Here is a 69,079-nt window from a genome sequence, read left to right as displayed (position 1 = left end):
GAACCACTGAGCCAAATTAGATCTTTTAGTTGATCAAAAATATGTAGCTGTTAATCGATCTGATCAATCTATAACTATTGGGTTAGTCATGAGCACACTTGATCTAATCTTAATCAACTTTTGATTCGATTTGATCAACTACTCAAAACTAGACCTAATTGAGCTATCCACACCCATAACCCCATATTTTATGCAATAAAATTTGATCTTAAATTCTTAATTTTAGATCTCTTAATTTTATATCTTAATTTTTAATTACGTGCATTATGAATATTGGTTTAGTTTAGATGTCAAAATAATTTCAGATCTAAATAATTTTTAATAATGTATCTCATACAAAATTAATCCATGCAAAACTACATAAAATTTTAGATCTTTAATTCTAAATTTTAGATCTTTAAAGTTTATATTTAGATCTTTAATTCATAATTACAGATCTAAAATTTTGCATATAAAATAAACTTTTTTTTTACTATTCTTCTTCATGAGATATCATAAGCGACACCCTTACATGTCATAAGAGAACTCATCGATTCGACAAGAGAGAGATTTTAATCCCTGCTTTCTCTTATGATCGGACGGCCATGGTGATATACCTATTCTGAGTATTAGGCTATTAAGATATTAAACTAAATGTACATATCACATATGTATCAGATCTAAATATTTTATACTTCACATAAAATCAGATTGTAATCATAATGTTCAGATCTATGCATCTCATGCAACATAACAATTATGTTTTATGCACTTAATTAGATTACTGATTTTTAATCTTCTAATCTTAAGTTTCAAATCTAATTTTAACCCTCAGATTAAACATAAAAATTAGTCCTAATAAGAGCATAAAATTTAGATCTAATTTAAAACATGCTGATTATATCGAAAAGCTAAAATCTAGATCTAATCTAATTTTAGATTCATGTATTAATCAGATCTAATTAATTTTAATTCAGACTAAACACAACTTAGATCTAATCTGATTTAGATCTAATCTTAATCTTAGATATATAATCTCTAAAATGAGCTGGTTATGGTGATAACCAGATCATAGCCTCCCATTAAGATGAGTGATAATGGGTTTATTATTTTTGATTGACATTACAGGTGTCATCCATCTGATGTTCTCTCTGAATGATGAAATTATCATTCATCATATGATGATTCTGATGAACTATCTGATGATGGTTGGGTTGACCGAGTCATTCTCGGATCTGATCACTCATTAGGTAAAATCACTGAGTAGGTTCATGTTAATGGTTTGACCTAACTAAAATTTTCAGTGGAGGCCCATCACCTACTGAAATAAAATCTGAGATTAAATTAAATACTAAAAATTATTTGGAAAAATAATTGATTGAGAACCTACCCATAGGTGTGTATGGGTTGATCGAGCCATCCTCGGACCTATATGTAGTCTGTATAGATTCTGGTACCCGCTAAAGAATGAAGGTAATTCCTCGAATTGGAGGTAGAGGCTACCAATTCATATAAAATAGTGGGAGGACCTTTAGACTAAAGTCCAAATCTTTAGGATTAATAAATTCATATACTAATTAGGTTTTATTCTTTCTTTGATGTGCAGATATGGCCTCAAACTTGTCACTCCAATCACTGTTGGATTGTGAGAAGCTTATCGGATCGAATTTTGATAATTGATATAAAAAATTAAAGATTATCCTGGAGCACGAGCGGATCCTTTATGTGAGAACGGATCCTGCACCTGAGGAGTCTGCTCCTAATACCCGAGGAGCGGTCCGAGATATTTATTTGAAGTGACTCAATGACCGCACCATGGTTCATTGCATCATGCAGGCCTCCATGAATGATGAGTTCAATCAAAAATTTGAAGAAGCTCGGCCAGAGAAAATGTTTCAAGTGTTGAGAGATTCCTTTGGTACTTCTGATGACGTTGAGTGGCATAAAACTAGTTGCACCATTTTTAATATTCAGATGAGGGAGGGTGCATCTGTTATCGATCATGTATTGTACATGATCGAGCAAATTGAAAAATTGAGCAAACTCGACTTCTCTTTGCATGAACAGCTGGGGAAAGATACGATCCTGAATTCTCTTCCCAAATTCTACCTGCCGTTCCTCAGTCATTTCAGAATGACAAAGTATATAGTCAACTACCACGATCTGTTGGAATTGCTACAGACTTTTAAGAAAGATCACCAGCTCCATGAAGAGACAATGAATCTAGTGGGAGGATCTTCTTCAGATAGTCGTCGTTCCTTTAAGAAAGAAAAAAAGAAGAAGAATAAGAAGGTGGCTGGTGCTGGGAGTCAGTCTCAGAAATTCAAATTCAAGATTGATCAAAATCAAGTAGAGTGCTTCTTTTGCAAGAAGCAGGATCACTAGAAGAGAAATTATCCTCAGTATATTACTTTCCTTGATCTGAACAGGCCAAAGAAGAAGAAGCAATCAGTTGTTAGACAAGATACTTATGTGATAACACCTTGTAACTTCTCTCTTATAGATACAATGAACTGGGTATTGGATACTGAAAGTCCTATTTATATTTGCAATTCGTTGCAGGGTCTTCAGGTCACTAGGAGATTTGGAGACGGTGAGAGATTCCTGAATGTTAGAGATGAAAGATCAGCTCTAGTTCTAGCTTTTAGAATCATCAAGCCTGTATTCGAGTCTCATTAAATTATTCTTAATGAGTGTCATTACTATCCTAGTTTTTTTTTAAAATATTATTTCTGTAGGCCTTGTAACTTCTCTCTTATAGATACAATGAACTGGGTATTGGATACTGAAAGTCCTATTCATATTTGTAATTCGTTGCAGGGTCTTTAGGTCACTAGGAGATTTGGAGAAGGCGAGAGATTCTTGAATGTTGGAGATGGAAGATCAGTTTTAGTTTTAGCTTTCGAAATCATCAAGCTTGTATTCGAGTCTCATTATATTATTCTTAATAAGAGTAATTACTATCTTAATTTTTTTTAAATATTATTTCTGTAGATCTTTTGGTCAATTCAAATTATGAAATATCAATAAAATTTTTTTTTTGTGATATCATTTTAAATGGTGTTACAATTTTACGTGGATAGTTGAACAATGGTATCTATATTGTATCTAGATCTAATATAATATACATTTCAAATAAACATCCTAGAATAGATGATATCATAGATGCCTACCTTTGGCATTGTAGGCTAGATCATATCAACAAGAACAGGATAAACAGGTTGGCTCAAGAAGAAATTCTTGATAAACACGATTATGAATCGTTACCTACCTGTGAGTCTTGTTTGCTTAGAAAGATGACTAAGTCACCTTTTACTGAAAAAAGTGAACGAGCCAGTGATGTGCTGGGTCTGATACATATCGATGTATATGGACCCATGAGCACATGTGCCAGAGGAGGGTATAGCTACTTCATCACATTCACAGATGACTTATCTAGATATGGGTACGTCTACTTGATGAAACACAAGTCCAAATCGTTTGAAATGTTCAAATAGTTTTGTAATGAAGTAAAGAAATAAACTGAAAAAAATATTAAAATTTTTTGATTTGATCGAGGAGGTGAACACTTTTCCAGTGAATTTCTGACATATCTAAAAGAGAATGGGATTCTCTCCCAATGGACCCCTCCAGGGACATCATAGCATAATGGCATCTCAGAAAGGAAGAATCGAACCTTGTTGGACATGGTTCGGTCTATGATGGGGTTTGCAACTTTATCGATCTCTTTTTGGAGATATGCACTTGAAACAGCCTATTTTATGTTCAATAATATTTCGAGCAAATCAGTTAGTAAGACACCATATGAGATATGGTTAGGACGTAGGACGAACCTCTCTTACTTTAGGATCTAGGGGTGTCCAGCTTATGTTAAACGATTACAAACTGACAAGCTCAGTCCTAAGTTCGATAAGTGTAATTTCATAGGGTACCCCAAAGAAACAAAGAGATATTATTTTTACCAGTCTGCTGAACAAAAGGTATTTGTCGGCAGTAAGGCATATTTTTGAAAAAAAAATTCTTTAGTGAAGGAATAAGTGCCTCTAAAATCAAGCTTGATGAAGTTCGATAGGTAGAAGAACTGACATCAATGATTGAATCTGAACTGAATTTGATAAGATCAAACCTGAAGCCCAATGAACAAACATCTTTAAGATAATCTGGTAGAGTACCGCGTCAGTCGGACAGATATCCGATCACCTACATAGATGCAATACAGAGATACGACTCTGAAAAATGGCTTGAAGCCATGAGATCTGAAATGGAGTCTATGAAGGTCATCGATATATGGACATTAGTTGACCCACCTGAAGGGGTAAAGCCTGTAGGGTGTAAGTGGGTCTTCAAAAAGAAGAGGGGTGCAGACGGAAAGGTGGAGACCTATAAAGTCCATTTGATTGTCAAAGATTATCGTCAGCATTATGGTATTGACTATGATGAGATATTTTCTCCTATAGCAGTGCTCAAATCCATTCAGATCATGCTTGCGATAGCAGCATATTTGGACTATGAAGTTTGACAAATGGATGTGAAGACAGCTTTCCTAAATGGAGAGCTGAACGAAGAGGTGTATATGATACAACTTGAAAGATTCGTATCTACAAATGAGTCCAAGGTGTGGAAGCTTCAGAGATCCATTTATAGATTGAAGCAAGCATCTCGGAGTTGGAACATATATTTTGATAAGGTGATCAGAATGTATGACTTCGTTAGGAATGGAGAGGAACCCTGCATATATAAGTGAAAAAATGGTTTGATAATTATATTTCTTGTGTTGTATATAGATGATATTTTCTTAATCGGAAATGATATCCCTGCATTACAGGGAATAAAAGTGTGGCTGTCGTTACAATTCTTCATGAAGGATCTAAGAGAAGCAGTCTACATCCTAGGGATGAAGATTTATAAGGATAGATCTAAGAGGCTGCTCAGGCTCTCCCAATTCACGTATATAGATACTATGCTGAAACGGTTCAGCATGGAGAATTTCAAGAAAGGCTGTCTTTCGATAGGTCAAGAAATTTATCTTTCGAAAAGAGATTGTCCGACAACTCCTCAAGAGAGAAAGCATATGAGTAGAGTTTCATATGCTTTGACAGTAGGTTCTATTATGTACGTCATGATATGTACGAGACTAAACGTGGTATAGTCATTAGGGATAGTGAGTAAATACCAGTCTGATCCAGAAAAAAATCACTGGAAAGTCGAAAAAATCATTCTTAAGTATTTAAGAAATACTAAGAACCAGTGGCTTGTGAAACTGATTTGAAACTTATGGGTTCATTGACTCCAGCTTTCAGTCAGACCATGATGATAGTAAGAGTGTGTCAGATTATATTTTTATCCTAAATGATGAAGCAATCTACTGAAAAAGTTTCAAGCAAAATACTGTGGCAGACTCTGTTTGTGAAGCAAAGCATATCGCGACATCCGATGCTGCGAAGGAAGCTGTATGGTTGCGAAAGTTCATCGACGAGCTTGGAATGACATCCTCCATTGATGGCCTTGTCTTGTTATACTGCGACAATACTGGAGCCATTGCTCAAGCCAAGGAGTTGAGATCCCATCAGCACACCAAACATATTCTGCATCGTTATCACCTTATCTGGGAGATCATGGATCGAAGTGATGTCGACCTTTAGAAGATCGATAGAAGGAAGAACCTGACCGATCCATTTACTAAAATTCTCAGAATTAAGGAGTTTGATGATTACAAATCAAAGTTGGATATACGATACTGTACCGATTGGTTTTAGTCCAAATAGGAGTTGTTGGAAAATATGTCCCAAAACCAATCATTAGACGATTGTGCTCATCTTATAAACTGTACATGATTTTTTATTAATAAAAATTATTTGATATTTTTATTATAAATTGACCATCTTTAAAGTCCTGTGTTATAATGAAGTCTTTAGGACTATATATATTAATCGACAAAGGAGGATTTGTTGTTAAGTCCTTAAAATTGTTCGCGACCAAATGATACGCTATTACTAGGATGATAGCGATATCAAGTGTAGGTCATTGTGTGCCACATGAGTTGGTTGTCCTCTTAACCAAAGAGTGTGGAGACACTGTTATGGCATACAGATAGAATGTAGGAGTACATTTGCATCAAACATGATCATGTGCCGAGCACTCTGCTGTCAAAAGTAGTTTGTGAAGGGTATGGGTATAAGTGTCCCTCCGATCTGAGACCACCATATTGACTTGTAAGCAACTCACTGTATTTTAGTATCGGACTATTTGAGTTTCTAACTTAGTGACGGAAGGATACTAGGTGCAGTCAAGTACATATCAAATCGGTGTATGAGTCAAGATGGAATTGATCCCTCTGAATTGGTAGAAGATATACATCAATGTATTTCAATTTAGCAAAATCTTAGCCAGGATAATCCATGAGATGGATTTGAAAGGTTGAAATACAATGTGGTCGACTTAATTAGGGTTAACAGTGAAAGCCTAAGTCACCTTGAGCATTTGGATCAAAGGGATGAATTATATGATAACCATACACCAATAGGTTCTAGAAGGTTGCTTTGCAACACTTCGACCCATCCGGTCGTCAGGTCATCATTACTAGATGGTTACATTGATTGGTATAAGAAGTTGATCCAATGCTACCGACTTAGGTTCGAACCTATGGAGTCACACGCATTAGAAGATTTGGTCAGATCTGATGGCTGAAGAGTCCAATTGAATTGTGACTTTGGTGAAGAGTCCTACTTGGATTAGGACTCTGTGGGAGAGTCCCACTGAGACTGAGACTCAACTATTTATAGAGAATTAATTAATAATTAAATTACTAATTGACTTAATTTGATTGTGTAAAGAGCTTTGGAACAAGTCTAATTGAATTAGATTCAGTTCGACTTAGATAGAGATTGATATAATCAAATCTGATTACAAGAAAAATTTGATCCTAATTCGATCAGGGTTTGGACTCGGCTAATTCCTAATTAGGTTAGAAATTTGATGAGATATTTGGATTTTTAATTGGATTAGATTCATTTCTATCAGTGGTTTCAATCCAAATTTGATTTGGATTAGAATTGAATTAGAAATGAAGAGTCCAAGTCAAATTAGGACTCTATCCTTATCTTTTGCGCCACATCTGGATCCATGCCAATTTCTCCATGCCTAATTGAATTTGGATTGTGATTTTTGGCATTATGAGAGAAGATCCAATAAGGGTGGTCAGCTATAGTTGATGAGTCATAATATTATTTCTTGCCTAATTTGAATGTAATCCGAATTAGAGATAAGATGCAGACTAAGAAAGAGATTTTTCGTATATGGTATATTGTTGGAGCCATATTAATTTTTTTATTTTTCTTGAGAAATCTTTTGGCATGTGAGACTCTAGATTTCTTCTCCATGTCCTAATAATTTTTTTAGAATTTTTGAGGACACTAAAAAGGAGTTTTGGCATTGATTCATGGCATCCTTTCTTGAAAAGTCCTAATTCCTAGTCTATAAAAAGGGGACCCCTCTCTTGGACGTCCTATGATCAATTCTCTTGTAGATTTTTTATTTTCAGAGCCTCTTCTCCTCCTCTTCTCTTCTTCCTCCAGATCTTCTATCACTTTGGAGTATCCAAGATGCTTGTAGAAGAAGGAAGAGGTCAGCTATCGAAGTTGTTTGCAGACTAGTATCTCCGAGCCCCTGATCTGCACCAGTCTTTGCATGAATTTTCCTATAGAGGCCAGACGACTTTGTGTGGCTGTGAGCGACCTGAGAAACACCCTCTCCAACTATTGGATCAGAGGAGATCAAGATCAAAATTTATTTGGTAACGATCTCTAACTTATTTTGATTCCTATAGTTGATCTAATAATTAGATCTAGAATTTCAGCATCGATGAGATCGATGTGATTTTTATTTTCAGATCTAAAACATATATTTTTCATATCAAAGATCTTGATGTGGTAATCTAAGATTAGATCTTATACATGTGATTAGGATTAAATTGTTTAATCTATTATTTTCACTGTATAAAATTTTTTAATTGCATGTACTGTACTACCGCAAATTTTCTTTATACCCTATTCTTACGGTGAGTCTACCGTAGCCAATTACACCTCAAGGCTCCGTATGGCTAAAAGATTTATTTATTATATAGTTAAACTACAGCAACCTCACTGTGAACAGTTGAAGCACTGTAAGTTAAAGAATTAGTCACATTACTGCAACATCGAGCTAATTATTGACGAATAGGTAGACATTCTAGTGATCACTCGTGATTGGTCACGCTTAGTACTCTTGTTCCTAACAAGTACTTACACTCTCGCTTCGATGTCTCCACATTATAGATTTAAGACTCATTTATCCTAAGAAAGTGATTGTGCACCAATCTCTCTGGATCAAACACCGCCCCCATAATGATCCTACGATCATGAGTAATTTATAAATTAATTATAATGATACGTGTCTCAAATTTTCAACTCTTCAGAATATGTGTCATTATACCCATTAACTCAATGGACTATTCAGAGATACTTAATAACATAGATCTGAATGGAAATAAATCCAACTTTATTAATTTATAAGTCAATATTATAAAATATGTCCTAAGAAAGTTTTACAAGTGTCGGCCAATCTGACTTCTAGGACATCCATCTAATACTATTGCCAGCCAGTTTCTGACTCTGAGTATAGAAGCAACCTCATTTTCTCCAACTTCAAATGCCTTGCAAAGTGGATATATATAGAGTATTTTGGTTCAAACCAATATAATGCCTTTAAAATACTTCTGCTGGATAAATAACTCAGACCATGTCACTGAGAGGGCTTATATAGTTATATTTGTAAAGGTGATCAAGGTTGAATGATACAAAGGTAAAAGAATTTTTCTAGTAACAGGTGCTGGCTTTCTCCTTTGCATGCTGAGTCATGACCAAATGTACTTCATGTTGCAATTTCTTTTAGAACTCCCCACTTATTATCTCTGTACATAATGTGACCCCTCTCATAAAATTACAATTTGAATAGCAAGCTGCTTCCTTGCAAACTTACTTAAAGAGAAAAACTTACTTGATCAGTAGAGATGAAAGAATGGCTTAGTTCAGTGTTCTACTGCATAAGGTCAGCATCAAATTTGTCCTGCAGCATAACTGGATAAAATTCACTGGCCAATAGTAAATGGTGATGAAGTCATTTTAACAGAATGTGCATTGCTCTCAACAGAGGATTTAATCCCTCAAACAGTAGATAGCAATTACAAATGAAAAATCACACCATACTTTCCTCCATGTCCTTTCCAATGAATTTTAAGTTAAGGTGAACTGAGTTTGGTTATTTTTCAGAGAAGCTACAAGGCCCAAGACGTTTTATGGTATATGCAAGAAAGTGACCAAAAATGCTAAAAATTGAATTCCACTAAGCATAGAGTGGTGAGATGAACATCAAATGGTGCTCCCTGGGTAATCCAGGATCAGTTGGATTTGCGGGGATTGTTAGTGTGTGCATGCTCGCGTGCTCATCTGTATATGCGAACATATATGTGCGTGTTGTCTGTGTGTATAATGCACCAGTTGAATTGAATGACCTCAATGAAGATGGTATCAGATCATTAAAGTTCAGGCAAACATTGGAAGAAATGATCAGAATACTATATTAGGGATACGCAACATGGCAGATTCTATAACATGTTGAGAGATATCATTTATATGTCTGTGTTGCCAATGGTGCTTTGCTAAACTTGAATGAAGAATTCTATATTACCATGGATACTGAAATTTCAGCAAGGGTTTGAAGGGATTTGCAAGTCAATTAAGGGCCTGTCACATGGTGATGCATTGATGCAAAATAGTACAATTTTCAAAACCAAAGACATCTCCTCAACCATGTTCTTTGAATTCAAATGCAGCCTGCAACCAATGATCTTAGAAGATGGTGTTAGGTTCTGCATTGACCTCCTCACCCAATTGAGCAGATCCCCTCCAAAGCTCCTTGCTCCATTGACTGAATTGGAGGTTGTCCAGTACTGATCAGTTCCAATGGAACAACACCAAAATATAGATGTCTCATTTCTCAGTAACTTTCATCATGACAACATATTCTGGATCAAATATGAGATATGGACAATGTTAGTGCAAGCATGAGCTGGATCATGTATAAGATATGGACAACATAGGCAATTAAAAGGACAAGCTTTACCATATAAGACCTGTCACTAGTTATTCAAGAATCATAGTTCTGAATAGGAGGATTATAAGCATCGACGTTTCTGCTGCTAATGGGGCTTTCATTAAAGGATAGTACACCAATTGGTGTCTATTGATATCATATTAAGCTCCATATTAGTTCATGAAGCTGGCTGCACACTATACTCAAGTAAGCAAGATCCTGGCTGTGGCAAGAAATCAACCATTTTGGATCTGAAGTTTTTAGAAAAAAAATTAGAAGAAAAATCTTCTAGATTAAGCAGAAACTTCCCATAGATGTTCCACGGACTCATAAAGGGATCTTATGGTTGGGGAAATTATCATTCTCACCTTCAAGACGTCAAGTAACAGAACTAGGATACTGCAGAATGACACTATACATATATCTGCGTCTTACCTGAAAAATAGTTAGAGCATCGAATGCAAATGAAGTAGATCTAATCTGATAATGTGATACAATAGACATCTGGAAAGAGTCTTGAGATCCTCAACTTCTAGTTCGAGATTTCACTTTTGATGAATCCTAAAATTTAAACGAATATAACAATTCTAAAATATGATTGAGAATGAGTCATATTTTAGTAACAGCAAAAAGTTGTAGCTCCATGCGCTCAGTGAAAATTCAGTGATGTGTAAATCAACTATTTACTAACCAACCAAATATCAGCCACTTTTGCTCTTTATATATCCATTTTCAAACTATAGGCCAACACATACCTTATTATCAGACCTAGATATCTATGAATGTTAACTGAAACACATCTCAACTTGCTACTATATTGAAACAGGAAGCATACCTTTAACAAGTACTTCCTAATGTTATTTTCTCTTCAGATGCTTCCTAAAAGCATATGTCTCAAAAAAAGGAAAACACGGTCGCAAATGAACTAACCTTCATCTATTTGATCCTCCAGCAATATGCTTTAGCTGGGCAACATAGATGTATATGAACCAGAAACTGCAGACATGGTCCTGGAGTGTGCAATGTGACATTTTGCCAAGCCGAAGTCTCTTACATGAGCTTCTATTTTTTCATCAAGTGGAATATAGTTTGACTTTACATCGCGATGTATAATTTGAGGTTTACAGTTGCAGTGAAGATAGCGCAAGCTTTCCTCAGTTCTGAGAGCAATCCTACAACAAGCATGGCAATCAAGCAGAAGTGTTCCTGTTACCATGAAGCAGTTCACCTGGTCTAAAATTTGCCATAAACAATGTAAGCATAGAGTCTTGGTGGTAGCAAAACCAAAGAACTTGACAATGTTGCAGTGCAAGCATTTCCAAGGCTGGATCTCTCAGCACAAAAATTGCTGCCAACACTAGAACAATCTCATTTGGGATTTCAGCTTCTTGTTTGCAATTATGAACCCATCTGGTGTGATAGCCCTGCAGGCATCCCTTCCTATAGCACTACAATCTGATAAAATTTCTGCAGCTTTAAGAAGTTCTTGATATGTGGTACACTCCATGGGAAAATAGTGAGGACCAGACATGCCATGTTTATGATCTTCACATGGAACAACATTAGGTATGCGACACTTTAAAGACCAACAAAACCCCACCGTCCTGAACATGGAGATTAATCCCACAATTGCAGCAGCAATGCTCACTATTTTCTCCGCGAGGTTTCCTTTCTTGCCCAACCTGATTCTGCCGTGTCGGATAGTGAAGGTGTAGGCTGGCAAGCTTTAGTACTTAATTCTATACAATCCATCATTTCCTAGAAAGTTGCTATCATCCATTCTTCTGAACAAAGGAGGTCAGGCAATGACCCAACAAAGTTGTTATATGAGATATTGCAAACTAGGAGGCTGGAAAGCTTGCTGAATGATGATGGTACTTCACTATCTTTCTGGTTGTTGTTCAAGGAGAGGTTTTCCAACATTTGCAAGTCCCCAAGCTCGGTTGGTATCTCCCCAGAAAGCGCATTGTAGCTGGTGTTTTGAGCAATTTGCAAGGTTATAAGCCGGCCCAGTTCGACTGGTGTATGACCAGAGAAATCATTCCCTCTCTCTACAGCTCTGTGGGGATGGTCTTTTTAGGATGGTTATCAGATAGCTTCAACTATTACAAAATCACTGAGTCACCAAGTTCTTCTGGAGAAAATCCAGTGAACTGATTTCTGCTAAGATCAAGCCTATGGCACATGGAATTCCGTACTGGGCCGAACCGCCCAATACCGCTCAGACCGATGGTGTACTGGTATGCCGAACCACCATGTAGACATACCGTACTATTCCGCATACTAACACTAAGTGAAATTTCATCAAAGTCCAATGCCAAGATAGTGAACCTTGCTATGGAGCTTTGTACATTTTGTCAGCACACAACTACATAGCTCCTGAAAGTTGGTTAGAGGAGATATATTGAAGCACAAAACTATTTATGAGAAAGAAATTACAAAAACTGTATGACAAGAAAAGAAAATACATGGGATTTTTTTTTTTTGTTTTTTGAGAACAATGAGTGGGGATGCACAAAGGGCGTGCATTGCTTACGTAGATACTAATATTAATAATGATTACTATTATTAATCTCATATATTCTGCCTTTATTCTATCTTCCTCACACCACTCCCTGTCTCCACTATTCCATGTTCCAGATCCTTTTTATGGAGCACAAATATTCATAGATCTTCTCAGGCTCTGGGATGTTCTTTGAGACACTCTCTCTTTCCACGCACCTCTTCTTCCAAGCCGTGAGCCTGGGGCATTCCTCCTCTATGCTAAAATTGGCAGATTTCTCATAGGCATAGAACCAAGATGCAAAGGAAACGAAAACGACATCCATGTACCCAAAAGTTTCACCTCCAAAGAAGGGATTCTCTGCCAACTCATCTTCCAACAGCTTCAATTGTGTAATAAATTCGTTCTTTGCTGCCACTTGAGCCTCTCCTTTGACCCTCCATGTCAAACTGCCAGATGCATCTATCTGTGCACATGAAAAAGAAAATATGATTAAAGGTCAAAACCTTTAGATGTACATCATGAGTAAATCATGAAATTGCTTCAATTGGCCTGAGAGCCTCGATATAATTCTTTTTCTTGGAAATTGTGTTTTTGGGTTCAATAAGATGAGCATGATCTCAACCAGATTTCTCTTGGTTGTAATGTTTGCAAGCTTGCAATTCTGCAAAACTCTATCCAGTATTGACTCAATACATGTTAGCATTCCCTAAGAATTGCATCCATATATTAACTTGTTCGTTGTGGATTGAATAGTTTTCTGAGAAAATTGGACAAGGCTTTTCATTCATTGAAAATGAAGTATAAATATTGGTTCCAGTGAGAGGGAACCCAACTTATAAATATCGGTGTAAAGCACCACCCAGAAATCTATCCATCTACTTTTCTCCCACTCTCCTCCTCATTCTCTCTTGGGTTCCCATCCTCAGCCCACGATTTTGAGGAAGGGAACGTTAGGAGAGGTTTATAATAGCCTCTTCTCCGACCATCGATGCTGACAATGGTGATCTGGCATCTAAGAACTCCGATGATGCAGCTAGTAAAGCGAGGAAGTGGTATGAGGTAAGCTTTCGCATCTTCTCTGTTACTTGTAAACACAAAATCCATGAGTTAGCTAGCTTTGCTATGACCAACATATATCTTGTTTAAACAATTTCAGAAATAACTGCTATAAACCAAAGTCATCTTTTGTTCCATATATCATCAAGTTACAAGGATATAAAGTTGGATTTTGAACAACAAGATTATCAGGTCAGATAATTAAGATATTAATGTTGTTGCATGTCATTATTGTTAGAACAGTATATTTCATTTTTTAAAAAATAAAACCCCATTTTTTCCGTCTCATACAAATGTTAGAAATTATAAACGAAATTAAATACAAGTCTCGTTATTAGCAATGGCCTTTTAGTATTTCTATGAAATTTACTTAGAATTTATATATATATATATATGAAACCAAAGTGTCACATTAAATATGGCTTTTAGTATTTTATGTAGAAGGTAGTTGAAAGATTGTAAAATGCTCCATATAAAGAGACGTACTTGAGCCATTTTCAATCAAAAGAGTTTAATTAAGAAATTCCAAACAAAGTTAAAATTTTCTTCTTCTATTAGATCCGCTCTCCCCATATTTTGAGAGATATACTACCAATTCTTCTCTCCTCTTCTATCCACCTTTATAATAAATTCTTTCTTTCCTTTCACTTCATAATGAGTATGTAGTTGTTAAATCACTTCGAACAAAGTTATTGGAAATGCTATTATACAATAAGTATGTAGCTGTCCTTCGAGCTGAAGTACGCAATTGTATAATCTATAGCTATATGGATTAATAGCTAACACTTGATATGAGAACAAACTTAAAAGAAAAATTCATATCGGTCTCTAGTAGAGAACATACACAGAGAGAGAGAGAGAGAGAGAGAGAGACAGAGAGTGAGAGAGAGAGAGAGTAGAGAACACAACACACACACACAGAGATAGAGAGAGAGAGAAGCTGGTCTTACCTTTTTCTCAAAGAAGTCTGCCCAAAACCTCACGTTTGCTCGTTGCTGAGGATCTTTGGGCAGCAGCGGGCATCTGTCGCTCCACACCTCGTCAATGTATTGGAGAATGATGAGAGACTCGCAAACTGGCTTTCCATTGTGGATCAGAACCGGGATTTTCTTGTGAACTGGATTGGAGTTGAGGAGAAGAGGGCTCTTGTCCCACAAGTTCTCTTCCTTGTGTTGGTACGCCACTCCTTTCTCAGCCAAAGCAATTCTCACCCTAAGCGCATAAGGACTGGTCCAGAAATCAAGTAGCACAACCTCATCCTGGGCCATTGGAGTGGAAGGAAAGGAAAGAGTGTATGGAAGAACACCAGGAATGTCTCAGCTTCTTATTTCTGCTGTTCTACTTCTTGGACAAGATGGCATTTGGTCCACGGCATGGCTGCATAAAAAATTCGGTTGGTTTAGATTCCCAGCCGCCAACCTTCTGAAGTACGTCATGGCTTAGATAAGATGGATCCCTTTTCTGAAAATAGAATAGAGGACTGTAGGAGCAGTTGAGTGGATGCGCATTTCTGACCTAAATTCAAACAATAAAGCAGGTATGACAGCAGATTTTTTCTGACTAGCATGAAAGAGTTGGTGGTAGTGATGGACTTAGGAGGGGGTAGGAAGAAATTCTATTGTAGAGAAAGAGTAAGAATAGAGGATAGGAAGATTTGAATTCTAAAAACTTTATTTGATTTCAAGAAAAAGATTACAAGATATATTTGAAGGAAAAATCGACTTTTTCCTTGTAGCATCTTCCAGATCTAATGAGATCTGGGGTGGAATATTTCAAAAAAAATTATCCTACGATATTTCAGATCTAAGATCTATTAGATCTAATTCCTATTATCTGATATTAAATCTAAAATTAAATCTAAAATCATGAGGAATAGAGAAATACCTCTAGGGCAACTAGATTACCCTGTAGATGATCGCAGCAATGCCTGAGGTTCTAAAATAGCCACGCAGTCGCCTGGCTTCTACCGGCATCCACTTGAGCAGGATCTGGATCGTCTTTTCCTCGCAAATCTTTGCTCCAAAAATCAGATGTGGATCTGATCTGCAAGATCTTCAAAAGATCTTCTGAAGCTGGAGCAGCAGCTTCTCGATAAATCTCTGCATCCTTCTAATCAAAAAGCCACCACGCCTTGGACAAACACCAGATGGACGCCCAACCTCTTGGATGTGAAGAGAGGAGGGAGAGGAGCAGAGGGGGGGTGGAGAAGTGGAGAGGATTCAGATTTTTGCTGGTTATTGAGCAGAGTCTCTAAACTCTAGGCGCAGACAGGGTTTAAATAGACCCTGCTGCGCCATGCAGTGCCACATCATTTGATCAATCAAAAAATTTTAATTAATTCTAAAAAAATTTTGATTGATGAAGTGATGTCATCTGATCATATCAAATAAGAATCTCTACAATCCCTCCTACTGTTGGCGCCAACACTGGATAAGCACAGTGAGATTGGCACCCCCCAGTCCAAGTTGATCAAGGGATCAGAGTCCTCATCTCATGGGACTCTATCCTTATCCACTTGAGGTGCATGCCCAATCTGAATATGGCACCCACTTTGAGGCCCAATTTAGCAGGTGGACACTCCACAAAAAATCTCCAATGACCTCTTGCCAAGTGGCCTTCAGTCCAAGGTCCATGGGTCAACGTTTGACCAATGTTCTAAAATGAAAATGACAGGTGACAGAAATTAGCAGGTGTTGTCTTAAATTCATCTCATGAATTAAGACAAGTCCTTTCTGAGCTGGACTGGCTCCAGTCAGACTGTGAGAAACCTTCTCAAGGTTCTTTGGATGAGTCAAATCATATTTGACTCAGTCGAGATAGAAAAGATTATACGAGGAGAAAGTTAGGCTCAATCATATGCTAGCACGATTTCTTTTAACCTAATTGGATCTAATCCAAATCAATCGAACTGGACTAGCTCAATTGATGACATCCAGATCCTAACTCTTGTTTGTGTGATCCAGTTAGGTTCATTTCCGTATGGTAATGAGACATGTCGTGATCTCATCATCGACATCATCGAAACTCCTTTCGATGGACCAGAACTCTTCTGATTCAGACAATTAGAATGATCGATCATCAAGATCATTCTAATTACTCTCAAAATTCATCAGTGACATCTAGCAGTATATGGTAGCAACTCATCAGAAATGAAGATGAATCTCTCGATGCAGCTACCTGTGTGATTGAGTTCCTCTATCATGAGTTCTGATTGAATTAGGGTTAAGGTGAATTTGTCAAACCCAACATCAGTCATATGAATCAATCGATCGATCCAAGTCCGATGTGAAACCTTAACGAAAAACTCTTTTCCATTATTTCATTCTGCCATGGCCATGGGCTTAAGGACTCAATCTTTCGATCATCATAGGACTACTCCTCTTATTTACCGAGGTTGATAGATCCCATCTTGGTGTAATCTGATTCCTACAATGAATATGCTACAGCCAACATACACCTCAGGATTTTGAATGGTTAGGAGATCGAGTTATGGTGTAGTCAAACTATAACACACTCAAGGTGAACTGTCGATGTACCTCAGGTCAAAGAACTAGACACACAGCTGCAGCATCGAGCTAGTCATCGACGAGAAGGTAGACTTCCTTATGACTGCTCGAGATGGTCACGCTCAGTACTCTCATTCTCAATAAATACCTGTACTCTCGCTCTGGTGTCTCCACACTGTAGACTCAAGACACATCTACCCTAAGAAAGCGATCGTACATCAACTTTCTAGATCGATCACCATCCTCATGATGATCCTATGGTCAGGAGCTGTTTATGAGTTAATAATGACGTACATATAAATCTCTCAACTCATCTTGAATAAAAGTACCATCCTGATGAGTATGAGTCATCCGGTAAAACTCCACTTATCCGGATTCCCTCCCATGCTCATCCACCTACACAAATAATTTCAATTTTAAGCAAACAGTTATAATAATTTAAAAAAATATATGAGTATCATGATACAGACATGGTCCACGATACATAATGATATTAGTTATATAAATATTTCAACATAAAAATTAAAAGTTAATTATGAAAGTTTAAGGAATATACAAACTCCTGTCGGAGTCGTGCATAACTCTTCGACCCCGATGTATGAGGAACAGACTGAGCTGCTCGTGCAGCTCTACCAATAGCAGAATAAGTCTGTAAAATAAAGTAAAGAACTTGTTATATATATAATATATAATAAAAATCAATATTTTTATAAAATATTTAGAAAAAAAAGATAATAAGCAGATAATATACCTGTGCCCTTTCGGAGAACCAATAATGAACCAACTCCATCCACTGATGAGGGGGTACATCAGGAGGACAATTCCTAGCAACCTCCTCCTCTGTCATACCCTGTCTCATATAGTCCTTCTTCAATTGTGCTCTATATTCTTTCCATTTGCGGTTGAGAGACTTCATTACAAAATCATGAGTGGATGGAGGGAGAACAAACTTGCTCTATAAAAAAAAAATTAAATGAAATAAATTATATAAATGATTAACAATTAATATACAGTATGAACATCAATTCATTACCTCTATAACTCGGAGGAGCTCAACTTTGTACGTTGGAAGCATGTCATTCCATTTTGCATAGCCCAACGGACATAGCTGAGGCCTCCGAGCAACAGTCCCCAAAAATGAAGTCAATAAGCAGGCAGCTTTCTTAATTGGCTGACCTAGCTGATTGCACTCCACAACAATCCTCTCGCCCTCACGCATCTGCCACACATCTCGTACTACTGTGGGTCCACGTCTGGGGCATACTCTTCCGGATCTGTCTGCAAAAAATACATAAAAGTAACTATATCATAAATATACATAAAATGAAATAAAAAAAAAATTACATGAAAGACAATATATACCCTGCACGTGTATCTCATCATCTGGCTGATGAACAGGAGGATCGTGCTGTACTGATGATGAAGGACAGGGCTCAGAATGCTGTGCAGCTGAACTGGCCTCAGACTGCTGTGCTGAAGAAGACGTACCGACCTCTGTCTGTGAAAACTGGAACTGCACACCAGCATATCGTCCCCTGCGATGCATGATGTCACCTAGCATTTATATAAATAAAAGGTAGAATCAGTTAATATATGGAGTAAAATAACACAATAATTAATGTAAAATATATACATCATAAATAATTATTACCAGTAACAATCAAGCAGTAGTATTTTCTTCGAATTTTGTTCTATCCAATGTCGTCGTAGGATTTAAATCATCAGCTGGCATAAAATTGTAGGGCATACATTATGTATAAGTGTCATCGTCATCATCCTCCACTTGGTTTCCCATATCATATAAGTCTCTAGGTTTTGTTTTGATGACAGTAAATCAATCTTTATCTTTTGCGTCTTGTACATAAAATACTTGACGAGCTTGAGATGAAAAAATGAATGGGTCATCCTTCAATAACACACCAGTGTGTATCAACCTTGAAAAATTTACAAGTGTAAATCCATTTGCATCTTGTTTCAAACCCCTTGGTGAGTTTATGTCTATCCAATCACATCTAAACAGTACTACTTTAAATTTTTCATAATAATTCAACTCATAGATATCTTTAAGTGCACCATAATAGGATTTTCCATCCGCTTCCACCATAACACCGCTATTCTATATTTTTCTAAATTTCTTCCGTTCTCTAGTATGAAATTTAAAGCCATTAATTATGAAACCGTTATATCTATTCACAATCTTGTTAGGTCCTCGAGCAAGAGCTATTAGTTCATCTGAATTATTTATCTCCATCATCTTTGATACCTAAAAAAAATGATATGACGAAGTGCTGTTGAGTTATCTGATATTAAATATGTATCAAAAATTAATATATCCCATAATTAAATATAAATCACACCTGATTTGAAAGTCACATAGGGAATAACTCGACCAACCATCGCTGTTCAATCCTTGCATTAGGACGAATGTTATGATTGGCTCGTCTCTGATAAATTAAAAATTCACTGCATAAAATATAAATATATCATTTAGAACATTATATCTAATATAAAATTTAAATTTTGATGTCATTCCTTAAATATACTAACCTGCGATGGTCAGATATTATGTCACTATGAAGTAACACATAACGATGTGCTTGTGCTAAAGATTTTTGATCAAGTACAATACTTTGAGCTCTTCCCAAGAATTTTCCAGCAGTTAAGAACTTATACAGTTCTGCATTCTCCACAAAGTCATTATGCCGTTGAGGTCGACTAAAAATAGTCTCTACACCTTGAAGATATCTTGAACAAAATGTCAAACATTCATCCGCAATATATGCTTCAGCAATCGAGCCTTCGGGATAGGCTCTATTTCGCACATAATCTTTAAGACGCATAAGATACCTTCAAGAATTAAATATTTATTAAAATATCAGTATGCTGTTGTTTCTAATAAAATTATCAAAAGATTTAAGGTTTGCAATAATACCTCTCAATAGGATACATCCATCTATAATGTACCAGTCCACCAACTTTAACTTCTGAAGCTAGGTGAATGAGCAGATGTACCATAATAGTGAAAAATTCAGGAAAAAAAATCTTTTCCATCTGGCAAAGTATAATTGCAATATCGGATTCTAACTGATCAAGTTCCCGAGGATCAATAACTTTGGAACATAATGCCTTAAAGAATGACGATAATCGAAGTACAATTGTAACAACTTATTTCGGCAATGACGATCTTAAAGCTATTGGAAAAATATCTTGCATCAATATGTGACCATCATGAGTTTTAAGATTTGAAAGTTTTCGATCCTTTAGATGCACACATCGTGAAATATTTGATGCATATCCATCGGGTACTTTGATACTTTTCAAAACTCCCAAAAAATTATTCTTTTCTCGAGCAGACATTGTGTAACATGCAGGAGGCACATAAATTCTATCATTAGCAAGCATTTTAGGATGAAGTTCCTGTCGGATACCCATTTCTTTTAAATCAAGACGTGCCTTCATGTTATCTTTGCTCTTTCCATCAAGGTTTAAAAATATTCCAAGTAAATTATCACAAACATTCTTCTCTATATGTATGACATCAAGATTGTGCCGAATAAGATTATGTTTCCAATAAGGTAAGTCAAAAAAAATACTTCATTTTTTTCATAAATATTTACTTGGCTGTTGTGTAGATGCTATCTGTGTGTCTTCCTCATTTTCATCTTCGAAATAATTGTCTGGATCTTGAAACACCTCTGCATCTATAGTACTGATACTGACTTCCTCTGGTAACCCTTCGTGCACTGAGCTTTCAACATCATCCCTTCCTCTTTTTTTAGAGGACTTTGAGTGCTTACCATAGCTGTAATTGATGCCATCCATTTATCTATGAACATCAGTTTCAGAAGGTGGAATAGGGGCACATCCCAATTCTATAGTACCATCAAATAAATCTTTCTGAAATCGAAATGGATGATTTGCTTCCAACCATCGACGATGTCCCATGTAACAAAATTTACCTCCATGTTTTAACCAAATTGAATGTGTTGAATCTCCACAACAAGGACATGCGACCCGTCCCTTTGTACTCCAGCAAGATAAATTGGCATATGCTGGAAAATCATTAATAGTCCAGAACAAAGCTGCCCGTAGTTTAAATGTTTGGCCGTTGGAAGCATCAAATGCATCAACACCCTCCCACAACTGTTTCAATTCCTCTATCAAAGGCTGTAGAAAAATATCAATATCATTGCCTGGACCCTTATCTCCTGGAATAACCATTGACAAGATAAGTGATGATTGTTTCATGCACATCCACGGTGGCAAATTGTAAGGTATCAAAATGACTGGCCAAGTGCTGTAGGTAGAACTCAGGGTCCGAAATGGATTGAAGCCATCAGAAGCTAAGCCAAACCTAACACTGCGAATATCAGAGGCAAAATTAGGATGCCTATCATCAAATGCTTTCCATTGAAGACTATCTGCTGGATGTCTCAATATTCCATCCTTTGTACGTCCTTCATGATGCCATCTCATTGATGAAGCTGTTTTTGATGATGCATAAATCCTTTTCAATCTAGGTATAAGAAGAAAATAACGCAATACCTTGGCCGATTTTTTTTTACTCCGCGTTGCATCCAATTCATTCAGTACATCGTCTCGATCTTCTTTTTGTGTTATCCATCTTGAAGATCCACATACATTGCATGACTCTTGATTAGCGTTTTCACTCCGATATAACATACAATCTTTCGGACAACTATGAATCTTTTCGTATCCAAGATCCAATTCTTTTACTACTTTCTTGGCTTCATAATATGATGGTGGTAAACGAGTGCTTTCTGAAAATGCATCTTTTAATAACTTGAGCAGCATGGTAAAACTCTTTCCAGACCATCCATTCAAATATTTTATATGAAATAAATGTACAAGAAAAGAAATCTTAGAAAATTTTGTACAACCCGGATATAATTCTTCGTCTGCATCTTTCATTAAGGTGTGATAACGAGCTGTCTCATCATTAGATGTATGTATGGGCTCCTCAACATGCATACGTTCCATATGCGTACATCCATCAAACATCCCAACTGTTTCTTGTATACTACTGGATTCTCCTAAATTTTGAACATCAAATCCAAAAGCATCTGTGATCAAACTCCTTATATCATCATCTCTTGCAGAATTGTCTTCTAGGCTAGTGGATCCAAAATGAGTCAGGGATTGGTTACATGATGATGGCAACATAGATTCTCCATGAAAAATCTAGTCGGTATAACCTCTTAAAAAACCATTCCATACCAAATGTTCTTCAACATTTTGTGGATCTAAAGAAGAACTATTTACACATTTCCGACATGGACATAAAATCTTTTCATTCAAACTACTTTTCTCTATACCAAATTTAATGAAGTCATGAACTCCATCTAAATATTCTTTACTATTCTTTGGTTTATTTATCCAACTTTTGTCTATTGTAGGATAAAAATGATCGAACTTGCAATTTATCTAAAAATAAAAAAAATTATACAATCTATATTAATACAATGAGTAAAAAATATCAGTCATTTCATAAAATCCAAAAAAATAACAGCTAGATAAAGTTTACATAGTAAATGCTTGCTATCATCAACTAATAGGTAAAGAAGATCCTATCTCATTCAGAAAATGCATTAATTCTATAGGTCAATTACAGAAATCAAATGATATGCAACAAGAGCCAAAAAAAATTTCGACAGTATTTTCCTTTAGTTCTTCCATATAGGAAGAACAAAAGAAAAATACCAACCAAAATTTTTTCCGAACCCTCAGCATACCATTTGATTATGGTAATGACCTATAGAATTACTCACATTTTCCAAACTGTCCATACTGGACAATCAATTGATCAATGTACATAATTCTTTTATCCATACAAAAATAAATAAATATACGGATACAATAGAATATGTACATTAATCAAAAGATGGGTCTATGTTTCTATGCAATGCAATTTTTTTTAAAATTAATTCATAATTAACTTGATTTAATACCTGATATTAACTTGGAGAGTAATGGAGAAAGAAACTTGGCCCAGCTTAATCCAGATACTTAGTCTTCATCAGTCACGAAGATAAGGATAACGTAGGCCACACGATATCAGGATCCAGCCACATAACGAGCACCACATGTCAGATAAGCAATCAATCAGGATTCATGAAACTATGAAATTATCCATTCATCAACCATGTAGCACAACCTTAATTAATTGTACTATATATTTTTGGGTGAACCTTAATTATCCAATTGTAAAAAAAAGCACAATCTAGCACAAATTTTGATATTTGATTTGTTAGAACACCATTGGATGTCAAATTCAGGCAAAATAGTTTCCATCTTACAGTTTCACTATTTGGTTTTGAAATCAAAAAAGAATCTTTCATTAAATGTTGCATTAAAAACCACCAAATTATGTAATCTCAAATATTTGAAAAAAAAAGAGAAATAATAATTATCACACTCATGTCCATAACTCTGCATAAATGATAGCTTGTAATTAAACTAAATTTGAGTGACAACTGAAAACATATTAAAAAAATTTTAACAAATATTTAATGCTACCTGTATGAAGAATAAAAATAGCCCATATGAAATTTTTGTTATATAACAATAGCTTGAAATTGCAATCTAAAATGAAATACTCCTATTATGACCCTTAAACAAAATAATGAACTTCATTTTTATATGATGCATCATTGATCAATTTTGCTTTGATCTAGTAACTGCTCCTACAATGATGATTATTACTAAAACATTTCCTCATGGAACTATACATATATTTTTACTAGAAGGTAAAGCCATTACATATAAATAAGGAAGATTAAGCCTTAGCAAGTAATGGCAATTCTAATTGTGATTCTAGTTTGCATAATATGCCATTGAATTATTCGTACCTTCTTGGAAAACAATTTATTTTAGATTGTGTATCAAATGGACTATATAGTCAAAACAAGCACCTTTATATATCTTCTGCTCTTAGTCATCAATAAAATAAAATGTCAAGCATATGAAGCATCAAAAGATTACCCGACCCGACAACAGTGTTGATCAAATAAAATGTCTTATAACGATCAGCAAACTAGTTGTGTTTTTTTTTTTTTTTTGGTACAAGAGAGGGGCAAAACCCAAGGAAACAAAAAAAAATTGCTGACAATAAACAAGTGCCTAAGAAATGGAGTGCCAGCAAAATCAGTGAGAACAACATGATGGATAGACTGCGGAAGCAGGGACGTTGAGCCAAACTCCCGAGGACAGTGAAGAATTGCAAGACGGTCCACCGGCTGGTTAGCTTCAAGTAGAATATGAGAGACTTTAAAGGCATCCAATATCGAACAGCATTGAACAATATCAGACAACAGAGGCAGGGTGGGAGTGTTGTTCATGTGAAAATATCGTTTGTTTTGGTGCGTCTTAATCCAATTTATGACATTCGAAAAGTCACCCTCCAACCAACCGGAAATAAAGAAACCCCTCCGCTCCACTCTCTCTTAGGTGTTCGCCTTCCCCTCAACGAAACCTAAGAAACCCCTCACACAAACCCCAACCGAAACCTAAGAACTCCCCCTCTCCCTCTCTCAGGTGTTCTCCTTCCCATCAGATCTCTGAAAAGAAGAATGAATGAAAAGAAAAACAAGTGAAATGGGGAAAACATTTTACCTTTCAAAATTTCTGTGGAGCGGCCGAGCAGACTTTGTTTCCCTTCGATTTTCCTCTAGTATTTAGATTCTTCAGGAGTCGGATGGGAGGCTTGGGGTGGCCGAATGGCGAAGTGGGATGGTGGAAAGCTTGGAGCAGCCGAACAGGGAAGGAGGAGGAGGAGGGCCGGTCGGGTGGCGAACGGCGTATGGCTTCGACCGCACGGGCGCGGCGTCGACGAACGCGGCAGCAGAGGAGAGCGGCGGACGGAGGTGAGGCGTGGACGGCGGGTGCGCGTGGACGGTGGGTGCGGTGCCGGCGGCGGAGATGGGCCGGGGTCGGCGGAGGAACGGGTGGAAATTAAAGGGGCGGCGGTAGATAGATTAGGGCACGGGAGGAGGAGTGTATTAAACGAACCTATCGACGCTTTTTAGCGTCGTTAAAAAGCGTCGGTATTTTCTTTATTTAACGACGCTTTTGCTAAAAGCGTCGGCGTTGACACGCTCAAATTTTACGACGCTTTTAAGCGTCGTTAACAAACGACGCTTTTTAAAAGCGTCGGCAGGTCTACGCAACCTGCCGATGCTTTCCAAAAGTGTCAGCAAAAAAAAGTCGGTAATTACATATTTTTTTGTAGTGCGTCCTGAACAAGGAGATTAATCCCACAATTGCAGCAGCAATGCTAACTATTTTCTCCGCGAGGTTTCCTTTCTTGCCTAACCTGATTCTGCCGTGTCGGATAGTGAAGGTGTAGGCTGGCAAGCTTTAGTACTTAATTCTATACAATCCATCATTTCCTAGAAAGTTGCTATCATCCATTCTTCTGAACAAAGGAGATCAGGCAATGACACAACAAAGTTGTTATATGAGATATTGCAAACTAGGAGGCTGGAAAGCTTGCTGAATGATGATGGTACTTCACTATCTTTCTGGTTGTTGTTCAAGGAGAGGTTTTCCAACATTTGCAAGTCACCAAGCTCGGTTGGTATCTCCCCAGAAAGCGCATTGTAGCTGGTGTTTTGAGCAATTTGCAAGGTTATAAGCCGGCCCAGTTCGACTGGTGTATGACCAGAGAAATCATTCCCTCTCTCTACAGCTCTGTAGGGATGGTCTTTTTAGGATGGTTATCAGATAGCTTCAACTATTACAAAATCACTGAGCCTCCAAGTTCTTCTGGAGAAAATCCAGTGAACTGATTTCTGCTAAGATCACGTCTATGGCACATGGAATTCTATACTGGGCCGAACCGCCTAGTACCGCCCATACCGATGGTGTACTGGTATGCCGAACCATCATGTACTGATACAGACATACCGTACCATTCCGCATACTAACACTAAGTGAAATTTCATCAAAGTCTAATGCCAAGATAGTGAACCTTGCTATGGAGCTTTGTACATTTTGTCAGCACACAACTACGTAGCTCCTGAAAGTTGGTTAGAGGAGATATATTGAAGCACAAAACTATTTATGAGAAAGAAATTACAAAAACTATATGACAAGAAAAGAAAATACATGGGATTTTTTTTTTTTGTTTTTTTTTCAGAACAATGAGTGGGGATGCACAAAGGGCGTGCATTGCTTACGTAGATACTAATATTAATAATGATTACTATTATTAATCTCATATATTCTGCCTTTATTCTATCTTCCTCACACCACTCCCTGTCTCCACTATTCCATGTTCCAGTTCCTTTTTATGGAGCACAAATATTCATAGATCTTCTCAGGCTCTGGGATGTTCTTTGAGACACTCTCTCTTTCCATGCACCTCTTCTTCCAAGCCGTGAGCCTGGGGCATTCCTCCTCTATGCTAAAATTGGCAGATTTCTCATAGGCATAGAACCAAGATGCAAAGGAAACGAAAACGACATCCATGTACCCAAAAGTTTCACCTCCAAAGAAGGGATTCTCTGCCAACTCATCTTCCAACAGCTTCAATTGTGTAATAAATTCATTCTTTGCTGCCACTTGAGCCTCTCCTTTGACCCTCCATGTCAAACTGCCAGATGCATCTATCTGTGCACATGAAAAAGAAAATATGATTAAAGCTCAAAACCTTTAGATGTACATCATGAGTAAATCATGAAATTGCTTCAATTGGCCTGAGAGCCTCGATATAATTCTTTTTCTTGAAAATTGTGTTTTTGGGTTCAATAAGATGAGCATGATCTCAACCAGATTTCTCTTGGTTGTAATGTTTGCAAGCTTGCAATTCTGCAAAACTCTATCCAGTATTGACTCAATACATGTTAGCATTCCCTAAGAATTGCATTCATATATTAACTTGTTCATTGTGGATTGAATAGTTTTCTGAGAAAATTGGACAAGGCTTTTCATTCATTGAAAATGAAGTATAAATATTGGTTCCAGTGAGAGGGAACCCAACTTATAAATATCGGTGTAAAGCACCACCCAGAAATCTATCCATCTATTTTTCTCCCACTCTCCTCCTCATTCTCTCTTGGGTTCCCATCCTCAGCCCACGATTTTGAGGAAGGGAACGTTAGGAGAGGTTTATAATAGCCTCTTCTCCGACCATCGATGCTGACAATGGTGATCTGGCATCTAAGAACTCCGATGATGCAGCTAGTAAAGCGAGGAAGTGGTATGAGGTAAGCTTTCGCATCTTCTCTGTTACTTGTAAACACAAAATCCATGAGTTAGCTAGCTTTGCTATGACCAACATATATCTTGTTTAAACAATTTCAGAAATAACTGCTATAAACCAAAGTCATCTTTTGTTCCATATATCATCAAGTTACAAGGATATAAAGTTGGATTTTGAACAACAAGATTATCAGGTCAGATAATTAAGATATTAATGTTGTTGCATGTCATTATTGTTAGAACAGTATATTTCATTTTTTAAAAAATAAAACCCCATTTTTTCCGTCTCATACAAATGTTAGAAATTATAAACGAAATTAAATACAAATCTCGTTATTAGCAATGGCCTTTTAGTATTTCTACGAAATTTACTTAGAATTTCTCTATATATATATATATGAAACCAAAGTGTCACATTAAATATGGCTTTTAGTATTTTATGTAGAAGGTAGTTGAAAGATTGTAAAATACTCCATATAAAGAGATGTACTTGAGCCATTTTGAATCAAAAGAGTTTAAGAAATTCCAAACAAAATTAAAATTTTCTTCTTCTATTAGATCCGCTCTCCCCATATTTTGAGAGAAATACTATCAATTCTTCTCTCCTCTTCTATCCACCTTTATAATAAATTCTTTCTTTCCTTTCACTTCATAATGAGTATGTAGTTGTTAAATCACTTCGAACAAAGTTATTGGAAATGCTATTATACAATAAGTATGTAGCTGTCCTTCGAGCTGAAGTACGCAATTGTATAATCTATAGCTATATGGATTAATAGCTAACACTTGATATGAGAACAAACTTAAAAGAAAAATTCATATCGGTGTCTCTGGTAGAGAACATACACACACACACAGAGAGAGAGAGAGAGAGAGAGAGAGAGACAGAGAGTGAGAGAGAGAGAGAGTAGAGAACACAACACACACACACACAGAGATAGAGAGAGAGAGAAGCTGGTCTTACCTTTTTCTCAAAGAAGTCTGCCCAAAACCTCACGTTTGCTCGTTGCTGAGGATCTTTGGGCAGCAGCGGGCATCTGTCGCTCCACACCTCGTCAATGTATTGGAGAATGATGAGAGACTCGCAAACTGGCTTTCCATTGTGGATCAGAACCGGGATTTTCTTGTGAACTGGATTGGAGTTGAGGAGAAGAGGGCTCTTGTCCCACAAGTTCTCTTCCTTGTGTTGGTACGCCACTCCTTTCTCAGCCAAAGCAATTCTCACCCTAAGCGCATAAGGACTGGTCCAGAAATCAAGTAGCACAACCTCATCCTGGGCCATTGGAGTGGAAGGAAAGGAAAGAGTGTATGGAAGAACACCAGGAATGTCTCAGCTTCTTATTTCTGCTGTTCTACTTCTTGGACAAGATGGCATTTGGTCCACGGCATGGCTGCATAAAAAATTCGGTTGGTTTAGATTCCCAGCCGCCAACCTTCTGAAGTACGTCATGGCTTAGATAAGATGGATCCTTTTTCTGAAAATAGAATAGCGGACTGTAGGAGCAGTTGAGTGGATGCGCATTTCTGACCTAAATTCAAACAATAAAGCAGGTATGACAGCAGATTTTTTCTGACTAGTATGAAAGAGTTGGTGGTAGTGATGGACTTAGGAGGGGGTAGGAAGAAATTCTATTGTAGAGAAAGAGTAAGAATAGAGGATAGGAAGATTTGAATTCTAAAAACTTTATTTGATTTCAAAAAAGGATTACAAGATATATTTGAAGGAAAAATCGGCTTTTTCCTTCTTCCAGATCTAATGAGATCTAGGGCAGAATATTTCAAAAAAAATTATCCTACGATATTTCAGATCTAAGATCTATTAGATCTAATTCCTATTATCTGATATTAAATCTAAAATTAAATCTAAAATCATGAGGAATAGAGAAATACCTCTAGGGCAACTAGATTACCCTGTAGATGATCACAGCAATGCCTGAGGTTCTAAAATAGCCACGCAGTCATCTGGCCTCTACCGGCATCCATTTGAGCAGGATCTGGATCATCTTTTCCTCGCGAATCTTTGCTCCAAAAATCAGATCTGACTCTGATCTGCAAGATCTTCAAAAGATCTTCTGAAGTTGGAGCAGCAGCTTCTCGACAAATCTCTGCAGCCTTCTAATCAAAAAGCCACCACGCCTTGGACAAACACCAGATGGACGCCCAACCTCTTGGATGTGAAGAGAGGAGGGAGAGGAGCAGAGGAGGTGTGGAGAAGTGGAGAGGATTCAGATTTTTGCTGGTTATTGAGCAGAGTCTTTAAACTCTAGGCGCAGACAGGGTTTAAATAGACCCTGCTGCGCCATGCAGTGCCACATCATTCGATCAATCAAAAAATTTTAATTAATTCTGAAAAAATTTTGATTGATGAAGTGATGTCATCTGATCATATCAGATAAGAATCTCTACAATCCCTCCTACTGTTGGCCTAATGGCTTCGATCTTCTGCTGGCCTAATGGCTTTGTCAGTGGGTCTGCCACATTATCTGTGGAGTCGACTCTCTTAATCTCGATATAACCTTTTTCAAGGTAATCACGGATCAGATGGAATTGCCGCTCGATATGCTTGGACTTCTGGTGAGATCTTGACTCCTTAGCTAGGGCTATGGCGCCATTATTATCACAGTAAAGAGGGATGGCATCCGATGACATCACTCTAAGCTCTGCAGCAAACTTCTTGTACCAGAATGCCTCCTTCACAGCTTTCGATGCAGCAATATACTCTGCCTCCATGGTGGAATCAGCAATCACCATCTGCTTAGAACTCTTCCAGCTAACTGCACCACCATTGCAAATGAACAGACTCTCAGATGTCGACTTTCGATCATCTATATCAGACATAAAGTCTGAGTCTGTAAATCCCTGAACCTGGAGTTCTCCATTCTCAAAGACTAGAAACATATCCTTAGTCCTTCTCAAGTACTTAAGGATATATTTTACAGAAGTCCAGTGCTCTTCGTCTGGATTCGATTGATATCTGCTTGTGACACTCACAGCATGGGCTATATCAGGTCGTGTACATAGCATGGCATACATGAGGCTCCCTATTGCGGAAGCATAAGGGATCTTGCTCATGCGTTCAATCTCCTCAGGTGTGCTAGGGCACATCTTCTTGGAGAGATGAATGCCATGTCTAAAAGGTACTAAACCTCTTTTGGAGTTTTCCATGCTAAACTTTTTTAGCACCTCCTCTATGTACATCTTTTGTGAAAGTCCCAGCATCCTATTTGGTCTATCTCTATAGACCTTAATACCCAGTATAAAGGATGTCTCTCCTAGATCTTTCATAGAGAACTCCTTAGACAATCATATTTTGATTGAGGTCAACATGAAAATATCATTCTCAATTAGGAGGATGTCATCTACGTACAGTACGAGGAAGACAATTGCACTCCCACTGACCTTCTTGAACACACATGGTTCCTCCTCGTTCTTGATGAAACCAAACATTTTGATCACATCATTGAAACGAGTATTCCAGCTCTGAGATGCTTGCTTAAGTCCATAAATGGACCTTTGCAGCTTGCAGATCTTGTGATCATCATCACTGGATGTGAAACCAAGCAGCTGTTCCATATAGATATCTTCCTCAAGATATCCATTTAAGAACATCGTTTTCACATCCATCTACCATATTTCATAATCGAAATAGGTTGCAACAGCAAGCAATGTGCGGATGGTTTTTAGCATGGCTACGGACGAAAAGGTATTCTAATAGTCAATGCCTTCGCGTTGACTATAACCTTTCACTACGAGCCTAGCATTGAATGTCTCCACATTTTCATTTGCACCTATCTTTCTCTTGAAGATCCATTTACACCTAATAGGTACAATACCTTCAGGTGGATCTACTAAGGTCCAGACTTGGTTTGAATACATTGAGTCAATTTCTGATCTCATTGCCTCTAACCATTTCTCGGAGTCGATATCTGATATCGCTTCGTCATAGGTCTTGGGGTCATCACCATGAGCCCCATTTTCTGTGAGGAATATTTTCTCTACTTCCTCTTGTATAGTACCTAAATACCTTTTAGGAGGATGAAAAACTCTAGTCGATCTATGAGGTGGAAGAGGTTGTATTAGAACTGGTTCTAATTGATTGGGTTCCTCAGGTTCTTTAGCTCGTTGCTCTTGGGAGACATTCTCCTTAAGCTTAATTATTCTTTCGATGCCACCATCTTGAATAAACTGTTTTTCAAGAAAAATAGCATGTCGATTTACAATCACATTGTGATCTTTCAGAATATAGAAATAGTATCCTAATGACTCTTTAGGATATCCTATGAACCGAGCTCTAAAAGATCTGAACTCTAACTTGTCCGCCTACTGTCTCTTGACATGAGCCGGACAACCCCAAATTCTGAGATGACTCAGACTTGACTTCTTACCATGCCATATCTCATACAGTGTGGTAGGAACGATTTTAGAGAGAATCCTATTCAATACATATATTGCCGTCATGAGACAATGTCCCCAAAGAAACTCAGGGAGGTCCGTGAAGCTCATCATGGAACGGACCATATCTAATAGGATCCGATTTCTCCGTTCTGAAATCTCATTGAGTTGTGGCATTCCAGGTGTAGTCCATTGAGAGACTATGCCATTATCCTTAAGATAGTCTAGAAACTCCCGACTAAGGTATTCGCCTCCTCGATCTGATCGAAGAACCTTAATGGGCTTTCCTGTTTGTTTTTCTACCTCATGTCATGAATTTTTTGAACTTTTCAAAGGCTTTAGACTTGTGTTTCATTAGAAACACATACCCGTACCTAGATATATCATCGATGAAGGTAATGAAGTAGACATAGTTGCCTCTAGCCGGCACATCAAATGGGCCGCACACATCTGTATGTACTAGGGCAAGTAGGTCTGGGGCCCTTTCCCTATGTCCTGTAAAAGGAAGCTTGGTCATTTTGCCTTGAAGGCATGATTCACAAACTAGATATGACTCGAAAGTCAACGGACTCAATAGTCTGAATTTCTCCAATTTGTTAACCTTGTCTTTCGTTATATGACCTAGCCTTAGGTGCCATAGATACCTATCATTTAGACTATCTCTAGGCCTTTTAATTCCTATGGCATTCACATTTTGCTCGATATGAAATACAGATACATCGATATATAGCTGATAGAGACCATTAATAAGAAAATTATTTACAACTTTATTATTTTCATAAAATATGTTACAATGGTTCTTATAAAACCTAATCACATAGCCTTCTTGTGCTAAACATGAAACAGAAATCAAATTCCTGCTTGCTGTAGGCACATAATAACAATCTCTAAGAACTAAATCTAATCCTAACGGTAATCACAGAGGATAGGTTCTCACGGTCACAGCAGCAACTCTTGCTCCGTTCCCGATGCGTAGGATCATATCCCCATCCCTCAGCCTCCTGCTCTCCTCAAGATCCTGCATAGAAGTGCACAAATGAGCACTAGAACCAGAGTCAAGTACCCCACAGGACGCAGAGAAAACTGTAAGATTAGATTCTATAATGAGCATTCCTCCAGAAGGACCATCCTTCTTGTTTTTCAGGGTGGCCAGGTACTGAGGACAGTTTCTCTTCCAATGGCCATCTAAATTGTAGTGAAAATATTTTTCCTTTTCAGTAGCCTTCTTCTTCGGTTCCATCTTCTTCTTCTCATCCACCTTCTACTTCTTCGCAGACTTCTTCTTCTTTCCAAAAGACTTTCTCTTGGAAGAAGTTCGCTCCACAGTAAGGACTGAGCCTTTTCAATCCTTCAAAGAAAGCTCGACCGTAACCAACATGTTCATTAACTCAACCAAGGTACACTGCATCTTATGCATATGAAAGTTCATGATGAACTGATCATATGCATCAGACAAGGACTGAAGGATCACATCAATCTGAAAATCCCTATCTAAGATGACACCGAGCTTCTCAAGCTCCTCAAGGTCCTTGATCATTGTCAAACAATGATCTTGGATTGACTGTCCATCACGCATTTTAGCCTTAAAAAGCCTTTGGTAGACTTGATACTTGGTTGCATGACTTTGTTCACCAAACAACTCTTATAGGTGAGCCAACATTTGGCAGATAGTCATAATGTTCTCATGCTGGCGCTGCAAGTCATCAGACATGGCATCCAACATGTAGTACCTGGCTTTATTATCGTCATCCGTCCACCTTTTCAGAGACGCTCTCTGTTCAGCAGTTGGACGTGCTAGTATGGCAGGTGGGTCTTGGTCCAAGACATGAGTCAGTTTCTCGAAACCCAGAATAATTCTGTAGTTCCTCAACCAATCCTTGAAATTAGGTCCAGTCATTCTGTGGGTGTCTAGTATTTTGTCAGGAGGTTGGACGCAGACATGTTTTCTGTAGAGAGTCAAAAGTTTTTAGTTAGATTTTGTAATCTGACTTAACCAATTTGTTTAAGGATTTCATTTTTAAACAAATTAGGCTCCCACTATTTTCTCAGATCCCTACACTCCCTAGGTAGAGATGTGAAAATCTCCGTGATTAGTGATTTCTAGTAGGTGGTGCGGTCTCACCGACTGGCTCACCCCCTCACCTAATAGTTATTGGTGATGGATCAATCGATAAGTGGACAACTCTTGTCCAATGGTTCTCTAATCATGGTGCACCCAAAACTTGGTCTCTAATTCATGAAGCTCACCGTGCCCGAAAGATTACTCCAATCCTTAGTTAAGTCAGACCTACCATTTGCACGAATTAGATTCCTGATTGGATCCCTCACCGTATCCAAAATATTGAGCACAACCCATCCTCTAATCCATAGCATCCAATGCCTAATGGACATGGTTGCGTCTTTCCGGTGTAACTGAGCCACTGTAACCAGTCGAGAACAATCAACCCCGGAAATGGCCCGCACATCCACAATGGTGAAAGACCTTAGACTTAATATTTTCTTAGGAAGATTTGATTTAGGTCTCATTAAACTTGACTTGACATAGTCATAACAATTATGACTAATCTAGTGGCATGGGTTAGCTCGAATTGTTAGCCACCTCAAATCAGAAATGGATCGACACATATAGCCAGGTAAGTGAGACCGGTGGAAGGAATATGCCATTAACTTGACAAGAATGCATTCGAGTCGAGTAGCTCCTAATTAAAAATCAGTCGGTCGCATCTGCCCAACTTACCTTAGATACCAAATTATCGAACTATAACCAATTGGGTTAGCCTACAATCCAGGCTCTAACCACTGAGCCAAATTAGGTCTTAACTTGATCGAGTCACATCTAAATGTGATTCGACCTTGATCTAGACTTAATCCTATTAGGCTGGTCAATTATTAGTTTTTATGATCCCACCTAACCAACTTTTGATTCAGTTTGATCAAACGCTAGACCTAATTGAGCTACCCAAGCTCGAACCCAATTTTATGAAAATGGCTTAGATCTGAAATTCTCAATTTTAGACCTAATTTGATTTCATAGGCTTAATTCATTAATTAAGTCTTTGGTTCATAAATAAAACATGTAAAATAAATCCTAGGATTTCAGGATCTAGAGTTTTGCAGAAAAGTAAATTTTAATTTCTGATTAAGGATGAACGCGCAGCACCCTTACACGCCATAAGAACACCCCATTGAATGGGAGGAGAGGGTCTTAAACCCTACTTTATTCTTATGATCGGATGGCTATGAGGAACACCTTAATCAGAAATATTAATTTAACTATAAAACTAGTTAGATCTAAGTTACATATCACATATATAATTTCAGATCTAACTTATACATGCTTTGCATACATCTCATGTATTAAAATCTGATCTAATTAGCATGCTTTCAGATCTGATACATCACATATAATATCTGAAAAATATGATTTAAATTGAACTATTTAATATAAAATCTATTCTAAACAGTTACTAGAATAATTCTACAACTAGTCTAGGCATGCAACAGATCAATCTTATGTATTAATTAAATTTTTATTTTCTATTTTTTGATCTGAATATAACATTTATAACATCAAAAAATCAGATAATAAATTAGATCTAATTTATATTTTAATCATATTAAAATATAAAACTATAAGACTATTCATAGATTAAACTATTCCTAGTCTAGTCATGCATCTCATACATGTTAGATCTACTTAGATTTAATTTAAATTTTTTTGATTTCAGATCCTATCACATCTGATGTGATATCTGAAATTTATTAATATTAGATAAATAAAATAAAAATCAGATCTAAATTAGATCTGAAATAGAGCCATCAACCTGGCTCTGATACCAGTTGAAGGAAATATCGATTTTTTTCTTGTAGGATCTTTCAAATCTAATGAGATCTGGGGTGGAATATTTTAAAAAAAATTATCCTATAATATTTTAGATCTAAGATCTATTAGATCTAATTCTTGTTATCTGATATTAAATCTAAAATTAAATCTAAAATCATGAGAAATAGAGAAATACCTCTAGGATAACTAGATTACCCTGTAGATGATCGCAGCAATGCCCGAGGTTCTAAAATAGCCATGCAGTCGTCTGGCCTCTACCGATATCCACTCGAGTAGGATCTAGATCATCTTCTCCTCATGAATCTTTGCTCCAAAATCCAGATCTGGATCAGATCTGCAAGATCTTCAAAAGATCTTCTAAAGCTGGAGCAGCAGCTTCTTGACAAATCTCTGCAACCTTCTAATCAAAGAGCCACCACGCCTTGGACAAGCACCAGATGGATGCCCAACCTCTTGGACGTGAAGAGGGGAGGGAGAGGAGTAGAGGGGGTGTGGAGAAGTGGAGAGGATTTAGGCTTTTTCTGGTTATTTAGTAGAGTCTCTAAACTCTAGGCGCAGACAGGGTTTAAATAGATCCTACTGCGCCATGCAGTGCTACATCATTCGACCAATCAGAAAATTTTAATTAATTTTGAAAAAAATTTGATTGATGGAGTGATATCATCTGATCATATCAGATAAGAATCCTCACAATCCCTCCTACTGTTCGCGCCAACACTGGATAAGCACAGTGAGATTGGCGCCCCACAGTCCAAGTTGATCAAGGGATCAGAGTCCTCATATTATGGGACTCTATCCTTATCCACTTGGGGTGCATGCCCAATCTAAATATGGTGCCCACTTTGAGGCCCAATTTAGTAGGTGGATACTCCACAAAAAATCTTCAATGACCTCTTGCCAAGTGGCCTTCATTCCAAGGTCCATGGGTCAACATTTGACCAATGTCCTAAAACGAAAATGGCAGGTGACAGGAATTAGCAGGTGTTGTCTTAAATTCATCTCATGAATTAAGACAAATCTTTTTTGAGCTGGACTGGCTCCAATCAGACTGTGAGAAACCTTCTCAAGGTTCGCTGGATGAGTCAAATCATATTTGGCTCAGTCGAGATAGAAAAAATTACACGAGGAGAAAGTTAGACTCAATCGTGTGCTAGCATGATTTTCTTGAACCTAATTAGATCTAATCCAAATCAATCAAACTGGGCTAGCTCAATTGATGTCATCCAGACCCTAACTCTTATTTGTGTGACCCAGTTAGATTCATTTTCGTATGGTAATGAGATATGTCGTGATCTCATCATCGACATCATCGAAACTCCTTTCGATGGACCAGAACTCTTCTGATTCAGACAATTAGAATGATCGATCATCAAGATCATTCTAATTGCTCCCAAAATTCATGAGTGACACCCAGCAGTATATGGTAGCAACCCATTAGAAATGAAGATGAACCTCTCGGTGCAGCTACCTGTGTGATTGAGTTCCTCTATCATGAGTCCCGACTGAATTAGGATTTAGGTGAACTCATCAAATCCAACATCAGTCATATGAATCAATCGATCGATCCAAGTCCGATGTGAAATCTTAATGGAAAACTCTTTTTCATTATTTCATTCTATCATGGCCATGGGCTTAAGGACTCAATCTTTCGATCATCATAGGACTACTCCTCTTATCTACTGAGGTTGATAGATCCCATCTTGGTGCAATCTGGTTCCTACAATGAATATGCTACAGCCAACATACACCTCAGGATTTTGAATGGTTAGGAGATCGAGTTATGATGTAGTCAAACTATAACACACTCAAGGTGAACTGTCGATGTACCTCAGATCAAAGAACTAGACACATAGCTGCAGCATCGAGCTAGTCATCGACGAGAAGGTAGACTTCCTTATGACTGCTCGAAGTGGTCACGCTCAATACTCTCATTCTCAATAAATACCTGTACTCTCACTCTGGTGTCTCCATACCGTAGACTCAAGACACATCTATCCTAAGAAAGCGATCGTACACCGACCTTCCGGATCGATCACCATCCTCATGATGATCCTATGGTCAGGAGCTGTTTATGAGTTAGTTATGTAAATTCATACCTTAAATTTTTAACTCTTAAAAATATGAATTAACATTCCTACTAACTCAAAGGATGTATCACAGACATAATGGACACAATGTGATAGTAGAATAATCCTTTTATTCATTTATAGTCAAAATTATAAATTTATCCTTACATTTATACAGGAATGTGTCAGCCAATCTGGCATCTAGGGCACGCATCTAACAATATTTATAGGACTTCATGGAACCTTCTACATACTAACTATTTTTAAAATTTTATGACAAAAAATCTTTGACTTTTGTAGAGCCTTCTAGAGAATTTCTCCTACTATATTTGTAGGGTTTTCTAGAGAAATCTTTTTTCTATATTTGCAGGATCTTCTAGAGAATTTCTCTTACTATATTCGTAGGGTCTTCTAGAGAAATCTTTCTTCTATATTTGAAGAATCTTTTAGAGAAATCTTTGTAGGACCTTCTAGAGAAATTTTTCTTCCATATTTGTAGAGCCTTCTAAAAAAATCAAGTTTAACTCCAACACCCCCTTTAAACTTGAACCTTCATGACTCCAAGCATGCATCTTAGCTTTTCAAAATCTACCATCTTGAGAGGTTTTGTGAAGATATCGGCTATTTGATCTTTTATTGAAATATAGAGAAGTTGTACATTTTTATCTTTGATACAATCTCGAATGAAGTGAAACCTTGTGTCAATGTGCTTGCTCCGATCATGAAAGACTGGATTTTTGGCAAGTTGTATAGCTGATTTATTATCAACAAAAATGCTTGTTGGCTCTTCTTGTGAAATCTTCATTTCTTGTAGAAGTTTTTGAAGCCATAATACATGATAAACACAATTTGCTGCTGCAACATACTCTGCTTCACAAGATGAAAGTGTAACTATTTGTTGCTTCTTTGAAGATTATGTAAATGCTGCACCTCCAATATAAAAAGCAAATCCACTTGTGCTTTTTCTATCATCAATATCTCCAGCCCAGTTGCTATCACAAAATCCAATTAGCTTTATTGAGTTAGTAGATGAATAAAAAACACCATAATCTTGTGTACCTTTGATATATCGAAGAATTTTTTTTGCGGTAATTAAGTGATTCATTCTTGACTTATCCATGTAACGACTTATAACTCCAACACTATAGGCAATATCTGATCTTATGCTTGTGAGATATCTTAAGTTTCCAACCAAACTTTTGTAATATGTTGGATTGACAAGATCTTCTTCTCCATCTTTGCTCAATTTGGTGTTGTATTCGATTGGGGTGTTGCTAGAATTACACTTCTCCATGTTAAATTTTTTCAAAATCTCCTTTGCATATTTGCTTTGTAAAATGAATATGCCTTCATTTGATTGGTTGACTTCAATGCCTAAAAAGTAAGACATTAGGCTAAGATCCTTCATTTCAAATTTTTTGATCATTGAAGTCTGGAAATCTTCAATTATTGCGAGACTATTCCCTGTGAATATCAAATCATTCACATATCACTACAAGAAATTTGATTTTTTGCGACGAAATTTTAGCGACGAAATATTTTTCATCGCAAAAAAGTAGGCTTTTGCAACGAAATTTAAATTTCGTCCCCAAAAACTAGGTATTTGCGATGAAAAAAATTGCGTTGCAAAAAGTTATATCTTTTGCAACGAAATTTTTTTTTTGTTGCTAGAAGTTCATTTTTAGCGATGAAATTTTTTTTCGTTGCAAAAAATAATTTTTTTGGTGACGAAATATTTTTTTTCGTAGTTAAAAATTTATTTTTTACGACAAAAAAAAATTTTGTCGCCAAAAAATTATATTTTTTACGACGAAATTGATTTTTCGTTGCTAAAAAAAAGACTTTTGCGACCAATTTTATTTATATTTAGCGATGAAACTATTGCATCGCTAAATTTTATTTTATTAAAAAATTTTTGAATATTTTGTGACGAAAATTTAAATTTCATTGCTAGAATTGATTTTTAGCGACGAAAGTTTTTTCATCGCAAAAAATTTTTTTTTTTGGCGATGGAAAAATTTTTTGTTGCTAAATTTTTTTTTGCGATGAAAATAGTTACGTCGTCAAAAATTGAATTTTTAGCGACGAAATATTTGTTTCGTTGCGAGAAACTTGATTTCCCGATCATTTGCGACGAAATTAAAGTTTCGTTGCCAAAAATTAATCATTTGCGACGAAAATATTTTTGTTGCAAAAAATAAATTTTTTCACGATAGAATATTTATTTTTAGCAACGAATTTATTTCGTCGCTAAATATTTTTTAATTAAAAATAAAACCTTTGATATCTGCCCTAATTGAAAAAACCCGCTTGATCTCCCTCCCGACCCGATCTCCACCGCGGTCATCCAAATCTTCTCCCTCCCCGATCTCCGGCGACAGTCGTCGTTCCCCGGTCGCCGGTCATCCTTCCCGGTAAGTCCTCTCCCTCCCCGCCACCATCCTCTCTCTCTCTCCCTCCCCACCGCCGTCGAGCCCTCCCTCCCCGCCACCGTCGCCGCTCGAGCCCGCCCCCCGTCGCTGATCGAGCCCACCTCCCAGCTTGCCGGCCATCTCCCTCCCGCCTCGCCACCCTCTCCTCCGCGCACCGAATCCTCCCTCTTCTCTGCCTCCTTCCCTCCGGTTCCCTCCAATCCGTCGAAACCCTAACCCTCCAATCCATAAAACGAAGGTGGCGGCCACCTCTCCGCCCTCCCTTTCCTCCTCCTTCCATGCTTTCCTCCTATTCTTCCTCGCCGGCCGCCACCGAAATGAGTACCTCCTCCTCCTATTCTTCCTCGCCGGCCAAGGATAAGGCCCTCGTCGCCTCCAAATCACTCCTCCACATCACCACCCCCGACGAGCCTGACGCCGTCCTCGCCTTCCTCCGCCGCCACGCCGGCCTCTCCCCCCGCCAGCTCCACGCCTTCGTCCGCCGCCGCCATGCCGGCCTCTCCCTCCCTTTCTCAGTCTGTCTGGTTTTTTTGTTTTCGTAGGGCCACCGCAGCTGCCGCCGCGTCACCGCCGGGCCGCCACCGCCGCGTCGCCGCCAGGCCGCCACCGCCGCATCGCCGTCGGGCCGCCACCGCCGCGCCACCGCCAGGCCGCCACTGCCGGTTGCCGCGGATTGTCACCATCACTGCTCACGATTGAAGGTGAAACCAATTTTTTAATTTATATATTTTTTTAATTTTTTTAAATAAATTTTAGTCATTAAAAATAATTATTTATTATTTTAGTAATTAGATATAATGTTAGATATAATTATTTGTTTGATATAATTAATTTTAATCATGATTTAAAAATATTTTTAAAATATTTTTTTTAATAATAATATATTAATTGTAGCATAAAAAATTTATAAGCCTTAGAATTTCTGTTCGAGGATAGCGTGCAAAAACTAATATTTTTTTTATGAAAAAAATATTGGTGCTTTACACACTATTCTCGAATTGTCCTCGTGGACAGTTTGGGCACGTGAATGAATTTAATATTGCAACACATGTGCTTCTATATCGTAGAGTTTTGTCAGTATTTTCGATCATGTTCTCTGGATACATAGCACAATTTTAATGCTTGTGTATCTGGAGAACTGCGTCGAAATGCCGCCGAAATTTTTTTGGTATACAAGACATATATTGCAATATTAAATTCTTACGTTCCTGAATGGAATAGGACCATCACCCTATAGGTAGGAGATATAAGGCGTTAGTCAACTATTATTACATAAAATTGATTGTATAGTTTGCATCATAAATATGTAGGTATGGATCGTGGTTGGATGTCTTTGCGTGATAAGTTCTGTGCCGAGTATATTACGGGTGTGACGACTTTTATGAATGTGGCGTCCAATCATACTAGAGAAGATGGGAAAGCTCGTTGTCCATGTCGTCGATGTAGGAATTTATTTTGGTGTACCTTATCGGACATTCAGAATCATTTATACGAATACGGTATAGATGTGACTTACAAGAGATGGACTTGTCATGGTGAAGATTTGCCGACTAGCTCGAACATGTTGTCCAGGAGTCCCATAAATCCGTCGTCAGTCGGTGGATCATGCAGTCGTGAAAGACAAACACTTGCTGAAGAAGATAGAGAAATTTTAGAGGATCTTCATCCGAAATTATTTGAAGTAAATGTAGAAGCGAGAGCAGAACATCAGCATTCCATTCCGAGACAAGAAGCTGAAGAGGACATTAATATATCTATAAATGATAGATTCGAGCATCTATTAAGAGATGCACAAAGTGATGTTTATCCTGGTTGTAAGAAGTACTCTCTGTTGTCCGCCGTAATAAAGTTATTACACATGAAGACACTTGGTAAGTGGTCAAACAACTCGTTTAATTGGTTGCTCAAATTTTTGAAGGACTTACTGCCAGAGGGAGAGTTACTTCCGTCAAGTCATTATGAAGCCAAAAAATTATTGAAAGGATTCGGTTTGGGAGTCGATGACTTGGGCCTACGCTGTGAAAAGATACATGCATGTCCGAATGATTGTGTTCTATTTCGGAAGGATAAACAAGATCTACAAGCATGTCCAATTTATCATTCAAGTAGATGGAAAGAAAGTCGTGGTAAGGATAAGAAGAAAAAGAAAATACCATGCAAGATTCTGCGGTACTTTTCGATTACACCACGATTGCGTCGATTGTTCATGTCGAGGCATACTGCTTGTGACATGCGGTGGCATAAGGAGGTAAATAATATGGACGATGATGTCATGAGACATCCATCAGATGGAGATGCATGGAAACATTTTGATCGTGAACATCCATGGTTTGCAGCTGATTCATGAAATGTCAGGATAGGGTTGGCAACAGATGGATTTAATCCATATGGTAATCTTAGTACTGCTTATAGTATGTGGCCTGTTATGGTATTTCCTTATAATTTACCACCATGGAAGTGCATGAAATCACCTTTTAATCTATTGGCCTTGTTGATCCTGGGTCCCCGTGCCCCTGGAAGAGACATAGACATATTTTTAGAGCCATTGATCGAAGAGTTACAATATTTGTGGGAAGAAGGATGCAAAACATATGATCATGTTGTAGGAGGCATCTTTCGTATGCATGCAGCATTGCTTTGGACAGTTAATGATTTTTCTGCATATGGCGATATTTCTGGATGGTGTACAAAAGGGTATAAAGCATGCCCAACTTGTAACGATGATATTACATCAGACCGTATTCGCAGAAAGATTTGTTTTACCGGCCATCGACGTTTCTTGCCAGATGATCATAGATGGAGGAGAAGTCTTAAGTTCAATGGCAAGCATGAACGACGTGCGCAGCCAAGATTCTGGTCTACGGACAATATTTTAAATCAGTTACCAAACCCACAGGATGTCATATTTGGTAAGGGTCTGGCCAGCCAAGTAGGGGTGCGAACAAGTATCGGAAATTGGAGAAAAAAGAGCAAGTTGTTTGATCTTCCATATTGGAAAACGCTTCTTCTTCGACATAATCTTGACGTCATGCATATTGAAAAGAATATATCTGATAATGTATTTTATACCATTCTCAATATCGAAGGAAGAACAAAGGATACCGTGAAGGCTCGTCTTGACTTAGAGGATATGCGGATTAGAAAGAAATTACATTTGATTCGACGAGGGGATAGGATGGTGAAGCCATTGGCATGTTATACACTGAATCGAAGAGAGAGAAATCAATTTCTTTCATATTTGAGATCAGTGAGGTTTCCTGATGGATACGCCTCAAACTTGAAACGGTGCATCAAGTCGAAAGATGGGAAGATCGTCGGGATGAAAAGTCATGATTATCATGTAATTCTACAGCATGTGCTCCCAGTTGGTTTGCGTGGATTGTTGCCGGATAATGTGTGTGATGCGTTACTTGATCTGGGAACTTATTTTCGAGACTTATGTGCGAAGACATTGAGACGAAGTCAGATCAACATATTGGAGAAGAAGATTATCATTACTCTCTGTAAGCTCGAGATGATATTCCCTCCTGTCTTCTTTGATATCATGGTGCATCTTTCTGTTCATCTTCCACATGAGGCTAGATTGGGTGGGCCAGTACATACAAGATGGATGTACCCAATTGAAAGGTAATTGCATGATATTGTAATATTTATTATTCATTATTGTATTCTTATTATATGTGATATCAATTGATAATTTATTGAATAGGGAGATGCGTGAATACAAGAGTGCCGTCACTAACAAAGCACGGCCTGAAGGTTCAATAGCAGAGGCACATGTTATGAATGAATGTCTGACGTTCTGCTCTATGTACCTTCGACGAGTGGAGACCAAATTTACAAGGCCACAGCGGAATATTGATGTTGACAAGATTCTGACCGATGGATTGTCCGTGTTCTCCAATGTTGCCCGACCATATGGTAAAAAAGTTTTTCGAATGTTGACACCACAAGAAACGGATGACATGCATTGGTATGTGCTAAACAATTGCGAGGAGGTAGAAGCCTACATGATGTGAGTATATATATTTAATTTTTATTTGTTGATATATCAATGAATGCACGTGGACTCTAAATTAAAATATACATGGTATTACTGTATCACTTCAGAGAACACGAAAGTGAGCTCAGAAGAAGTAATCCTACATTAGCAGCGGCACGACATAGGAATCAATTCGCATCATGGTTTGACGAACGGGTAAGTTATGTTCATGTTCATCCATGATTAAAAGTTTGTTTATATAGTATTTATTTTGTCAAATTTAACCTGCTTATTGTTCTTTTAATTATAGATAGCTCAGCTACGTATAGACAATCCTAGCTGTATCAGTAATGACTTAGCTGCACTTGCACGAAAATCTGACAGACGTGTATCAGTATATTCAGCATGCATAGTCAATGGTGTGCGATTCTTAACGGAAGATCGCGATCGTGATCGAACCACACAGAATTGTGGAATAAGTGTGGAGGGCGAGCACAAGGGTGAAATAATAGATTTTTTTGGTGTTCTGCATGAGGTTATAGAGTTGAGATATAGTGGTCTTCGACGGATTGTGTTATTCAAGTATCGATGGTATGACTTAGGACGACACAGGCCAATTGTTATAGATCCTCAACTTGTCAGTGTCCACACTGGTCATGTATGGTATGAAAGTGATCCTTATATTTTTGCAAAGCAAGCAAGACTAGTGTGGTATATTGATGATAACAAAATGAAAGAGCCTTGGCGAGTTGCAATAAGGGCTCAGCATAGGCATTTGTTTGATCCTGCACTTTTCACATGCCCGAACGATGAACATCTTGAGAATGAAGTCTGTGCAATTATTGAAAACGAAGCATATCAAATGCAAGCACCAGATAACATATTAGTGCCAGATGATACGATTGACATAGGACAATTACAAAGAGACGACTATGAACCTGAGGATGTTTCTGTTGTTGGATCATCGATAAGGGCACAGACACGAGCACGATCCAATAATGACTTTGTTAACGACAATGATGATAGTACTTCAGGGTCGAAGTCTTCTATGACTCCCGTCGAAGATGACTATATGGACACGAGTTCAGAATCTGAGAACAATAATTAATATGAATAAGTAATTCAATTTATTTTTTTTTATTATATCATGTAATACTTGAGTTTTTTTGATTACTTACTGATTTAAATTATTTTAATCATTGCAGCATCATGACTGGTCCTGGACGTAGACATTCACGGGGTAGGCAGCAGGCTCCGCTTGATGATACACATCCTCACTTTAGCATTTTGCATGATGAGTCAGAGGATTTAGATGAGACTCAATTGCCCGAGTCCACAGAGCCGCCTAGTGCTCAGCCAGAGCTTGCCCAGCCGGAGGCCATGGTACCGCAGCATCATCTCCTTACAGGTATATCTCTATCAATTTATAAACCATATATATTTTTTGGTTATATGCATTTAGTGATACATGATATATGTTCATTTCATCAATTTTTACATGTAGGAACACAGCATCGACGTGCAGTGCGTGGTCCTAGTAGGGGTCTTGTTTTGGAAAAATATGTGCATACACACAATGAAAAACTGAAGGTACATATATTTCGAGATCATCCGGTTGGCACAGAGGCTAGTATCGTCGCAAATGAGATCAGTTTGTATATGTGGAATCATTTTCCGTGGGCTGCTGAAAGTTTCAAGCATGTAGCTCCTCGATACCGTGATGCTCTAGTCTCTCACATCAGGGTAAGAATTAAATTTGGATGTCTTGCATATCATTACATGATCCATATTATTTTTGGTTATATAAATAAATTTTTTATTATATGAATAATTTCATGTATTTACTTTTTGGTATGATTACTGTGTAGGATAATATTGACTTCGAGGATTGCACTGACGAAGAAGTGACGGCATGTATTCTCAAAATAGCTGCAAATAGATACAGAGATCGGCGATGTAGGCTTCATAAATACTGCAATGAGCTGCAGGCGAAGGGGATTGATCCTGTGACCCAGCCATACAGAAATTGGGCTGGGTCTAGTGACGATTGGCGGTGGTTATGTGAGCATTTTGGAAGTGAGGCATTTCAGGTATGTCTAGTGTTTCAAATTTTTTTAATTATATTATATCCTTTATTGGTTATAATTGTATGTATTTTGTAGCGACGATCGGAGGCGAATAAGGTGAATAGGAGCAAGATTGATTCTATTCACACGCAAGGAAGTGCCTTTTTTGCACAGGGAATGAAGAGGATGGTACGTAACTACATTTGCAATCATACTTTGTAACTTTTTATTAAATATTTACATTATTTTGATATCTTTTTTTTCTTTTTTTTTTGTTTGAACAGGGACTATCCGGAGTCGACGCCTATGCTAAATTCTATCAAAACAAGAGTGGCGAGTTCGTGACCGAGGAGGTGATTCAGCGTCATGTAAGTATCATTACTCTACATTTTGAATACTTTTAAAGAGTTTGAAAAAAATTTATGATTTTATTTGGTTTATTGTGAAGAAAAAAATGTTAGAATTGAGAGAGCAGGCGACGAGGGAGGTGGGATCTGATGGTGATACTGGATCGCAGTAGGTTTGTTTGATGACAGATGATACAATTTTGGATACCGTCCTCGGGCGGCAGCTAGGATCTGGTCATAGCATGCGGTCCAAAAAATCACGCAGTTCGTCATCCGACCGGTCTGATGATGCATCGGTGCCAGAGGCAGTTAGGATATCCATGAGCATGATGCAAGATCAGATTAGTTACTGGATGAATCGTAGTCAGACGCTCGAGAGGATCGTAGCTGCGGTGGCGGGACGGCTCGGTATTGATGCTTCTGAGTTAGCACCTCTACAGTCACATGATGCCGCCTCTGCACCACCATCGCGACATGTATCGGGTCAGGGATCGACGCCTGGAGGAGGGAACGAGGCCAATGAGTCAGATCATACTTAGTTTGTACTTATTTTAAATTTAAAATGGTGTATGGACTTATATTTTTGTATATGGCAAAGATGGTTATGAAACTTTTTGTTATTTGAAATTGGTCTTTTGACTTAGAATATTTTTATTGTGTTAACATACTGTTTATTTAAAATATGTTTGATTAGATAATTTGTATTTGAGCAGGTTTTTTTGGAAAATTAATAAAAATTTTATTTTTTATCCAAAATTTATTTTAGCGATGAAATATTAATTTCATCGCAAAAAAATTTGTGAACCCAAAAAAGTAAAACATTTATTATTCATTGCGATAAAATTTTTTATTTCGTTGCTATTTTTGCGACGAAAGTCTTAGTTTCGTCGCTAAAAATTATAACTTTTTGCGATGAAATTTTTATTTCATCATAATTATGGCGATAAATTTTTTTAATTTCGTCATCCTTATAGCGACGAAATTATTATTTCGTCGCCATTATAGCGACGAAATTTTTTTTTCGTCGTAATTTTTGCGACGAAATTATTTCGTTGCTATTTTTGCGACGAAAAAAAAGTTTCGTCGCTAAAAATTTAAACTTTTTGCGACGAAATTTTTATTTCGTTGCAATTATAGCGACGAAATTATTATTTCGTCGCCATTATAGCGACGAAATTTTTTATTTCGTCGCCCTTTTAGCGACGAAATTTTTATTTCGTTGCTATTATAGCGACGAAATTTTTTTTTCGTCGCAATTATAGCGACGAACATTTTTTTTGTCGCAATTTTTGCGACGAAATTTTTGCGACAAATTATTTTGCGATGAAATCCGTCGCTAAGTTTTGCGACGAAATTCATTTTCGTCGCCAAAAATAAGAAAAATTTTTTTTTAATCAAAATATTTAGCGACGAAATTTTTTTTCGTTGCAATTTTAGCGACGAAAATTTAAGCTCTTGCGACAAAATATTTTCGTCACTAATACAGTACATAACTTCGTCGTCTGGGTTTACTATTTTTTGCGACGAAATAAAATATTTTCGTCGCTAAGGTCTTTTGCTACGAGGCTTTCTCTACAAATTTTTAGCGATGATATATTTTGTCGTAAATACTTTTAGCGACGAAAATAAGATTTTTAGCGACGAAAAAATTTCGTCGCAAAAAATCAAATTTCTTGTAGTGTATAGGCAGATAAATAGAACACCACTAATATTATTAATCTTTATATAAAGAGAATGTTCACGAAGGCATTTTCAAAAATCATTTTCAACAAAATATTTGTCAATCCTTGTATTCCAGGCTCGTGGAGCTTGTTTCAATCCATAAAGAGCTCTTTTGAGTTTGTAGACTTTGTCTTCCTGTCTTTTTTGAATAAAATCCAAAGGTTGTTCTACGTAGACTTCTTTATCCAAATAGTCATTCAAGAAAGCTGATTTTACATCCATTTGAGAAATTTTATATTTTATTTGAGCCGCTAAAGAAATAAGAAGACGTACCATCTCCATTCGAACAACTGGAGAAAAAACTTCATCATAATCAATACCATATTGTTGTTTGTAGCCTTTCACCATCAAATGAGCTTTATATTTTTCAATTTCTCTTCTTGCATATTTGTCTTTGTTTTGTACACCCATTTAACTACAATCGCTTGATGATCTTGGGGAAGATTTATGAGTTCTCAGGTGTCATTCTTCTCGATTGATAAAATTTGTTCATGCATGGTATTTCTCCATTTTTCTTCTTTATTTGTATCATGGAACTCAATTGGATCACAATCTGCAAAAAGGCAAAACATACTATAATTATTAGCATCAAGATGCCTTGTGACGTCAAGCAATTCTTGGATACTCCGATTTTTGTGTACTCTTCTACTTGAACTTTTTTATGGAGATGGATGTCTTGAATTTTATTGTGGGTTGATGAAATTTCTTCTTGATGCTTTGGCTCTTCTTCTTCTTCAATATATATTCCTTATTTTTTTGTATTTTGTTATTATCTTGCTAACTCCATATTTGCTTTTCATCAAAATCAACATCCTTTGAGAAGATCACTTTCTTTGTAATAGGATTATACAGCTTATAGCCGCTTGAATTTTTAGCATAGCCTAAAAGAATACACTTTTCTCCTTTGTCATCAAGTTTGGTCCTTTTCTCTTCGGGCACTTTGACATAAGCAACACTCCCAAAGATGCAAAGATGATCAACCTTAGGCTTATATGAACTTCATGCTTGTTCGGGTGTCATATTGTAAAGTCTTTTTGAAGGAAATCTGTTCAACAAATAAACTGCATAAGCAACTGCTTCTCCCCAAAATTCTTTAGGCATATTTTTATCTTTTAACATACATCGAACCATATTTAAAATAATTCTATTCTTTCTTTCTGAAACTTCATTTTGTTGAGGTGAATAAGGCATAGTAACTTGATGAGAAATTTCATATTCTTTAAAAAATTTTGAAAGCTCATTAGATAAATACTCACCGCCGTGATCCGATCTCCAAGCTTTAATTTGAAAACCACTTTGTTTCTCAACAAGAGACTTTAATTCTTTAAATTTTTGAAATACTTCATTCTTTTCTTTCAGCAAATAAATCCATATCTTTTCAGAATAATCATCAGTGAAGGAGAGATAATATTTGTTACCTCCCATAGACATTAGTTTGATCGGCCCGCAAACATCTGAATGTATCAGCTCCAATGGTTTTATTGCTCTTTTTGACCTTCCTGAAATGAAAATTTTCTTTTGTTGCTTTCCAACTATACAAGTTTCATATTTTTTCTTGGGCATTTTCAACCAAGGCATCCCTATCACCATATTTTTGCTGGACAAAAGTTTTAGTTTATCAAAGTTTAAATGTCCATATCTAAGATGCCATAGAATAGAATCATCAAAAATTTATGCCATCATACAGGAAGAATCATCAACATGCAAACTCAACTCAAACATTCTATTTTTTGACATAGAAATATGTGCAATAAGAGTGTTATTGTTGTCTCTAATAGAAAGGTCCAATTCTTTCATGTGAATGTCGTAGCCCTTTTCAAGTAATTGACCCAAACTAAGAATGTTGCTTTTATTGGAAAATATATCCCAAAAGTCAATTGTCGATCTGTTGACGATTGAGCAACCTCGTATTGTAATTGATTTATTAATAAATAAAATATATTTTTAATATTTTCATCACAAGTTTTCATCTTCTAATGAACTCTATTATTGTGATGAAGTCCTTAGGACTATTTAGATTCGATAAAGAGAGGATTTATCGATTAGTCCTTAAAACTGTTTACGACCAAATGATAGGCTGTTAATAAGGATGACAGCTTCTATCGAGCATAGGCCACTATAGACCATATGGGTTGGTTGTCCTCTTAACCAAAGAGTGTGGAGACACTGGTATGGCATACAGGTGAGATATAAGGGTACATCATCATTAAACGTGACCAACTCCAGAGTATTCTGTTGTCGAGAATGTCTCTGATGGGATATAGGTATAAGTGTCCCTTAGATCTGAGATCGTCTCAGTGACTTGCAAGCAACTCACCGTGCTTTGGTACTGGACTAACTGAATTTCTAATTCAATGACGGAAGGCTTCTAGGCACAGTCAAGTACTTGCAAAGTCGAAGTGTGATCAAGATGGGATTGACCACTCCAAGAGTTGGAGAAGAATGAGTCGCTGTATTTCAATTTAGCAGATGAATTTGATATTTTGAAATACAATGTGGACAACCTGATCAAAGTTGACAGTTGAACTCTGAGGTGTCCTATGAGCATTTTGGTCAAGGGAATGAATTATATGGAAACTATATCCGTATGGGTTCTAAGGATGTTGTTCTACACATTCGACCTATCCGACCGTCAGGTACCATTGCTAGATGGTCACTTTGATTGGTACAAAAATTTATTTCTATGCTATCGGCTTAAGTTCGGACCTATGAGGTCAGACATATTAGAGTTTACGATTCGATCGGATGGTTGATCAATGATTAAAAATCATTCTAGGGTTAAACAATCAATACGATTGACATTTAACCTAGTGCAAGTGTTACAGGAGGATCGATTAGCAATTCGATTGCTAATTGGCTTAATTTGATTAAGCCAATGGGCTGAGATTAAGTCTAATTGAATATGATTTAATTAGATTTGGTTTGAACTTGATTGGATCAAGTCCAATTGATTTATTGGATAAGCCAAGTGCAAAGAAAAACTAGTCCTAGTTTAATTAGGACTTGGGTCAACCTAATTTCTAATTCGATTAAAAAATTAAATTAAATTTAAATCTAATTTAATCTAATTAAATTAGTTTTTTAATTTGATTAAGATCTATTTTAATTGGGTTAATTTAATTTTGGTTTGATTTGATTTGAGAAACCAAATTTGAACAAGTCATAGATTGAACCTTAGTAAGACTAGGATTCCACCTTGCGCCACCTTAGCATCCCATGCCCACTCTCTTTTATTTTGTGCGATAAAATCTTCTCTCCCAGGCCTTCACTCATGCTCAAAGCATTCCACTCTTTCTCTCTTACATGGTATGTGGTTGTGGACCAAGTCAAAGTAGAAATTTGTTTGGATTTCAAATTCTATGAGATAGAATTTTAGGATACCAAAACCCTTTCCTTATGGCACTGATTTTATCCAGATTTTTTTTGAGATTTTTGTGGCTTTTATGGCACATATGTGTGCCCTTTTCTGGTGGTCCATGGTAGAAAAAGGAGGGGGCACCCAAGAGTTGGGCACCCTTTGTCTTGCCTTGTTTGGATTTTCCTTGACTAGGTATTTGACCTAGACAAGGACTCTTCATATCTCATTATTTAAGATAATTTTTTTTTTTGAAATTTTCATGGATTATAGATCATTGAGAGACCTTTGGGGCATGTGAAAATTAGAAAGAAAGAGTGTTGGAGTGTGGACATATAATAGATACAAAACTAGGTGTCTAGGTGAGAGCAAAGAGAAGAAGAAGAGGATCTTCTTCTAGGGTTGCTGAGTTCTCCTCTTTCCTTCCTCCATCTGTGAGTTTTCTAAGAGTGTCTCATATCTAAAACTCCTTCTCCTACTTCTCGTCTTTAAAAAAATCCAAATCAAGAAGAAGGAGGCATCTGATCGATCATCGAAGAAGAATCAGCATAGTACTAGCATACTGTGCTGATTTTCTGGATTAGGACTTCTGATCGTGATTCATGGGCTCGTGTGGATAACTCCTAGAGGTCGGATGCATGTGCAGCTCACAACATCATCCTCAAGCCCGGATCAACAAAGTTAGAACGTCTAACTTGCAAGGTAATAGAGCGATCTATTATATTTTACATACATTAGATGTAGTATAGAATCATGTTGATATGATCAACATATAGCTCTTGCTCTTTATATTTTAATTTTTGATTTAATGCCATGTAATAATCATGTAATAGGATCTTAGATCTAGAGATTTTTTAATTTTATAAGATAAATTTTGATTTATTTTAGTCTTCCGCTGCCTGATCTTGGAAAAGTTTCAAGATCTAACCCTGAAATCCTAGATCTGGTTCCTACAATTGGTATCAGAACCTAGGTTGTTTATTACATGATTATTTATACATGCTTAGATTATTTCTTAGATTAGATCTAATTTATAATCTGATTGTTAAATCTAAAATTAAAATTTTTAGATCAATCACGAACTGTAGGTTATCCTGCTGTAAGGTTTACCCCTTACAGTGCAAAAGTTATCCTAATTCGTGTAGATCTATCTTTAATCATAAATTTGTTAGATGTGATTCAGATTAAATCTATAATTTATTAGATTTAAAAAGTATTTAAATCTAAAATAAAATCTCTTTGTTAATAATTTTCGCAAAAAGAACCATCATATATTTGTCTAAAAAATTTACGCAGTTTAAAGTTGAAATTATTTCAATTACATGAATCTGTTTAGATTAGATCTAAAATAGTTTCATGCTTATTTTACTTACATTTTGATTATGAATCAAACATACAATTTGGTTGATAGAACCATGTTGTAAAAATATTTTATAAATATGAAAATTATTTTTGAAAAATCGAACCCCAATCCTCAGCCCAAAACTTAATTGAGAATTAAGAAATTATTTGATTAAGTTCTAGGATTGTGAATTGAAGAACCTAAGACACAAACCATAACACATTGGGTTAATGTGTTAGTGAAAATTAGGTCCATTAATTGGGTTAGACCTAAGGTTAGATTAAAGATGGACTTAATTAGAGAATTGCCTAAATCTAATCAATTGTTGTCTTAGATTAGGTCAAGGATTCTCTAGATCAATTACAAAAGTTGTAGTTGGTCAAGTCCATGTCTTTAACGAAAACCAAATGGACTTGATTTTTGGCTAAGCGGTCTAGCACGAACTGTTAGGTTGATCTAATCGAAACTAATTAAATCAGTTGATGTCTGAGGTAAACCAGACCAGTAATTTTTAATTAGCAGCCTGCTTACCTGGTCATTTCTGATGGTGTCTAAGGCAAGCTTTGGCAGACCCTCCCATCGATCGAACTTACCTGACCTCTTGATGAAATTATATTTTGATCGGATCACTTGACTATTCGAGCTGACCCATGTCAGCTAGGTAAATCAGTGTGACTGATTTAGGTGCTCCTAGATCAGCCCTTTTAATGGTCTTCCTTAAGCTGACTTGGTGAAGCCAGTGGGAGGATCATGATAAGCTGGTTCATCTGACCTCCTCCTCTAAATTAATTAAATCCTCTAAAATTATTAGGTCCTTAAAATGAAATAGTTATGGTGATAACTAGATCATAGCCTCCCATTAAGTGGATGATAATGGGTCCATCAGTTGGATAATCATTGGAGGCCCAAAGGTCTGGTGCTTATCGACTGATGGAATTATCATTCATAATATGATTTCTTGACTGTATCTTTCTAAGTGGTAGTTAGGTTAGTCAACCAAAGTTGGGCCTAATCATTCATTGGCTAGATGGGCCAAGTATGGTCATGTTAATGGTTGGACCTAACCAGACCTTTTCAGTGGAGGCCAAAGCCTACTGATTAGGGACTGGAGAAAAATTAAAATTACTAAAAATTATTTAGAGAAATAATTGATTATGAATCTATCCTTAGATGTACATGGATTGGCCAACCAAAGTTGGGCTTATGTGCAGTCTAAGTGGATTCTAGTACCCACTAAGGAATTAGGATAATTTTTCGAATTGAAGGTAGAGGCTACCAATTCGAATAAAATAGTGGGAGAAACTTTTTGATTAAAATCCAAATCTTTAGATTTAATGAATCAATTACTAATTAGGTTATGGTTTTTCTTTGTACGGATATGGCCACTTTCCTATCTCTTCGATCATTGTTGGACAATGAAAATTTGGTGGGACCCAACTTCGGTAGCTGGTACCGAAAGTTGAAGATAGTCCTAGAGCATGAACGGATCCTATATGTGATAACGGATCCTGCACTTGAAGAGCCAGCTACCAATGCACGTGGAATAGTCAGAGATACTTACCAGAAGTGGCTCAGTGATCGGACCACGATGCGCTGCATAATGCTGGCTGCCATGAGCAATGAGTTCAATTACAGATTTGAGACGGCTCAGTCAAAGGACATGCTTCAAGTGTTGGAGGATGCCCTTGGCACACCCGATGACATGGAGAGGCACAAGACTAGTTGTGCCATTTTTAACGCCAAAATGTAGGATGGTGCCTCTGTCACTGATCATGTATTGTACATGATCGAGCTGATGGAGCATTTGAGCAAGCTTGATTTTTCCTTGCATGAGCAGTTTGGGAAAGATGCAATATTGAACTCGCTGCCCAAGTCTTATCTCCCATTCTTCACTCATTATAGAATGACAAAGTCTAAAGTAAACTACCACGGGTTACTAGGGTTGCTGCAGAACTTTGAGAAGGATTACCAACTCCACAAGGAGTCGGTGAACTTAATGGGAGGTTCATCTTCTGGTTCTCGACCTTTTGAGAAAGGAAAGAAGAACAAGAAGAAGAAAGTGAAGAAGGTGCAAGTTCAGGCTGGGACATCAGTGCAGGGCCAGATCAGAAAGATCAAGCTCGATAAGAGTCAAGCTGAATGCTTCTTTTGCAAGAAGCGAGGGCACTGGAAGAGGAACTATCCTCAATACATTGCCTCCCTAGACCCGAACAGGCAGAGAAAGAAGCAAGCTATTGTTGGGCAAGGTATTTATATGATAACTTCTTGCAATTTTTCTATTTGTGATATAACTGACTGGGTATTGGATACCGATAGCCCTTACCATATTTGCAATTCGTTGCAGGGATTGCAGGTCAGTAGGAGATTCGAGCAAGACGAGAGGTTCTTGAATGTTAGAGATGGAAGATCAGTTCCAGTTCTAGCATTAGGAATCTTGAAACTTATATTTGAGTCCCATATCGTTGTTCTTAATGATTATCATTTCTATCTTAGTTTTTTTAAATGTTATTTCAGTAGACCTTCTGGTCAAAAATGATTATGAAATTTCAATAAAGAAACAAGTTTGTAATATCATTATGAATGGTGTTACTATTTTTTGTGGATATTTGAACAATGGTGTGTATATGTTATCACAACCTGTTAACGTAGTCTATTCTACAGGCAAGCACCCTACATTAGATAATGTATCAGATATCTACTTATGGTACTGTAGGCTAGGTCATACAAACAAGTACAGGATAAACAGGTTGACTCAAGAGTAAATCCTCGAAGTCAGTGATTGTGAATCACTTCCAACCTGTGAGTCCTGTCTTCTTGGTAAAATGATCAAGTCACCTTTTACTGAAAAAGGTGAAAGAGCTACTGAGCTCTTGGGACTAGTACACACTGATGTATGCGGGCCCATGAGTACAAGTACAAGAGGTGGATATTTCTACTTCATCACTTTCACGGATGATCTATCCAGATATGGATATATCTATCTGATGAAACATAAGTCGGATTCATTTGAAATATTCAAATGATTCTGAAGTGAAGTAGAAAAATAAACTGGAAAGAGTATTAAAATTTTTCGGTCTGACCGAGGAGGAGAATATCTTTCTGGTGAGTTTCTCACATATTTAGGCGAGAATGAGATTCTCTCTCAATGGACTCCTCTAGGAACACCACAGCATAATGATGTGTCTGAAAAGAGAAATCGGACTCTGTTAGACATGGTCCGATCCATGATGGATTTTGCCAGCTTGCCGATATCTTTTTAGGGATATACACTCGAATCAGCCTGTTATCTGTTAAATAGGGTTCCAAGTAAGTCTGTAATTAAGACTCCATATGAGATATGGACAGGGCATAAGCCAGCACTTTCACAGCTTAGGATCTGGGGGTGCCCGGCCTATGTCAAACGGTTAGTTACAGATAAATTTGGATCTAGGTCTGACAAATGCACATTCATTGGGTACCCCAAAGAGATCAAAAGATATTTTTTCTATCATGCTGATGAACAAAAAGTGTTCGTCAGCCTTAAGGCAACCTTTTTAGAAAAAGAGTTCCTTGGTGAAGGAACCGTTGCCTCTAAGATTGAACTTGATGAAGTTCAACAGGTAGAAGGACCGACACCAATAGCTGAACCTGAGTCGGATTTGATTAGATTATATCTGAAGCCCAATGTACCTGCACCATTAAGGCGATCCGATAGAGTACCACATCAGTCGGATAGATACTACGGTTTCTTGGTCTGGAACGGTGATCTCATCGAACTCGATGAGAATGATGAGGATCTGATCACCTATATGGATGCAATATGGAGACCTGATTTCGAGAAATAGCTTGAAGCCATAAAAATCGAAATGGAGTCCATGAAGGTCAACGATGTATGGACATTGATTGACCCACCTGAAGGGGTTAAACCCATTGGGTGTAAATGGGACTTCAAAAGAAAGAGGGGCGCAGATGGAAAGGTGGAGACCTATAAAGTCCGTCTGGTTGTCAAGGGATATCGTCAACATTATCGTATTGACTATAACGAGACATTCTTCCCTGTGGCAATGCTCAAATCCATTCGGATAATGCTTGCAATAGCTGCCCATCTGGATTATGAGATCTGACGATGTATGTAAAGATAGCTTTCTTGAATGGAGAGCTGATCGAAGAGGTGTATATGATACAACCTGAGGAGTTTACATCCACAAATGAGTCTAAGGTGTGCAAGCTTCAGAGATCCATTTATGGATTGAAGCAAGCTTCTCGGAGTTGGAATATGCATTTTGATAAGGTGATCAAAACGTATGGCTTCATTAAGAATAGAGAAGAGCCCTGCATCTATAAATGGGCAAATAGTGTAGTTGTGGTATTCCTTATCTTGTACGTGGATAACATTCTGTTAATCGGGAATGACATCCCTGCACTACCGAAAATAAAAGTTTGGTTGTCATCACAGTTCTCTATGAAGGACTTGGGTGAAGCATCCTACATCCTAGGTATGAAGATCTATAGGGATAGATCTAAAAGGATTCTTGGGTTGTCCCAATCTACGTACATAGACACTGTGCTGAAGAGGTTCAACATGAAAAATTTCAAGAAGGGCTATCTACTGATAGGCCATGAAATTTCTCTCTCTAAGAAGGATTGTCCGACAACTCCTGAAGAAAGAGAGCATATGAATAGAGTCTCATATGCTTCGGCTATGGGATCTATCATGTACGCCATGACATGTACAAGGTCAGATGTGGCATACTCACTAGGAGTAGTGAGTAAAAATCAATCTGATCCTGGAGAAAATCACTGGAAAGTGGTTAAAGCCATCCTTAAGTATTTGATAAATACTAAGGACCAATGGTTGGTTTATGGCGAGTTAGATCTGAAACTTGTGGGGTTCACAGACTTCAGTTTTCAATCTGACCATGATGACAGCAGAAGCGTGTCGGGTTATATCTTTACTCTGAATGGTGGAGCCATCTGCTGCAAGAGTTCCAAGTAGCATACTGTGGCAGACTCTATTTGTGAGGTGGAGTACATCGCAGCACGGATGCCGTGAAGGAAGCTGTGTGGCTGAGAAAATTCATCATCGAGCTCGGAGTGGCCCCTTCCATCGATGGTTCGGTCTTGCTCTACTGCGACAGTACTGGTACCATTGCTCAGGTGAAGGAACCCAAAGCACATCAGTGGACGAAGCATATTTTGCACCGCTTCCACCTGATCCGGAAGATCATGGATCGAGGTGATGTCGACCTTCAGAAAATTGATGGAAAGGAGAACCTGACCGACCCCTTCACTAAAGCTCTGGCGATAAAGAAGTTCGACAATCACAAGTCGAAGATGGGTATTAGATACTGTGCCGAGTGGCTTTAGGACAAGTGGGAGTTGTTGAAAAATATATCCCAAAAGTCAATCGTCAATCTGTTGACGGTTGAGCAACCTTGTATTGTAATTGATTTGTTAATAAATAAAATATATTTTTGATATTTTCATCACAAGTTTTCATCTTCTAATGAACTCCGTTGTTGTGATGAAGTCCTTAGGACTATTTAGGTTCGATAAAGAGAGGATTTATCGATTAGTCCTTAAAATTATTCACGACCAAATGATAGGCTGTTAATAAGGATGACAGCTTCTATCGAGCATAGGTCGCTGTAGGCCATATGGATTGGTTGTCCTCTTAATCAAGGAGTGTGAAGATACTGGTATGGCATACAGGTGAGATGTAAGGGTACATCATCATTGAATGTGACCAACTCTAGAGTATTCTGCTGTCGAAAATATCTCTGATGAGATATAGGTATAAGTGTCTCTTAGACCTGAGATCGCCGCAGTGACTTACAAGCAACTCACTGTGCTTTGATACTAGACTAACTGAATTTTTAATTCAGTGACGGAAGGCTTCTAGGCACAGTCAAGTACTTGCGAAGTCGGTGTGTGATCAAGATGGAATTGACCACTCCAAGAGTTGGAGAAGAATGAGTCGCTGTATTTCAATTTAGCAAAATCTTGACTAGGGTAATCCATCAGATGGATTTGATATTTTGAAATACAATGTGGACAATCTGATCAGAGTTGACAGTGGAACTCTGAGGTGTCCTATGAGCATTTTGGTCAAGGAGATGAATTATATGAAAACTATATCCGTATGGGTTCTAAGGATATTGTTCTATACATTCGATCTATCCGACTGTTGGGTACTATTGCTAGATGGTCACTTCGATTGGTACAAAAATTTATTCCTATGCTATCGACTTAAGTTCAGACCTATGAGGTCACACATATTAGAATTCACGATCCAATTGGATGGTTGATCAACGATTAAAAATCGTTCTAGGGTTAAACGATCAATACGATTGACATTTAACCTAGTGTAAGTGTTGCAAGAGGATCGATTAGCAATTCGATTGCTAATTGGCTTAATTTGATTAAGTCAATGGGCTGAGATTAAGTCTAATTGAATATGATTTAATTAGATTTGGTTTGGACTTGATTCGATCAAGTCCAATTGATTTATTGGATAAGCCAAGTGCAAGAAAAAACTAGTCCTAGTTCAATTAGGACTTGGGTCAACCTAATTTCTAATTCGATTAAAAAATTAAATCAGATTTAAATTTAATTTAATCTGATTAAATTAAGTTCTTAATTTGATTAAGACCTATTTTAATTGGGTTGATTTGGTTTTGATTTGATTTGGATTGATAAACCAAATTTGAACAAGTCATAGATTGAACTTTAGTAAGACTAGGATTCCACCTTGCGCCACCTTAGCCCCTCACGCCCACTCTCTCTTATTTTGTGCGACAAAACCTTCTCTCTCAGGCCTTCATGCAAGCCCAAAGCATTCCACTCTTTCTCTCTTACATGGTATGTGGTTGTGGACAAAGTCAAAGTAAGAATTTGTTTGGATTTCAAATTTTATGAGATAAAATTTTAGGAAACCAAAACTCTTTCCTTATGGCACTAATTTTTTTCAGATTTTATTTTAGATTTTTGTGACTTTTATGGCACATATTGGGCACCCTTTGTTGGTGGTCCATGGCTAAAAAAGAAGGAGGGGGCGCCCAAGAGTTGGGCACCCCTTGTCTTGCCCTGTTTGGATTTTTCTTGACTAGGTATTTGCTCTTGGGCACCCCTTGTCTTGTCCTGTTTGGATTTTTCTTGACTAGGTATTTGACCTAGACAAGGACTCTTCATATCTCATTATTTAAGATGAATTTTTTTTTAAAATTTTTGTGGATTATATAGCATTGAGAGACCTTTTGGGTGTGTGAAAATCAGAGAGAAAGAGTGTTGGGGCGTGGAGATATAATAGACACAAGACTAGGTGTCTAGGTGAGAGCAAAGAGAAGAAGAAGAGGGTCTTCTTCTAGGGTTGCTGAGTTCACCTCTTTCTTTCCTCCATCTGTGAGTTTTCTGAGAGTATCTCACATCTAAAATTCTTTTTCCTACTTCTCATCTTTGGAAGAGTCCAAATCAAGAAGAAGTAGGTATCTGATCGACTATCGAAGAAGGATCAGCACAGTACTAGCATACTGTGCTGATTTCCTGGATCAGAACTTCTGATCGTGATTCGTGGGCTCATGTGGATGACTCCTAGAGGCTGGACGCATGTGCAGCTTGCAACATCATCCTCAAGCCTGGATCAGCAAAGTTAGAACATCTAACTTGCAAGGTAATAGATCTGATCTATTATATTTTACATACATTAGATGTAGTATAGAAACATGTTGATATGATCATGTAGTTCTTGCTCTTTATATTTTAATTTTTGATTTAATGTCATATAATAATCATGTAATAGGATCTTAGATCTAGGGATTCTCTGGTTTTGTAAGATAAATTTTGATTTATTTTAGTCTTCCGCTCCCTGATCTTGAAAAAGTTTCAAGATCTAACCCTGAAACCTTAGATCTGGTTTCTACAGCTTTTCATATTTGGAACATAATAGACATCCGAAATAAAATTTTGCATACCATCTTTGAGCTTGATGAGGATTTTACCTTTCCCTTGAACTGGCCTTGTAGAGAAATCACCAAAAGTCACCGAGCCTTTGAAGATTTCAACCATCTCAAAAAACATCTCTTTGATGCCACACATATGATTGCTAGCACTTGTGTCAAGATACCAAGTACTTCTTTTGGCAACACCAGTAGTATTGTTGTAGGCCAAGAGTAGGGTTGCTTCTTCTTCTTGTTCTTTTGTAAAATAAATTTTCTCATCCATATAATTAGCATCATCTTTGTACCAACAATCTTTAGCATAGTGCCCATATTTTTTACAAACAAACTAATGTGGTGCTTGTTGTGCATACCTTCCTCTTCCTCTAGGATTAAAAAATCTTCCTCTACCATGACCTCGGGCATGGAAGTCTCTTGTGTCTCCTTGACTTCTTTGTGGTTGATCTTGATGGAATCTTTCACCTCTTCCTCTTCTTCCACGGCCTCGACCACGAAAATTTGTTTATCTTTTGGATCACTTTTTTCTTGTAGTGTAAGATTTGTTTGAAGTACTTGCTCAATGGGCTTTTCTTCCATCTTCTTAGAAAGTTTTTGTTCATGTGCTTGTAAAGAGCCCATGAGTTGCTTTATAGTCATCTCCTCCAGTTTCTTTGATTCTTCAATGGCTACAACAATGAAGTCAAATTTTGCATCTAAAGAGCACAAAATTTTCTCCATGACTCGAACATTAGTAATTTCTTCACCATTTCTTTTCAATTGATTAACTATAGATATCATTTTTGAAAAATAATGAAAAATTGATTCTCCAGTTATCATTTTTAAAGATTCAAATTCAGACCTCAAAGATTGTAGCCGAATCTTTTTTACCTTTTCTGCTCCTTTATGTGCCTTTTGTAGTAAGTCCCATGCCTCCTTTGATGTTATGGCTCCGGCGATGATCTCGAATATACCTTCATCTACACTTTGGTAGAGGACCTTCTTATCTTTCTTTTTTGACTCCTTATTTTGTTTCTTTTGCTCTTATGTGAGCATTGCTTCATCTTCTATCGGCTTCATGTAGCCATCTTTTACAAGATCCCAAACGTCAAAAGATCCGAGCTAAGCCTTCCTTTGGATACACCAATTATCATAGTTGTCTTTGGTGAGTTTGGATATTTGGGATTGGACAAAGTTCATGGAGGCTCTGGATCTTTCGTAGCTCTGATACCAAATTTGATGGACTTAGGAGGGGATAGGAAGAAATTCTATTGTAGAGAAAGAGTAAGAATAGAAGATAGAAAGATTTGAATTCTAAAAACTTTACTTGATTACAAGAAAAAGATTATAAGACATATTTATAGGACTTCATGAAACTTTCTACATACTAACTATTTTTAAAATTTCATGATAAAAAATTTTTGACTTTTGTAGAGCCTTCTAGAGAATTCCTCCCACTATATTTATAGGGCCTTCTAGAGAAATCTTTCTTCTATATTTGTAGGACCTTCTAGAGAATTTCTTCTACTATATTCGTAGGGTCTTCTAGAGAAATCTTTCTTCTATATTTGTAGGATCTTCTAGAGAAATATTTGTAGGGCCTTTTATAGAAATCTTTCTTCCATATTTGTAGAGCTTTTTAGAAAAATCAAGTTTAATTCTAATAGATAGCACATTCTTTTTTGACTATTTATAAGTTCTATCAGCATGCTAGTGCTGATAGAACTGTGATGAATCCAACAAAGAGAAAATGAAGCTTACAAAAAAATAAAAAAGGATTTGAAATATTCTACATTCCTCCGGTACTTAGGAGGCAGAAAAGTGCTTATTTCATCCAACTATCCCTAAATCTCCTCCAGCAGTGGATGGTCAGATTTTGCTACGAATCTGAAAAATCCATGCATTGTGCTGCTTACAGAGCTTACAATTTTGAACTATCCTGAAGATGATGATGGATCCGAAGTTTTGGGCAATTCTTACAATTTTGATAAATGACCGAACATGACAAATGAGAAATTTAAGCTTCTATATCAATTTAAAATCATTCACTCCAACGAATTATTGTTAGGAGTCAGAGATAAGCAGCTCAGGAAAATATGTTACATTGTACTGTCTCTTTTTCAAAACTGATGCATCTTGCAGTGTCCTTTCTACTTAAACTTATTTTCATGCAGAGTATGAAGAGATATCTTTCTTAATTCCAAAACTGCTCAGAAACAACGTGTTTGAGGCAAGAAAAAGGTTCACAAATCTGTCAAGATTATTCGGTAACACAGATTCTTGTGATTTGATGTGATTATTCTGGGTTGTATGTTTTTCTGATGCTGTTGTACGTTGGTGGTTACTTTTGTTATGCACCACCGCATGAGCACAAAACGACCTGTGTTCCACAGCTGATCATCTGTATTTGAACAGCTGATCACTTGTTTCTCAAAAAAACAGCTGATCATCTGCATTTAAACCAGACTGATGATGGAATTAGTACAGATCCTGTAGACAAGGAGAGGGTTAGAACTTTTGCTTAGAGGTGCAACTTGGGTTGCGCTCCACCCAAACCTGCTCGCCCAACCGGTTGATTGGGTAGGGCTTGGTTGAAGTTTATAAACTGGGATTGGTGTTCGGTTCAAAAATCTTGACTTAGTGATGTAGGTGAGAAAAACCCTTGCTCTAAAAGTTATGCCAAGGCCGGAAGAGCAGGAGAAAATATTCGTTGCAACAGTGATATCACGTCATCGTTGTAATAAATTAATAAAAAATTGAGAATGGATGAAATACACGAAAGTAATGTGAGGTATTGTCTACGAAAATTGATGTAACACATGGCAATTGATAAAATATAAAGATTTTATTGGTTTATTATAAATTTAATATGGTATCACCGTTGCAACGAGTATTTTTTCAAAAGTGTAGCACCAAAGGCATTGTAGGAAATCTCGGAGAGCCTTAACGGATATTCTAGCATGAACACGTGGAGGTACTTGACTCACAGGTATGTGGTCAAATGGTTGTAGTGTTGGGAGATGCCGTAGATAAAAAAATAAATTCAAAAATTCACCAAAAATAACACCAATAGAATTTCAGTATGAAACAACTTCGAGCACATCTATCATCGGGAAGCATTATAATGCAAGTTGAATCACATCAATTACAGGCCAGAAGTGTCGTGGCCCGATCCACTGGACCAGCCCAGCACGTTGCCAACCAAAAAGTCTCCAACCCAAAAAGGTAAAGAAAAGAAAAGAAAAAAAAATAAAAAAAAAGATAGAGAGAATCTGGCTTTCTTTCTCTCTCTTGTGTCCCTCTCTTCTTTCTTTCCCTAGTTGGATAAGCCATGGATCTTAATTTAAGGACCAATCTGTATGTCTTATAGACCTGAACTGATTCAAAGAGGCCCCGGACCACCATGGTGCTTGAGATGTTGGCTTTGATTTAGTTCATGCTTCACGATTCGTTGATCGAGTTGCTTAGACCCGACCCACCATGAGCCACCAAAATGCCGTCACTCATTAATAATCTCTTTTTTTATTATTTATTTTTATTAAATTTATTGAAAAAAATTAATTATGATTTAATAATTTTAATAAGATTAGTAGATTCATCTAGCGAGATCGAGAAAATCTGAAGGTCTAAGATAGATGAGGTAAGTAGATCTCACACTCCTTATTTATTTTCAGATTATTATATTTTTTATGCATACGATCTGCTATTGATGAAGTCACCTTTTTAATAAAATAAAAGATCAGTATATATACGAATATGAAAATTCATGTTTTATTATGAAAATTAGTTTCATGAATATTTTTGATGAAAAAGATATGTTTATGAAGTATGAATTTGATTATACTATTCAATGTTTTTCTACACACACACACACACACATATATATATATATATATATATATATATATATATATATGTATATGTATATATATATATATGTATATATATGTATATATATATATATATATACATATATATATATATATATATATATATATATATATATTTTAAGAAAAAGATATAAAGTTTTAAAGACTCTCAAATAGTTATGACAATCTCATAGAAGTGGGGTAAATCGACAAACGGCCCTCTATCAATGGGTATAGAATTGGTAATGGGTATGAATTATGAAACTTGTCGATTACAATGATTTTCTTGTCATGAGTCTAAAATGGCCATAGTGTAAATATCTGTGGGCAATAATTTGAATTATGATTTATAAATTATATAAGCAATCAATTGGCATGAAACTTGTTAGTTCTTTCTTTTTGAATTTTGAATACTACTGAATTTTGAAACCCTCTCGATGTTTTCTTTGATGGTATGACGCCACCCTTCCGTGGTGTACTGAATACTACTGAATTTTACGCCAATCCCACACGACTATGAAGTAAGAGAACTTGAGTTTGAATCCTCTTCACTGCATGGTTGGTGTTAGGATTTGACACCTCAAGATTCAGTCTATATTGAGCCCACAGTGAGGTTCACGGTGAAAAACGGAGTCCAACGAGACCAAGATCATCAGAAACGGAGCTCGGATGAAGGAGATACGAGTTTTTGAAGTCGGCACGAGACTCGAGGTGGCAGAGGACCACCGGCGGCCGGCGGCGGGCAGCAGCGGTGCAGCCGCAGGCGGCGGCATGCGGGATGCGCTACCCCGACAGGCGCGCGGCCCAGCCAGTGCGCGGGCCCGCGCGCAGGCGCGGCCCAGGCCCAAGTGGCCTGCCTGGCCCTTTACACCGGTCCACCGTGGATCGGGCGGTCCACAGCTGGGCCTGTGGACCGCGTGGGCATTTTCCATGCATTTCACGCGGTCCATGGCACTATTTCGTGGACCAATCATGATCGAACGGCCCAGCGAGTTCTCGATGACGATCCGACGATTCAGGAGCGTGATTTGGCTTGTTTAGGAGACCTAAACATAATCTAATTAGGTTTAAACCCAGTTTAAGCATTTAAAAAGGCCTGTGACGAACAGAGAGAGGGGTGATTCATTTTCTCAGCCGCGCAGAACCCAAGAAGAGAGAAGAGAGAGGCGGAAGTGCTGAGAGACAAGGAGCAGGAGGCTCCTGGACAGTGGTTGCCAGGCACTTCAGGGGTTCAAGAGGTCTTCCAAGAGAGAGAGAGCTTTTATGAAGGAAACTTCTAGTGAGAGAGAATTGGGTGTACAAGGGTTGAGGGTGAGGTCTCCTCTAGTAAAATTTCTTTTTCATATTGAAGTTTGCATGCCCCGTGGAGGCGAGCCCTTTTGCGGCTGATCCACATATTTTGATTGTTTTTCTTTTTATTTTGTTTCTTCTTTCTTCCTGCTGCATCGCGTGGTACTGAAAAGGTCTTGGAAGGTGGTGTCCAGGCCAGACATCCACCCAACAAGTAGTATCAGAGCGGTACAAGGATGCAGATTGCAGTGGTGGTGAGCAAGACTGAAGATGGAGAAGACAGAAATAATCAAGATGGAGATCAACAAGTTCGATGGTGAGCAATTTCTCCTTGTGGCAGGCAAGGGTGAAGAACGTACTCATCCAACAGGAGTTGATCGATGCTCTCTTATGCGATGAGAAGCCGACCACCATGGAGATGCGGGATTGGAAATGGCTACAGATGCAGGTGGTGAGTACCATCCGCATGTACCTGGTGGATAAGGTGGTGATCCATGTGCTGAGCGAGACTTTTCTGACGGTGTTGTGATCGAAGCTTGAGGAGTTGTACATGGCGAAGTCTCTCACCAACATACTTTTCCTATAGAGGTAGTTTTACCAACTGCGGATGACTGAGGAACAGAGCGTACAGGAACATTTGAGCCACTTTCAAAAGATCCTCACCGACCTCCTCAGCATTGGCGAGAACGTTGAGGAGAAGATCAGGGTGCTGATTTTGCTGGCATCGCTTCCTCCTTCGTACGAGTCCTTGGTGACTGCTCTTTTAGTGGGAAAGAACACTATCAAGATGGATGAGGTCACCGCGGCGATACTTTAGAACGAGGTTCTCAGGAGGGAGAACCCAGCTTCGAGCTCAGGTGGCGATAGCTCAGCTTTGGTGGCTTCTGAAGGAGCAGGAGGTGGTAGATGGAGCGACAGGAGATCGCAACGAGGGCGGTCTAAGTCCAGAAGGGACTTGAGCAAAACCAAGTATTATCGGTGTGAGGAGTTAGGGCATCTAGCCAGAGATTGCCCTCAACTCAAAAATCGGACGGTGGCTGCTATAGCGACTGCCGGCAGCGATTCAGATGGAGATGTCTTTGAGATATCTGATGAGGTATCTACATCTTTCCAGCAGTGGATATTAGATTCTGCATGCCCCTATCATGTATGTTGCAGAGAGGAGCAGTTTGACTCTCTAGAGAACAGTGAGGGCACTGTATATCTGCCGGATGGATCGAGCTGTGCGATCAGAGGTATTGGGACGATCAGCTGGAGGACACATGATGGTGCAGTGAGGAGATTGGGGGAGGTCCGATACATATCCGATTTCAGGCGGAATCTTATCTCACTTAGGAGACTGATTCAAGAGGCTACAGGATGGTAGCTGGTGGAGAAATTCTGAGGGTGTTACGCGGCGATAGGATTGTGTTGGAGGGGAAGAAGGGGAGCAGAGGACATTATTACCTGACGGAAAGCCCAGTGCGAGGTGGAGCTTCGGGAGCCAGGTGGAGCCCAGAGTGAGGTGGAGCTCCAGGAGGCAGATCGGGCACGAGACAGGAGACTCGGGAGGACGAGAGGCGACGTCGCAAGGTGAGATTCATATTACCGCAAGACGATGCCTCGAGCAGGTCTCAGGTCAGGAGGAGCACAGCATACGACGGAGATGGGATCGAGCAGCCTAGCTCGACTCTCATGTTTGCCTATCCATGATCAGCAGGCGATTGTCCCAGGGCATGGGGGTGACGAGATCCAGAAGCTCTCGGAGTTTGGAGGATGCTGAATATCGAGTCGAGGTGGAGATTGTTAAGATTTGACATCTCGAGATTCATCCCACATTGAGCCCATAGTGAGGTTCGCGGTGAAAAATGAAGTCCAACAAGATCAAGATCACCCGAAACGGAGCTCGGATGAAGGAGATACGAGCTTTTGAAATCGGCACGAGACTCGAGGCGGCGGAGGACCGTCGGTGGCCGGTAGCAGCGGCGTGGCCGTAGGCGGCGGCGTGCGGGACGCGCGACCCAGGCGGACGCGTGGCCCAGCCTGTGCGCAGGCCCGCGCGCGCGGGCTAGCCCAGGCCCAGGTGGCCTGCCTGTCCCTTTACATCGATCCACCGTGGACCGGATGGTCCACGGCTGGGCCTGTGGACCGCGTGGACGTTTTCCATGCATTTCACGTGGTCTATGGCACTATTCCATGGACCGATCGTGATCGAACGGCCCAGCGAGTTCCCGGTGATGATCTAACGGTTCAGGAGCGTGATTTGGCTTGTTTAGGAGACCTAAACCTAATCTAATTAGGTTTAAACCCAGTTTAAGCCTTTAAAAAGGCCTGTGATGAACAGAGAGAGGGGTGGTTCGTTTTCTCAGCCACGCAGAACCCAAGAAGAGAGAAGAGAGAGACGAAAGCACTGAGAGACAAGGAGCATGAGGCTCCTGGACAGCGGTCGCCAGGCACTTCAGGGGGTCTTCCAAGAGAGAGAGAGCTTTTGTGAGGGGAACTTCTAGTGAGAGAGAATTGGGTATACAAGGGTTGAGGGTGAGGTCTCCTTTTGTAAAATTTCTTTTTCATAGTGAAGTTTGCATACCCCGTGGAGGTGAGTCCTTTTGTGGCTGATCCACGTATTTTGATTGTTTTTTTCTTTTTGTTTTGTTTCTTCTTTCTTCCTGCTGCATCGCGTGGTACTGAAAAGGTCTTGGAAGATGGTGTGCAGACCAGACATCCACCCAACAGTTGGCACCATAGAGTGATATACAGCCTTGGGTAGCCGCTATATCACACATTTTTGAAGATGGACAACCATAGCTTATCCTCGCAATGCGTCATGTTTCGTATCTCATGGTGCAAGATGTATCGCAAGAATAAGCCAGGCCATCCATCTTTGAGATGGATGATGTGGTCGCTATTTACGGCACTGTGGTGCAAAATACACGCCACAAAGGAACTCCACTCTGGGAACAAGAAACTAGTGCCCCTAGCATTTCTTGGTCTTATGTGATTTGGCATACCGTTTTGTCGATAAAATCGGCCCAAAATCTTGCATTGGCACGTTGGAGAGGATCCTTGGGCAGAAGTGAAGGGCCGTCT

General features: G+C 37.9%; 3 protein-coding genes across 4 annotated transcripts; 1 reads left to right on the top strand and 2 right to left on the bottom strand.

Annotated features, from left to right (window-relative positions):
• Positions 1 to 9,283: 9,283 nt before the first annotated feature.
• LOC105060265 (glutathione S-transferase U25) lies at positions 9,284 to 15,050 on the bottom strand. Of its 2 annotated transcripts, none has more exons than XM_073251616.1 (3): positions 14,620 to 15,050; positions 10,138 to 13,076; positions 9,284 to 10,039 (listed from the first exon to the last, which is right to left on the bottom strand). In XM_073251616.1, exons 1-2 carry the CDS (start codon positions 14,935 to 14,937, stop codon positions 12,732 to 12,734), a joined length of 663 nt encoding a protein of 220 aa, XP_073107717.1. In that variant the 5' UTR covers positions 14,938 to 15,050; the 3' UTR covers positions 9,284 to 10,039; positions 10,138 to 12,731. The 2 variants fall into 2 exon arrangements, with proteins under 2 accessions (XP_073107717.1, XP_073107716.1); XM_073251615.1 differs by having other exon boundaries at positions 11,038 to 13,076.
• A 10,390-nt stretch (positions 15,051 to 25,440) lies between these two features.
• LOC105037647 (glutathione S-transferase U25-like) lies at positions 25,441 to 28,781 on the bottom strand. Its single transcript, XM_073251614.1, has 2 exons — positions 28,361 to 28,781; positions 25,441 to 26,805 (listed from the first exon to the last, which is right to left on the bottom strand). The coding sequence occupies exons 1-2, from the start codon at positions 28,676 to 28,678 to the stop codon at positions 26,461 to 26,463; spliced, it is 663 nt and encodes a 220-aa protein (XP_073107715.1). The 5' UTR covers positions 28,679 to 28,781; the 3' UTR covers positions 25,441 to 26,460.
• A 16,711-nt stretch (positions 28,782 to 45,492) lies between these two features.
• Positions 45,493 to 46,400, top strand: LOC140855225 (uncharacterized). The gene is made up of 4 exons (XM_073251102.1): positions 45,493 to 45,520; positions 45,617 to 45,855; positions 45,981 to 46,202; positions 46,275 to 46,400. The coding sequence occupies exons 1-4, from the start codon at positions 45,493 to 45,495 to the stop codon at positions 46,398 to 46,400; spliced, it is 615 nt and encodes a 204-aa protein (XP_073107203.1).
• The last annotated feature ends 22,679 nt before the right edge of the window (positions 46,401 to 69,079 follow it).

The sequence above is a fragment of the Elaeis guineensis genome, chromosome 2 (assembly GCF_000442705.2).
Source record: "Elaeis guineensis isolate ETL-2024a chromosome 2, EG11, whole genome shotgun sequence".
NCBI classification, from domain to species: Eukaryota; Viridiplantae; Streptophyta; class Magnoliopsida; order Arecales; family Arecaceae; genus Elaeis; species Elaeis guineensis.
The sequence above is the reverse complement of the archived record's forward strand: the minus strand, read 5'-3'. Positions and strand labels throughout refer to the sequence as shown.

Coding starts and splice junctions, on each gene's coding strand:
- LOC105037647 (XM_073251614.1), bottom strand. CDS start 28,678: ATGGCCCAGGATGAGGTTGTGCTACTTGATTTCTGGACCAGTCCTTAT. Junction 26,806..28,360: donor CAGACTTCTTTGAGAAAAAG/GTAAGACCAGCT, acceptor TCATGTGCACAG/ATAGATGCATCTGGCAGTTT.
- LOC140855225 (XM_073251102.1), top strand. CDS start 45,493: ATGGTACCGCAGCATCATCTCCTTACAG. Junction 45,521..45,616: donor GCAGCATCATCTCCTTACAG/GTATATCTCTAT, acceptor TTTTACATGTAG/GAACACAGCATCGACGTGCA. Junction 46,203..46,274: donor TTGGAAGTGAGGCATTTCAG/GTATGTCTAGTG, acceptor TGTATTTTGTAG/CGACGATCGGAGGCGAATAA.
- LOC105060265 (XM_073251616.1), bottom strand. CDS start 14,937: ATGGCCCAGGATGAGGTTGTGCTACTTGATTTCTGGACCAGTCCTTAT. Junction 13,077..14,619: donor CAGACTTCTTTGAGAAAAAG/GTAAGACCAGCT, acceptor TCATGTGCACAG/ATAGATGCATCTGGCAGTTT.